The 72,089-nt window shown below is 32.3% G+C and overlaps 1 long non-coding RNA gene across 1 annotated transcript; it reads right to left on the reverse strand.

Annotated features, from left to right (window-relative positions):
- Nucleotides 1-206: 206 nt before the first annotated feature.
- On the reverse strand, nucleotides 207-25,452 carry LOC127703886 (uncharacterized). Its single transcript, XR_007983107.1, has 3 exons — nucleotides 25,360-25,452; nucleotides 16,524-16,649; nucleotides 207-325 (listed from the first exon to the last, which is right to left on the reverse strand). It is a non-coding gene; the product is annotated as an uncharacterized LOC127703886 (long non-coding RNA).
- Nucleotides 25,453-72,089: the final 46,637 nt, after the last annotated feature.

Raw genomic sequence — 72,089 nt, forward strand, 5'->3', positions numbered from 1 at the left:
TTTTGATATTATTGTATATGAATGTAATAAAAACGTTGGAAAATCGCGAAAGTAAATCGTCTTAGGGCTAGAAAAGTCAAAACGCGAAAAAGTATCCGAAAAAAAAAATATCAAAGATCAAAATGTGAAAAGTTGATTGAAGGACTCACTAAAGTTTAATTGCAAAAATGTACAAATTGATACAAATACTTACATTGACATGTTCTTCCATCGGCTTTCAATTCAAAATCAGGTGGGCAATTACATGCGTAACTACCATCTGTGTCAGTACATAAAGTACTGTCATAACAATTATTATCAATATCTCTTGCGCATTCGTCAATATCTGAAACAGAAATTATATTGTCATTTCTGTATATCAACTCACTGGTTCATACCTGATTTTTTTTATAGTGATGATTTTTATCTTAATCTATTGACTATAATTACGAACTCAGTTTAATGATCATTATCAGCTATAGAAAAATGCAGACAACATTAGCACAGCCATATTTTTGTTGTTTTAATAATTTTTTCAATTTTTAATCAAATATGAATATTTGATTAAAAATTGAAAAAATTATTAAAACAACAAAAATATGGCTGTGCTAATGTTGTCTGCATTTTTCTATAGCTGATAATGATCATTAAACTGAGTTCGTAATTATAGTCAATAGACAGACTTGGCAAAGCATGTTAACAAAACATCAAGTAAGTCAACAGTAGCGGCTTAGAGTTCTTGATAAGAACCTTAAACATTGAGCATTCATAAAAAGGTTTTCGGAATGCTACTTAAAGTTTTGGGAACAGGGTCTTCCTGAACACAGAATAGAAAATTAAGGATGTTCGCTCCTCTGTTTCAAATTAACAAGCTTTTTGAAAGACTGTTATAAATTGATAGTATATAAATATAGAAACTAAAAAATCAGAAAAAAATGTAGGGTCTGTGTCCTTGTTTTCGAGATATAAGCCATTCAAAGATGACATTTTAAACTATATGTAATCATATTATAGAGAGAAGAGTAGAGGTTAGTGGGCAAAAATATTTGATGGCATTACATGGATAAAACTAGAGGATTCCGAATATCTGACAAAAACTCAAAAACAAGAGCGAACATCCTTAAGTTAAAGTTAACATTGTACAACAACCGCTATTTTGATTAAATTTTGAAAACAAACTTAAGATCTAAAAGGGACACAAAATAAAAAGAAAAACATTGACAAGTTTTCACATATTCATTATCATGTCCAATAAACAGGTTAAAACAGTCAAAAACATATAAGAAAAAAAATGATAATTTCCAATGAGAATCAATAGAACAGAAATGTGTGAAGCATCATTGCCGTACTGCAGTGTACCGAAATTTTCATTAAAGAAGAAATCTGTTTATATAATAGAAAAACAAAGGATGTGGGGGTATCCATTCATAACACAAAAACAGTACATGCACAGCAAAAAACAAACAAAATGTAAAGGAACAGCGCTTTTATTGCTGTTCTTCATCTGAAAGTCACAGTGAGGCCTTCAACACGGAACAAAAATTACTCTCACCTCACTGCAAGTTTAAGACGGTCTCTAGCACCGGTTTGAGCGGAATTCTTTGCAAAATGATTCGGACAGACTTTGTAAGATATAACACCACCAAATCGGGCCCGAGAACATACTTGAAAGTAGTACATATTTAAAACAAAATAGTTCGTACGCATAGGTGTAAATATCAAACTATTTACAATACATTTTAGTAATTAAGGTATCAAATGAAAGGTGAAGGATTGGGTACCCTTGTAGAACACATATAGACTGATAATTTTGAATAATACAAAAATGTATGAATGAAGTCGTGGTTAATAATGTTTTTAAACAGCAATGTGCATATACAAATTTGTTCACAGGAGACTGTGCGATTGACACTCTGAAAACATGATCGTATAGAGCCAGTTATACAGCGTATGATCATGTAAAAGAAAACATATTATTGTGTTTGCATAGTTGCTAGGTTCGAGAACCCATTTTTCTGATCAAAGTATGAACATGTTGTCCGCTGAAACTTTTTAACAGTTAAAAGACGCACATTAAGTAAAAGTTGCTCTAGTAATCACAATTTCAAACCATTATTCTTTGAATTGGTGCCCTGAAATTTGTGGCGATTCCCAATCAAGATGAACTTTACAAACAATGTTGCAGTTACGATGAAATTAAGGGAAGGGAGAAAATGTATAGTATCATTGTGTGAGCAGATAGTCTTATGACTATTGTTAAAGTATTAGGGCGGCTTCACCTGGTGCAAAATACCCAGCATATATTTGACCTGTCTCAGGCAAAATTTGCCTTATCCCCGAAAGCCAACAACAAAACAAAGCCCTCCCTAAGCCAGCGAAAAAAAAAACAACTTTAAAAACCATAACAAGATATATATCCCCTTTAAAAAAATCTGGTATGGTACACACGTTTTTACGGGAATAATGGTTGGTATCGACCGGGCGACTTTTTGATATATATACAGGAGCTCACGGAATTTTGCTACATTAAGATGGAAACTTTACAATGAGAAAGTTGGAGTCTTTTTGGTTCTCATGCCCCACAAAAGATGAATATTCGGTGCCTAGTTATGCTCCAATACAGAATCGGTCATTTTTTATCTGAAACTTTTCTTAGCGAAGATTTATGCCATCACATCATAATAAGACAGAATCTACACTTTTGTCTTATTTCTTTAAGTACATCTTTAGTTATATTTTTGTCAGAATATACTTGTTTTCCCAACATCAATTCATCTCTAAAAGATAAAGGAACAAGATTATATATCACCTTCTTCCAAAGATTTGCATGGCATAAATTGGTCAAAGGTTTTGTTAAATAAAAAAAATAATATACCATTTATTTTTCATTTAGTGTGATAGTCATTAATACCGATATCGGTGGATAGTAGAACAATTAAAATCTGTTTGTGCATTTTATAGCAAATTCTATCTTTGAATCGTCTTTCTCGATTAAAAGAGAGATTGAAGCATCTTTTGTTTTTATAAAAGAAGAATTCAAAGAACTGAACATATTCGTATATATATAGAGGACACACGGTAGGCATGTTCCTGACGTGGTAATGAATCCTTAAGAATATTCATTGTATTTCATATAATATTTAATTGTACACGGACTGATTTAACCACCTAAAATACTAAAAATAAGAAACTTTGATTATCAAATTAACGAAGATTTTTATGGTAACAATTTGTCAACGGACTTAGTTGAATGCAATTTACTCATGAACGGAATTTTACAAGTAATCTAATAAAAAAAAAATGTTATATTTTGCATTCTTTGTTCAGGATGACATTAAGTTTCTTCGGCGCTCTTGTCAGGTTAAGTTGCACATTTCGATGATAATATCCGCTTTACTTATTTTATCTTAGATTTGTAAAAAGACTGTTATGAAGATTTAAAAGAGTTTCCTGTCACCTTTCACTTTTATTTAGAGATTAAAGATAGTTAACTTTTAATCTTCCCGTTGTTCTATTTGTGTTGGTGAACCATTTTGCTAAATACCCAATTTCATTTGTGAAAAACAACAAGTTTACGACAAAATCTAAAAAAGTCAATCTACTAAAGAGCAATGCTTTACGACTTACTTAATTTCAACGGACCCGTAGAATACTCGATCAACGGACATTTCTCATATGACCTATAGTTGTTAACTTTTATGTCATTTGGTCTCTGGTGGAGAATTGTCTGATTACCACATCTTATTATATTTATATTTATACACAGGCAGATCAACGGACTGAGTCCTCGTTAAACTGAATGACGTTCTTGAATTAAGATTGTTCTAAAATTTAAATGATTTGTCCGTGTAGTTTTATAGTGGAAAATAGATCGATTGGATTGCCTTTCTGTTGATATGCTGCCCCCATACATCCGAAAAATATACAAGAGTGCACACGATGAAATGTCTCGCCTGCTTTGCTGATCATGATTGAATTTATTTTGAAAGTCTTTAGGAATAAGGGTTAACTACATACATCACATAAATTTAAAATTATCCATGCTCCTTGTTAATGAAGACACAGTCATGTGAACCATGCCAGAATGGCATGTATCGGAGAATACGCATACTTTTTAAAGTTTGAATAACCTGTGTCTCATCTCTTTTGCATATTTAAGCAAATAAAATATGTTTAAACTAAACTGGGATTTATACACCTAGCAACCACGTTTAATCTATTTCTAAAATATACTTAACTTATTGCCATTTGTATCTGACAATGACTCATGAAAATGAGGTCAAGGTCATATGAAACCTGCCAGACCAACATATACACATTATAATCATATCATACAACATATATAGTTGACTTATAGTATATGAGAACCAAACCTAAACTTGAAAATTAAACATTGACCAATGAACCCTTAAAATGAGGTTCGGGCCAGGTGAACCCTCCCAGACGGACATAATACTATCATTTCATTCATCAAATGTAAATTACCTTTTGATGATAGTATATAAGAAACTGACATTAGAATGAAAACATTGACCAATTAACCATGAAAATGAGGTCAAGGTCAAATGATCCTACCAGACTGATATGCACATTTCCACCTTACAATTATTTCATACGTCATTTATAATTGACCTCTTGCATAAAGTATTCTCTTGCATAAATTATTCTCTTGCATAAAGTATTTGATAAACAGGATTTTCTCGCTGTGTTGAAGCCCCATTGGTGGCCTTGTGCTGTTTTCTGTTCTTTGGTCGGGTTGTTGTCTCTTTGACACATTCCCCGTTTCCATTCTCAATTTTAGACTTAATCAGGAAAACTTGAACACTTTACAATGAAACATGAAATTAAAGCTGCCAGATTTACATGTACACCTAACGCATACACCATATAGTTGATATAATGCTTAAAGTGTGTGAGAAATAAACCAAACCACGAAAACTAAACTTTGACTTATTGAATCATGACAATAAGGTCAATGTCAGATGAACTTTACCAGATAGACATGTACTCCTGAAAAGCATTACACACATACAATGGTGTTTACCAGTTGGTTGTTGTGTTGAGAAACTGACCGAGCCACACAAACTAAACACTGACCACTCAAATGTGTTGAAGGTTAGATGAAAAATGACAGACGGAAATCAACATATTATGCATACACCAAATGAAGGTAACCTATTATCTTTATTATGCGAGAAAAAGACAAAACTACAAAAACGGACATTTATACATTTCAATGATCCCATATAACAAAGTAGTTACATGTACATTTTGTATCATATAATTCATAATGAGTGAGAAATTCCCATGAAACTATACAAAATTTTTCAGCTTTCGCTTTATCATGAAATTGGGGTCAGTGACATTAGAAACATGTCAGACGTAATTTTCGTTACATAAGGCATCTGCATGCAAGGTATGATTCACCCAGGTCTTCTTCAACCCTTTAAAATATAAAGCTTCATACAAATACTTAACACCGTCATCGCAGTCGGGTTAACATCTAGAAAAAAAAACAACAACATACAATTGCCAGCAACACGAATCAAGTTGATAATTACGTAGCCAAGCTCTAAACTATTAAATACCATCGAAGGTCAGGAAACAAAAATAGTATCTCATTAAATCAAAAGATTAGAATCGGATAATAAGGGTTAATGGCAATGTTGGTCGGTTAAGAGGGATATTGGACTTAGATGAAATAAATCCCCTAAGGATAATGAACTCAAATATTTTTATAAAACATTTACAGACTACACAATTAGCTTGTTCTGACGTTTGTGGTAGGCGAGTCGAAGAATGTTACTTGAAATTGATAAAAACATTTAAAGAAAGGTTCCCCATAAACAGTGGGGTCTGGAAAAGATCAATAAGTATCGTCACAAGTGTGTTATTCTGTAAGAGGGGTATTCTCAAGGTATGCGAAACATGTTTTATTGTAAAGATAAATCAATTACCAGCAGACTGTTGTGTGTTTTTTCGTGAGAAATGAAAAGGAATGTTAGAAAATATCAGTGGAACCGAACACATAGAAAATTTTCGTTAGCTGCCTTGTGATTTTTCGTACAAGTGTGGATAGTAAACCCCCCATTGACAGAAAAAAGTGCCTGTTTACTTAAATCATGCAATTGATAAACGAGATGATGGGACAGTGGATAATTATTTTCGGATTAGGGTACTGTATTAAAGTTGTACATTGTATGTTATTGTATCATTCTAAAATGAAATAGATGAAAAGAATACTTATCTATATGAAACCCTGTTCTTATAGATATTAATATAATATTATCAGGGAAACTTACCGTTAAAGCTGTAGCAGTAAGGTCATTGTTAACAGCTTTAGTGCAATAAATCTATTATCAAGTGTTAAAAAAAATATGATATGACATCTGGAGTGAGTACCTTTATATCTGATGCAAGATTATGTTTTCCATGCTTGATTTTTTTAGTCTTCTTTGAAACATTTATAGTAGAGGTCGGTCAATTTAAAACATATCCAATCGTATCAGGTGCGTTGACGTATACGTATCTGAGGACATACTAAAATAACATGTGGTACTATCCTTGAGTGAAATATCGTTGAATATGTGTAGAAGCTGCGCTAACGAGGTACGTGGCACTATGTGTGAAAGTGTGTAATACATATAAATGTCCAAGTTTAATTATCTCGCGTCTTGAACATAACCGAATCGCTTGCACCTTATGTTGAGCCACACAGAATGTAGAAGAAGTTTAAATTATTAAACTTAAGATTTCCAAATGGTACGTTTCTAAATATAAAGTAATGCAAGATTAAGAAATGAAGCGAACAAAGCTCCGTACCGGAAATGGCAAAAACCATAAAACAGGCATGAAATAACAAAAAAAGGGAGATCGCAAAAGGAAGGCGCGGTAAGTGATTTATTTGGCCCCCAATATCAAGTCCATTATGTCAAAAAGAAAAGTGCTTCAAGTTAATGAATAAAAGTGTGAGAAACTAAAATAGAACGATTTGTATAACTTTTCCATTGAATCACAATGACCAGGCATGCATATATGATTATACTATCTTATTTTCTGTGTTGCATTTGGTAATTTTTACTGTCTTCGTGCCATTGCCCCATAGCTGTTGTTTTTCACATGCCTACGTTAGCTAAGGATAGAGCCCCCTTTTCACAAAAACCCACCATTGACAATCTAGTAAAACAGTTTAATTGTTTTAGCTATAGGTTTCCATGAAATGAAGAGAATAAAGAGTTTAGATGCGAAACACAGACGTAAAGTCGGGATCAAATATTGTGTTTTGTTATATCTCCACTTACGTTAACGTCAACGTATCTGATATGAGTGGATACGTTTTTAAATGACCAACCTCTAGTAGGAGCAATAATTCACAAATTTAAAATCATTTATTTATGGTGCTCGCTAATCAATATTATAAAATTTGAGTTCTCTGAGGATTGTTCAACTGAAACAACATTAGCAGAAACTACTGATTCCTGAGATGAAAAACATTACATTAGCAATATAAGTTCAGCTGATTCGTGCATATTTTTAGAATTGTGGGTTTGATGATAAAAGCATGAAATTTTGCACAATTGTATATATATGCGTGGTAATCAATTTTAGCTATGGACCCACTCTGAAAAATCCAATATGGCGGCCATTTTCAAGATGTCTGCCAATCAGTCGAAATTTTACAACCATGTATATATTAAAGCAAATTATAGTCAAACCAAATATTTTAAAAAGATATAAAATGTAATCCAACGTTTTTAGTAAATCATGACGTTATATAAGACTTCATTTTTTTCAAAATGGCGGAAAATTTCAAAATGGACGCCAAAAATTGAAAATGAACAAAACTGAGTCAAGGCTTTGCTGATTTTTTAAGAAAATTTAATCAAAAGTCCCATAAGTGGAAAGTTTCGAACAATTATCGGGACGCCATCAGAATTTGTTTGACCATTAGGTACCATCTGAGTCACAAATGATAATGGATATGTTTCACTTCTCCTTGCCACAATCCGTTTTTTTTCCTCGATTGTGGTAACATCAAGATGATAAATAAATACGATTTATCACCGAATTTCTACTGGCAATGAGTAACATCACCAGTGCTACCAGTTGGCCAAAATATAAAAACCCTTCCGAACACCTGCGTTGGCCCCTAGCTTTGATGAACAGGGACTCGTGTTGTTTATACTTTCAATGTTGTGTTATTTGCTCTTTATTTTTCAATGTCTGTGTTGTCAACCAGTGAAAGTCTTGTTTTTTCATCGTACAGGCATGAAAAACCTTATTTCATCCCAAACGTTCACATTCGGTCAAGTTTTAGATAATTTACATGTACCAAGGTTTTTTTAAATATTTTATATTTTGTGAATTTTAAGGGTTAGAAAAGAGATATTTATAAATCCACTATTATATGATATATGCCTAATAACTGGATATGACTCATCTATCTATTTAAACAAGAGCACCTAGTTAGGTGGCACTTGTTGAACAGGAACTGCTGACCCTTCTCGAGTACATGAGATCGTCCCCGATTTGGGGTTGGTATTGCTCAATATTTAGATTTTTGTGTAGCGATTTGTGTTAGTCCTTTTCTTGGGTTTTTTGTTCTTATCTGGTTTTGTTTTACTAATGATTTTTGAGAACCCAAGTATCTTCTCTATCTTTTTTATTATCTAAACAAAAACATATTTTCACAACAGTTTTCAAAATGTTTCTTAAGGACAGTCCATTTAGTGTTTGCTCCACTGCCCACCACATTTTAAACAGGACCGTACATAAAATCATTGTCCTCGCGCTACTGTGACATCCATTTTATATCTGTTATTACCTCATTACAAATGGCTGATACCTTTGTGATAAATGTCCAAGAAGGTATATGCCATCCGCATTCACTCAAAGTAGCACTCTAGGTAAATGGCTGATACATTCCCCCGCCTAAAGCTTTCACATGCTTTGAGAATGTTGTGATTTTGCTTTTAACCCGCTCCTGGTGTAGAACATCATGTGGATTACATGATCACGTTATACTATTTCAAAGGTGGATTGAAACTTGTTAATTATTATGTCCATTTCTAGACAAAACACTATTAAATGCTGTAGTTGTGCGATATTGATGGTCAATCTAATTGCCCCAACTTTTTCCTTTTACAAGTGTGTAATTCTACTCATGGGCTTGATCTACATTTACCATTTTCAAATTACGTTTGCAACACTTAAATTGTATGATATCGCGCACGGGTACTGGAAGTCATAATTTTGATAGACAAATGCAAAGAACTAATAAATAAGCAGTATAATGGAATCTTTATACACCTAGAAGGAACATTCTCTTAATGATCTCACATAAAAATGTCTAGTTCAATCTTTAATGTTACAGACCAGTTGTGGTTAAGTGGACTGTCAATTTCCCTCTTATAACTCCATTCTTTGAATATTACATAGTTCTCACCAGGGTCTCTTTCCTCAGTAACAATTATGTCAGGATCTTTGCATAAGAATAAAAAGTACACCTACTGTAATCTTATGAAAATATCTTGTTCATGGTGCATGAGAGCTTCTTAAAAAAGCTGCTATTCATTAAGTTCTATGTTTCAACCACTGTTTTCTAACCAATCACATAAGGTTCTCAACGATCGATGCCATTTCTATGCTATTTTTATATGAAGCCCTAAATTAAAACTATTCTTTGTTCTGCTAGAAATATGTTTGCCCAGTTCCACTGTTCCGATTTTGCAAAGCAAAAAAAAAAAACGATTGATCACAAGTGATAATTGATACATGTCTTGGAAAAAATTAACACATTGCTGGATTGTATTCATGGAATGTCGAATCGTTGTGACAGATTTGATCTCTTCCTGAATGCGGACTGATATATGAAGGCAGATAACCATTTGTCTTGGCTCTACAGGCGTGGAATGCTGTCCAGACATATTTAGTGTTTTCATTATCATCTGCTTCAGGTCATCTGTGTTATCATTTAGTTAACTTATTTATTCCATGTATATAGTTGCACAATTGCCTAATTATACTAGGTTGGCATACACCGATATATCTGGTTAGAAAATTGATATAGTACATGTCCATAAAACGTGTATTATTAGATGCAAGTATGATACGCATGGTCATATTTGGTTAGTATTAATTATATAAGGATATATCTGATTATATAGTAAAATATATACTAAATTATAGCAATACTATGAATAGTTGTGCTGGCGCATAATATATTGGTTAAATTACCAGAGATTATACTAGTAAGTGAAATGCATATATTTCAAAGCAAAAGGTTATGGCGAATTTGCCAAGTTAGACTAGGAAAAGGCTGAAATATGGAAATTGTCGTTCAATGTAACGATTCTTTAGGCGTATTTGAACTCTTGTTGTTGTCAATATTGTCCTCGGCTGCTGTTGTAAAATCTACAGGTTTCGCGGGAGGAACCACATGTTCAATGTTGAATGTTTCATAAATGAAATCTTCTATCACTGTAGATAAATGGATAATTGGATCATTCATAAACGACAGAGTTAAACTGTACTTTTTGTCATTAAGTACCTCCTTTCCTGGTCCTAGCATCCAGTAGAAGGCCTATATACATTATGAGATGGTTTTAGTTCAGTTGAATGTAATGTTAGAGAAGAATAAAGAAATAAAACAGCAGTAACTTTGAAATGGATAGCGTCGTATTTCCCTTAATGGAATAACGGTTAAAGACTGTTGAAAAGACTTTCGCCTACATCATGTCTTTTTGAACTACCTGCATGTGCAGCTTTTTAAAGTAATGTTGTCATACAAGCAGATTGTTGCGGTTGCTTGTTTAATTGCAACGAGGAAAGCACCTGCCTTGTTAATGGCCTGGCAAGCCAGGGATTTACTGCAATTTTTAGATCATCACTATGTCCTCTTCCAGTTGATCACAGAGAAAACTGTTCGAGACGAAAAGTATACATTTTTGTTAAGTCTAGCTTAATTATTGGAAAAACACCAGTGTCTATACGTGATCCCTCGTTGTATATTTGTTGATTTTGTTATTTTTTGTGGCAGCTATCTTGGAAAAAGCCGCCATATTGAATTTTTTAGCTGGGTTCATAGCTAATATTTTTCTAAACACCTAGAACTACTATCATTCCCTTAAATTTGCCTTATATAAATGATATATGTTGATTTTTATATTTTATGGCGGTCATCTTGAAAAAAGGCCGCCATTTTGAAATTTGAAGGTGAGTCCATAGCTAATATTGTTTGAAACACCAAGAACTACTACCATGCCAAATTTGGTGCTTTTATCATCAAACCCACAATTTTGTCACAGATCCGCTGAACTATATTGCAGTGTTATATAATGACATCCAAAACCTACAATGCACAGAATCACTTACAAGCTTCTATGAATATTCACATATATTTTGACCTCAATAATAATCACTTAAATTATCAAAAGCGGCTTAACCATCATATCATAATTTGGAAAGAAAATGATCATCTGATAACATCTCAACAAAATATGGTACCAGAATAGAATTGACGATGGAAACGGGGAATGTGTCAAAGAGACACCAAACCGATCAAAGAGCAGAAAACATCACAAGGCACTAATGGGTTTTCAACGCAGCGAGAAAAATCCCGCACACGAAGGCGGGCTTCGGTTGGCCCCTAAACAATAACGTATAGTAGTTCAACGAAATGGACGCCACACTAAACTCCGAAACATATAAATGAATCAAAATTTAAAAAAGCACACATATGACTAACAAAGGCTAGAGATACCTGACTTGGGACAGGTGCATTAATGCGGAGGGGTAAAACATGTTTTGTGAGATCTCAACCCTTCCCCTTTACCTCTAACCCATGTGGAACAAACACACATAAAAAGGCACAGTAACACTCAGAAGTCCGAGTCCGATGTAAGAATAGGTAACTGTAGAAACTAAGCAAAATGACAATGATCAACACAATTTAACAAAGGACTAATAGGATATACTGACATTCCAGCTCCAGACCTCAATTAAACTGGTCGAAATATTATGTCTTCATCATATAAAAGTCTTATTCGATTAAGAGCACTTTCTGTGTTTATATCTAGACTTCATTTTAGTAATATGTTGCATTAGGTTTGAAGAATTAAATTATATAAAGTATGATTCGGAAGAAAGTATAAAACATCTGACCTTTTGTAAAAGTTGTATAATATTGTTTTTACATTTTGTAATTTGTATCCATAGTTTAAAGTGGTTGCATTAATCAATTGATAATCAGATGACAATTTATTTATAACTTACCAAACTTGTGGCCAATATTTTGGAAGTGCACAAAAATAAGGGCATACGATAGAGTTAAAGGGGAAGTAATGACGTTGCTAACGTAAAATGTTATTTTTCGCGACGTCAAACTGCGACATATCGGGAAAAGATGCTTTTTTCGAGTGATTTTAATCATTAGCCTGAAAACGGGTACATGAACCCCTCTTTTTTAAAATGACATTTGACTTGATACTATATGAAGATTATTTCTTCCAATTTTATGAATGATCGATGATTTTTTTTTAAATTATATAAATATACAGCCAAAAATTCCTTCTTTTTTTCTAAAATCTTGAAAATTTAATAAAAATGAATTATTTTCAAAGAAAAGTTACACAAATTAAGAGGATACTTTTGTAAAGAAGATATTATAAATAGTTTTACAAAAATCCGCATGTGTTTGTCTTTTGAAACAAAAAAGTTAATATGCCTATCAAAAAGATAGAAATGTCCAAGAAACCGAACTTTTAGGTAAATGTTTAAAATTTCGACCACATTTATCTCTAAATATAGCACATGAAGGTATGTTTTTTATTACATATTTGAATTGACCAGGTTAAAAATAGCTTGTATGCAAATTTTTGTAAAAACATTACAGTGGGATCGAAACTGTATCGTATGCCCTTAACTTAAAAACGTGAAATAATGTTTAATCAATTCTTTTCTTTCTTATTTTTTGCAAGAAAGTTTAATGTGGTATATTATGATACATTCAACACATTATGCTTTGAAAGGTTCAATAACTATTATTCTTATAAGACTCCCTTCTTTCGCTTTGTAAACAAACCAATGTTTTTATTTCAATCAAACATTGGGTTCCCGTGATTGACGTCACAATTGAAACTGCAACGTCAATTATTTTTTGAAGACGCTGGAAATCAAAATGGACATTTCTTTGGGAGTGGCTCGTCATAAAATTCAATAAAATCCTTAATAATGTACTTCTATTTATATTTGTACACGTTTAAGTTAGATCGAGTGTCTTTTTCTGAGCATTCCTTCTGGTCATATTGCAAAAACAGTTTTTTTTTAATATTTTACCAAGTATCAGACAATATACAACAGAAACATCTAAAAATTGAAATTTAAAGAATTTAAATCCATCAAACAATTTAATGTCGTTAAGAATTTAAAATTTTCAGAAAAATCCTTTAAAAATCAAGGGCAGATAATTATATTGAATTTGATAGGACAATTAGTGATTTTTTTTATTTTTCATGAAAATAAGACCCGTGATCCCCTATTTTTATTTAATATTTCGGAATTATTTTTGGAAACACAAGTCTCTCATTGAATTTTAACCAATTCTATCTTTTAATGTTTTCTCAATAAGAAAGAAATATGTTCCCCTATATAACCCTTATAAAATAACTGCGATTTCGTAAATGATCGTTTATTTCAATGTTTTAACGAAAAAACATGGTCCGTGACCCCAGTTTTTATATTGAAATTTCGAAAGTACATTGACCAAGAATTCTTTTACAGAAGTTTAAGAAAAATCTATCGTTTAACATTAAGACATCTACCTTAATTCGTAATTTGTTGTTTTTCCAGAACTTTCTTTGCTTCCAATCAAAATGTCTTTCGAGTTACAAGTTCGCTTTGAACGAAAAAATGTTCTGAATTTTCCTAATACAATCGAAATAATTCTTCGTCATTTCGTGTTTGATTTTGCCTTCAAAACTTGTTGATTCGAGCGCCACTGATGAGTCTTAACTATTTACAACCGTGGGTTAATCCGGCTTTAAAGACTAACAGTCAAAATACAGATTCTAAGCTGACTTCAAAAAAACATACAAAAGTATATTAAAAACAGTATCTACAGAAAATATTACTAGTAAGTGCCCAAAGGATGAACGTGTTACCGTCGAGGTGGTTTCCGTATAGGTACGACGGGTGCCACATGTGGAGCAGGATCTGCTTACCCTTCCGGAGCACCTGAGATCACCCCCAGTTTTTGGTGGGGTTCGTGTTGCTTAGTCTTTAGTTTTCTATGTTGTGTCATCTGTACTATTATTTGTCTGTTTGTCTTTTTATTTTTGGCCACGGCGTTGTCATTTTGTTTTCGATCTATAAGTTTGACTGTCCCTCTGGTATCTTTCGTCCCTCTTTTAGACAATACTTGGTAATGTTTTATGAATATTTAAAGCCAAAGGCGTAGCCGAGGGTTTTAAATGTTCATAAAACATGATCAAGTGTTGTCTGACCAATGTTAAACATATTCAAACCTTAATTCGAGTGACATCACAAAATTAGCCCCTCCCATTGTAATAATCAAACCTTAATATGAGCTCACTTTAAGTGTTAACATGGTTAGTAAAAGGAATTTAAATCATATTTAATGGTCATTTCAACAGATGGAATGAAATAGCAATGAGATAATTTTGTGATAACAAAAAAGGATAAATTATTCAAAAATTTAGATTTCTTCTGCTTCAGGTATAATTTAATACTTATACATCTAAAATTCCTTCATTTTAAAAATCACACAATGTTATATAAATCAGCTGTTCTAAAATTGTATAATTTTTAATAATGACTTCATCAATAAATTGTAAAATTACAATCGTTTCAAAATCAGATGCTTACTTTTTTTTTATTAATGAATGTATTGTGGCTTTTTTTCAAAAACTTCCTTTGATTTTTTTTATCAACATTCATTTTTTCTTTTAAAAAAATATTGATTTTACATAAACATAAATATAAATATAAATAGATAGTGACCACGTGCAATTGGATTTTTCTTGGTGTGTTTGATTTCATATTGTAGTTTAAAGTATGTTTATCATCGTTTTTACCTGTATAAGAATGATTTTGTTGTGGATCAAATCGGTCACCCAAATGGTTCATCCTTGTTTCACTTTCAATATTGACATTCTTTTCCTTTTAACAGCTGAATACATGCGTAACCCATCTCCAGCGAAAGGGTTAAATTGAAGGTCATATGAATACGGATTCAGTGAGGTGGAATAATTCATTTGCAGGTAAAAAATTCATCAGCAATTTTTTTAGGTTATTTTGCCAAAAATGAACCAAACTGGCTGCTAGAAGCGAATTGTTATTTCACTATTTCACTTTCATTAATGATTGAAAAAGAAATATCATATTTTATTTTTTATTATATCTCGTAGCTAATGCCCCTTTAACATATATATGGTCTGAAGTTACATTTATAATTATGCAAATCTTCCGTAACCATTTATAACCAGGTATCTTTGACGAGTTTTGTTTAAGGCATTTGCTTATTTTAACATGGGTACGCATTAAATTTGTAAAAGATATTTACAATTCTAATATGACGTCCTTATTACGCTTTTTAAACAAAGCCATGTTCTAATTAGCACAAACTACGTTTGACACATGCGCTCAAACCTAATGTTTACATTCCCGTTAGTTTCACTTTATCCTAATAAAAAATATATATATTAGATGCTTACATAAACTTTATTATCTTTGTATGTATATTGAAGAAGCTCTTGATTTGAGAGACCACCATACTGTTTCATCAGATAATAATCCTTTATAGTAGTTTGTGCATATACATATATATCTTATATAGGTGATTGTGTGTTTTAAGTAAAATTATGAAAATTTAGAATAATCGTGATGTATATGTGTATGGTATTGATATGAGTTTAGAATGTAATGGTATTCATAGAATATACTTAGAATGTTATGGTATCCATAGAATTTACTTATGACTTGCTGTTACATGCATCTATATTTCATTTATATGTTGTTTTAATATTATTATTGTCTGTATTCGGAACATGCCTCTATTGTGCTCTTTCCAATAAATATTGAATTGAATTATATATTTTTATTCAAACAACATATATTTACCCTGGTATTAGTTTTTAAACTTATTAGATATGAAAATGTAATGTATATACGTCATGGGGAGGAAACGGGAACAGCCTAACATTTTTAAAGTATTTTCGTACGCTTCGACCTATAAAAATACCGTATTTGTCCTATTAGAATCGGAATAATTTCTTCATGTCATGATTTATGCTGATTTTAACATTGGTAGGCATTAAATTTGACCATATTTTACACCTCGCTGACGCTTAGTGTAAAATATCGACAAATATAATGCCTACCCATGTTAAAATGAGTATAGAGCATGACATGAAGGAATTATTTCTTAAATATAATACCCATCCATATCAAAATTAGCAAGACAAGGGAGGAATTATTTCGAAATATTAATCAAACAATACAGTTCATAGCAATGAGTAAATACTTACTTTTGCATGTTTTTCCATCATTTTCTAATGTGTAACCATTACCACAAAAACAAATAAAGCTGCCAATGTTATTCAAGCAACCTTGTGTACAATTCCCCCTATCTGTTTGTGAACACTCGTTTAAATCTGTGAAAAGATAAATATTTGATTATATAAGGTCCAAAAGTCGCGAAACAACTCGTAAAACTAAAATATCACAAAATAATTAACAAACATCAGATTTTTCGCTGCAATGCAAATGGTCGCTTAGATGATTGTGGTGACCTTACTTCTTCCATTCCTCGATTTAAAATGGTATTCCATTGTTTAATGTGTGAGTTTTCTAGCCATTCCGTTGGTTGATATATTAGAGCTTTTGGTTTTTGTCAGGGTTTATGGACGTCACCTTTTTGAAATAACGTTCGAGTTCGATATTTTTGTTAATATATTTTTTTTTACAATAAAAGCTTGATAATTTTTATTTTAAATAATTTTGATATCAAACTTACCTAACATTTCTGTAAAGAATGTTCAATTATTCAATGTTAATCAAATGACAAGTTTGCTCGTGAGGTATGTTTTTCGAATTATTTGTTTTAGGCGTTGAGAAACCTCTTGTCACCCCATGCTTTTAAATGTCCATAGTAAACGTACATACATGTACAGACGTAACGGACGAACATTTACATAATCTTACCCAGTCAATGGATGATAAAGCTGTTACGGATTCGATTATGACTTGTTTCTACATATTTCACATTTTGCATTATTGCTTGTGCTTATAGTCTACTTAAATAATAACTTTGAAAACATGAGCTTTTTATACTCAAATTTAGGCGTGAAATTGTTTTTGCTGTTTCAAAATTTCGGAAATTGTTCTAAATTAAGGAAAATTTCTACCTCATGCAAAGCTCTGATTCCTTGCCAGGCATAATCTATACTGTTTGTCGTTTTTGGTTTATAAGCTATTGAATTTTTTAATAAGTTTTGGATTTTCAAATATTTTGGCATAGAGCATAACTGAAGAGACATTTATTGTCAAAATGCGCATTTGGTGCAGAAAAAATGCATTAATGTGATAATAGTAAAACGTGATGTTATTTTTAAGGATTGCTTCATTTCCAATTTTGTTCCGTCCGTCATCTATATATATATAGATGACGGACGAAACAAAATTGGTATATATAGATGACGGACGGAACAAAATTATTTCAGTTTCATTATGTCATATTTTTAATTTAAGCATCAGAAAATCAGTATACCCATCGTTATACAAACTGGCTAAAGTTATTCCAGTTTTTAAAAATAAAGGTTCAAAAATTATGTATTTAACTACAGACCTATTGCAATTTTACCATTACTATCTAAGATCCTTGAGCGACACGTAAAAACTCATTTGATGAATTTTCTAAACAAATATAATCTATTGTATGTCATGCAATCAGGCTTTCGGGCAAACCATTCCTGTCAAACTGCTATGACGTCTTTGTTAGATAAATGGTTAAAAGCCATTGATGAAGGAAATTCAGTAGGGGCAGTATTTTTGGATCTGTGTAAAACTTTTGATCTTCTAAATCATAAACTGCCCCTTCAAAAATTACAAATATATAAATGTTCTAATAATTCAATTCATTGGTTTACTTCGTATTTGGCTGATAGACATCAGGGCGTATCCATTTCAAATACTTTTTCAGATGTATCTACATTAAAAGCAGGTGTACCTCAAGGGTCAGTTTTAGGTCCTATATTATTCTTAATATTTATTAATGATTTGCCTTTATGTAATCCTAATCATAATACTGATCTATTTGCTGATGATAGCACTATTTCTGTAATTGGAAAAGACAAAAGGAATATAAGTCAGGCACTCAATGTTGTATTAGAAACTATTTGACATTAGGTTGATGAAAACAAAATGGTAGTTAATGTGTCAAAAACTAAGACAATGTGTATAGGTTCAAAACAAAAACTGTCTGTCATGTGCAATGACACATTAAATATATCCATTTATGGCCAACATATTAATGAAAGTCACTGTGAAAAATGTCCTTGGTATTTTTGTTGACGCCACTCTTTCTTGGTATGATCAAATAAATCATATAATCAAAAAAAGTTAATTCTTCATTAGCTTTATTAAAAAGAATCAAGAAATACTTGAATCATAATGCACGAATTCTATTTTACAATGCGTATATTCTTCCACATTTGGATTACTGTTGTTCAGTATGGGGAACAAGTTTTTAGTTGACAAAATTGCAAAAAAGGGCAGCTAGAATTATTTTAAACGAACACGATATTCGTAAACCATCTATTGAACTATTTAAGGATTCTGGAATTATTCTCGTTACCAAGAGAATACATGTACTTTACCACAAGTCATTATTAATGTATAAATCAAAACATGAACTGGCACCAAAATATGTATCAAATCTTATTGTGCCTACAAATAGTAAACAATCGTACAATACTCGACTTTCATCATCAGATAATTTTATGGTCCCTAAATCAAAAACAGAATTATACAAATCAAGTTTTTCTTTTAGTGGTCCAAAAGTGTGGAATTCACTATCCAGTGAAATTAAAAAATCAAAAACTATATCTGCAATCAAATACTCTTACAAGTCATTATATTTTTAAAAGTGTGAAATTTATAAGTTAAGCCACAGTGTATACTATAGGTGTTTTTTTTTTCTTTTCTTTTTTTTTGTTGTTGTTACATTTGTGTATATATACATCTATTGCTTATATGTGTGTAATAGTAGATTAATTATGTTTTATTGATGTAGTTGATATTGTATGTAGAGAGCCTTATTGGAAGTTGGTTTAATCCAAATGAGTTACTCTCTTTAAATATTGATATTATTATTATTATTATTATTATTATTATTAATTGGAAATGAAGCAATCCTTAAAAATAGCATCACGTTTTACTTTAATCTATTTATATATATATAGATGATGGACAGTGAACCTTCCGTTAAGAATGAAGACGACCAACATTGTGGAATTTGTAAAAATGTATCTGAAGGTTCTGAATTTCATTTTAAACAAGGCCATATAATTGAAATAAAAACTAACTTTACTTGCGCTTCTGAAAATCTTTTATACATAATTACATGTAATGATTGTGGATAAGATTACAATGAGCAAATAGGAATGTCACTTCGAAAAAGAAGAACAGTTCACATACAGCAAATTCGTCAACCGATTTATAGACAGAAGACCGTACTGTGACCTATAATGGTTTTCTTTTATAAAATTTGACTTGGATGGAGAGTTGTCTCATTGGCACTCATACCACATCTTCTTATATCTAGATACCACTTAGTGAACACTTTTTTTGCTAGCGGGAACACAATTAAATACTATCAGTGTGCTGAAGGAACAACCGAACAACAGAACAACAGAGAATTAACAAAGACATTTTTCATTCAAAAATGTAAACTGAATTTGAACAGATAATTGTTTTTTTTTCCAAATAACCGACATATTTATATCATAACGTTTACACTCTAACACTTCCTTTGTTGCTTTTGTACTTTGTCAATTGAGTGTCTATATGCCATTTTGTTTTTCTTTGTTGAAATAGTTTTTATGGTGATTCAGATGGTAGCAAGTCATTTCGTACCTTGACCATTTCGTACCTCTGCCATTTCGTACCTTGACCATTTCGTAACTGCATTAACCATTTTCTACCTCATAGACTAAATGCATGTTTACTTTTTTGTATCATATACGTTGTATTTGCTTGAATTTCCTTGAAATTTTGTCCCAAAATCGGTATTGGAGATTTTATAAAACAAAAATGTACAATTCAAAAAAGGAAAAATCTTTCATACTGCCCCATTATAAGTTTTTTTTAAATGTTTTATACTTAATGCATTAAGATTGGGGTGACATATTGTTATTCTACGTTTCTTTTTTTCTCTTATTAGGTCTTTCCACTTTTCCGTGGAAAGACCTATTGATTTTGTTCTGATTATTTTTTTTTTCTTCCGCCTAATTTTTTTCCTTCGCTGTTTTGTTGTTTCGCATGATGTTGCTTAGATATTTGGAATATGATATCGAACAGTAATTACTCTTTTGAAACTGACACTGCGTAACAGAATACTTTCCCATATAAGAGTTATCTCCCCGAACACTGTTTTTCTTGTTATTTCTAAAATTTCGCAACCGTTTAAGAAACCGACAAATTAATTTTTCCAAATTGCTCGTTATATCTTAAGGATGTTTCGTTTAATTTTGACCGAAGCCGTATAGAGATTCCATATGAGAGTTATTTCCCCTTTTGTATTTGATATAAGTGAAATGTATTTGTAACTGGAAAACCATTAGTGATAGAGGCCTATGGTCTTTTGATTTGAGGTCCTTGGTCCATAAAAATGAAAATCAGGTCGAGGTCAAAGCTCAAGATCATGTTCAAAATTTTGATTTTGGCTTGTTATCACTAATTTTCAGAAATCTTATAAGATATCGACAACATATATTTACAGAATTGTGAGTTGTGACATGTCGTAACACGTAGATTTTAGTTAAAAGGGTACGTAAACATTTGATGGGAGTTTTCGCCCCTCTTATATCTACAATTATTCGTAAAGTGATATAATTCATTAACCAAACATATTAAAGACCTAAGGTCTTTTGATTCGAGGTCCTTGGTTTATGACCTTGAAATTTAGGTCAAGGTCATAGGTTAATTGGACGTTCTAGATATTGAACTTTGCTTCAAATTCATATTTATATATCATAAAGCCATAGGACTCTGTGCTTTAGGTTACAAGCCATATGAGTTTGAAAAAGCAAACCGGAAGTAACCTTGTGTAAACCAGAAGTAGCTATTTTTACAAAAGTGTGTAGAAACCATATATTTTTGGAATCAGATAAGAATAACCTATCATTTGACACTGGAAATGACATTTTAAACCGAATATAATATTTTCATATCAAAATAAATCGTTAGCAGTGGAAAGACCTTCAATTGTTCTCTGAACAGAGAACAATTGGTTTTTAATTTTTATTATTCTTCTTCCATACTATTTATCCGCGCTAGTTCTCTGAATTTAATGGACCAATGTTGATGGAACTTTACTATAATGAGGACCCCGATGTGCAGCTGTGCACCTTGGTATAGAATAGTTCAATAATTTTGAAAATGGCTGCCGTTACCTTAGCAATGGGGGACGAGGGTGCCATCCGTTATTGCTAGCAATTACAAATCTAGTCATTCTTCTTCTTTTTCTTTTTCCTCTTCTTCTTCTGCCGCTTTTAAATTTGAACTTGTCCACACCCGTTCTACCAAAACCGCTATTCAGATTAAATTAGGGTTTCACAATATGTTAGACTAACATGTCTAGTGGTGTAATCAGGGTTTTGTTTGTGCAATGGGGTTTATAAAGGGGTACTTTTAGGGGCAAAACGGAAGGAGGGGTTAACTATAGAACTCCATGGGATTTTCCCCCACCCCCAATGTTCTAAAATCTTGTAAATGGTCGAGATCTCCACCCCTAAACCATATATATTCTGGCTTGTCAAACCAAGATGATTTAAATGGTATACAGGGTAAGACCTGAGGGGTCATCCCAACCCCTGTCATTTGAATTTGTTCAAATATCTTGTAATTGGTCAAGATCCACACCCCTAAACCATATATTCACAAAGATTTGAATGATATACAGGGTCAGTCCCCAGGCGTCCCTTATACATATCACTTTACTGGACCAAACTAGTTTTTACTGGACTTTGTCCAATGTCAGGTGACCCTGGGAATGACGAGTTATGGGAGCTCCGTTTGGGCGAATTCGTAACAGCATCCTGTTACAATCATTTCTTGTTGAGAACTGGTGTGAGCTAATTTACACATCTTTAAGCTTAACAGTAACATATGTTACAGTTATTTCATGCTGTGTGCCATTTAATTATAAAATCAATGGGTTTTGTCAAATTCAGAACATGTGGATCAGTCATCGTAATTTGCATACAAGATCATACAAGAAGTTGGAAGTCTCGTGGTTGGAGTGGATTTATTCCTTTGTATTACAAACATGACATTGTCTCAGAGGTTATATAAGTAAGATTGACTTGTTTTGTTTTTACCTATTTAGCAAGCCAAGGTTTCGTTTTATTCAAAATTGCTGTCCTATCGGTCGATGTTTACAAGCATCTGATGTACAATTCCCATTGAGGATGTGTATTCGAAAGTTGACTTTGCGCATGTGCGTATTTGGTAAAAATAGAAGGAAACTTTCTGAGGCTCGAAAAGTGGAAACAATAGCCTGGTTTATCTTTGTTTAACAGAAATAAGATAATTTTCATAGTTGGATGAAGTAAAGAGAAGTTGGGGTGAAGATACAAGATTATGGCTGTTTCCTAACGCGAATATCGCGCCACCCGTAGTAGAAGCTTTGGGGACACTATAGTGATAGGTAGAATTTAGCAATTGCCATAGCTATTTAGCGTCTGTATAAAAACAAAAGCGGGATAAATTTAGGGGTTCTGTGATTCTGACAGACAAAGAGAAAAGAACAGAGTATTGGAACTTACAGAACATTGACTAAAATGAAGGTACAAAGAAAGTTTATTTTATTTAATATGAAAGTTAGACAAGACTAAAAACTAGAACATAGCTTGCTTAAGCTTAACAATTGCAAAATATGCTTACGTTATTCTCACATTTTATAGCAATAATTATGAAAACATGAGCAATTCAGAACAAGACATTATTATTCTTTTAAGTTCTAGTCAGACAAAACTCCGAAAAGGGAACATTTACACATATGGGTGAAATCCTCGTATTGATTTTTTTAAGACTTACATATTTGGTTAAAACTGAAAGTTTCTAAAGTCGACTCGACAATACAAAAAAAGTATAATAAAATACTGAACTCCAAGGCAAGTTCAAAAAGGGGAAATCCATAAAAACTGAAAAAATCAAACGCTATCAATCAACGGAAAAAAATCAAACAAACATACAAATTTATCTAGCAAAGACGCCAACAAAAAAGGTGTAGTAGATAGTAAATTTGACATTGACGTCAACAAATAAAAGTTTTTGGCGTTGATAGAGCATACTGTATATAGTATTCACTTTCTCGATAAAGCAAAAATTAAGTAGATATAAATACCAGGGTAAACAAAAGAGAAAAACACTGTAAAAATCTTTTGTGTCCGAATCGCACTTAAGGACCCATCTACAAGGACTAAAAGGCAGAGTTATCCCGTTTGAGAAGATTTTTAGAGTTAAAGTATAGAAATAGACCATCAAAGAATAAATTAACTATATTGTATAAAATCCTGTCATAAAAGCAAACATCATTAGAATTTCAAAAACTTATCTATCGTATGCATGTATAACATTATTCTTCTGTCGTAAAACGTATGTTTCCCTATCCCATAACGAAGTTTGGTTGGGATATTTAGTATTTTGAACGGTAATATATATATCACACGCTCATTACCGAAACCCGTGACAATATTATCAAAAACATTAAAAAAAGATCTACATTTTGTACTAAAAGAAATACAAGTGTTTGATCCGCGTTTGGTAAGAATATAAGAAATGGAAAGGTGTGGATGATTGCCAATAAAACAACTATTCATCAGAGACCAAATGACGTAGATGTAAGCAATTATAGGTAACCGTACGGCCTTTGATAATTAGCAAAATCCAAACCGTATAGTAGGCTATAAAAGGCCCATCGTGATAAATTGAAAAAAAAATCAAATAAGGAAATAAACGGTCTAATTTATGTTCAAAACAATAAAAAAAAACAATTATTTATGATAGTCAGTGACCAACAACAACCCCTGAATTGCAGCTTCCTGGCTTGGACCACACACATAAAAAATGTTGAAGGGTTAAACATTTTTGCGAGCGCATAACCCTCCCCTGACATCGGACAGTGGTGTCCATTGGAATACATACAACCTGTCGATAAACTTTATCGCAGAAACGTAGAAATATGTTTTTAAGGAGAATATTTACAGTTTTAAATATCTCATTTCTCTTCCGGTAAGTATTTATAGATTATCGTTGGTCATCTCAACGAGATTGATTTTCTCGCTTGAGCCGGTACGGCGAAAGTGAGAAAAGCAATCGAGTTGAGATGACCAATGATAATCTGTTTATCGCTATTTTACCTATGACGACGTTGTTAATTTCATTGACAACAGCCTGTGCGCCCTTAGTTTCTAGCGATAATTTTTCATATCACTCTACTGTGCTGAGATAGGAAATTATCAGTCAGTAAGATGAAAGGAAAATTTTGTAAAATAGCGATAAATCTCACATATTTCATATTTCCCTCATGTGTAGTTGTGATTTCTTGCCCGGCTTTGGCAATACTTTTTGTCTCTATTGATATATAGGCTCTTTATTTTTTGAACAAGATTTGGATTTTTAAATATTTTGGCCTCGATTATCACTGAAGAGACATTTATTGTCGAAATGTGCATCTGAGGCAGTAAAATTGGTACCGTTTATGTTATCAATTCAGAATAAGGTTTATATCAGTTTCAGCAAATAAATTTGCAATCAGCTTTTTAATAAAAAAGAAAGAAAAAAACCATTTGTTTGAAAAGATTGTGTAGAAGTGTAGTGTAGAAAGTCGAAAAACTTACTATCACTATCAGGAATGATTCCTACCACTTCCTTAAACTATTGTCTTATCTAATTTATAAACCCCTATTATTAGAATTTTCCAAAATATAAGTAATTCCTTATATTACTACGACTGGTTGATAAAAGTTACTTAAATGTCTGAAAAGTAAATCATGCATTAACTATATACATTGCACTGACCAAGAAATTCATTCTAATGAAACATATCGAGAGGTCATTTGATTGTAGGTATAATCTCACCTGAACATGTAAATCCATCACCTGTATATCCATTTTGACAACTACACGTGTAACCAGGTGTGGTGTCTGTACAAATTCCAAATTCCTTATCACAAAAATTGGTGGTAGACTGCGCACAATCATCAATATCTGTAATCATATAAACATTCTCACAATAGGTCTTGTTAGGTTAATTTCTGTGATGTCGTTTTTTGGGGTTTTTGTTTGTTTGTGTTTTTTAGGGGGAGGGGGGATTTGTTAAAAGGAGCATTTTCGTCGTGTTGTTTAAGGAATGACTGTAATATTTTTTTTATATCTATGAAGAAATAACATCAAAAATGTGGTGCACACTGAATATCATATAAAAGTGTGCACCACATTTTTTAGGTTATTTCGAATAGACAGAAAAAATATTACAATCATTCCTTATAATTCAATTCAAAATTCCATTTTTAAGGAGTAAATCATGAAAAAACGTTGATGACGTTACGGTCACATGACAAAATTATGTCTATGAGCTGATAGACAAAAAACTTTCAGCCAATCAGAAGACGTGTTACATCCAAAATTAAATTATACTAAAGTGTATTAAATAAATTTTCATTGCTATCTTAATTTTCGAAAACATATGAAGTTGAATGTATATTTTGCAAATAAATAATATCTCAGAAACAGGCATAATATGCTTCAAATTCAAGAATTGAACTTCGGCCTTTTATTGCAAAATCTTCTATGTAACTTGCTTAAATCTGAAATTTGATCAAAGTAGTTAAGATAAGTTTTAAGATAAAGATTAACTGTTTGTTATATCAGCTTGAATATTGGAACCTAATCGCAGATATAAAACAGGGGTCAAAGGTGTCTCTATCGCCCACTTGTTTGCAATCTCCAGTATTATTTCATGCTCCTTACTTGATTTTTTTCCTCGTGTTATTTACATTATTCATATTGTCGATTTTTTTATCTACATAAAACTTTACATGATAGGTAACGTCTCATTTTCTCCCTCATACGACTTCCGGCTTAATATAATGCGATTACATAACAAAAAAGACATTTATACATTCACCCTTACGGACGTCCATGTCCGCTTCATGTTCCCTGCAAATCGATACCTCAAATTCGTACTACCCATATCAATTCAGCAAACCAAACACCGTACAAATATCGACAATCGGAAATTGCAACAAGAAATAACGCCATATGTTGCTTACTTACGTTCAACCGAAATTCAGGTGGATATCAATAAATGCTTGAAAATAAGAAATATGTTTCTGTTGAATAAAGGTAAATTCGTTGATCTGAAGTCAATTTGAAATCTCTCACTTCTTCTTTACATGTTAATTTACTGATCAACCATAGTTAAGACAGGAAGGGGTATTCACGACGCAAGAGAAACCGGACGTTTTTAAACGAACGTTTAAAACTATATGTATATACCGTATACATCATTGCGTCAAAAACAATGTTTCATGTCTCACACTACAGGCAGTTAACACCGACATTAATGGAGTCTATGAGGTCAATGTCAATTAGTATGTCTTTTGACACAAATTCAGTAGACCGCTAGTTGTACTTACTTATACAAGTCACACCATCATTATTAAGTCTGTATCCTTGCTGACATGTACAGTAATAACTGCCTTCTGTATTGACACATCCCATAGAACAATCATTTGAATTATCAGTACATTCATTTATGTCTAAAACAGAAAATTACAACATCTTGTATAAGGATATAGTGAAGTCCAGAACTGCTGTCCCTAAAAGGTGTAAAAACAGGAACAACTATACCGAATTTGAATATTGGATGATGAATAAATCTTAATTTCATACGATTTCGAAAAAAATGTATACCTATCTTTTAAATTAATGTTTTTTTTATATCAGTATCGGTATTAATTCTAATGCAAAGGAGTTAAACTATTTTGTAGTACAGTATGTAACAATATTCTTCCAAAGAAACGAAATGATTAATAAAGAATTATATTAAGAAAATAATGTGCATACTCCCTCAGTCAAAGTTGACCTTAGACATGTTAGACTCGTAGATCCTTTTGGTCGTAGAGCTCTTAATAGAGGTCGGTCAACTTAAAACGTACCCACTCGTATCGGATACGCTGACGTATACGTATCTGGAGATATATCAAAACATAATATTTGATCCCTAGTTTTATGTCTATGACTGTTGCGTATAAAGAATATTTATTTCATGGGAACCCAAAACAATTAAACTCATTTTTTAAAGATTGGCGATCGTGATGATTTTCGAAAATGTTGGTTCTATCACTGATCACTGACGTAGATTTGTTTAAAACCACGGACATAGGGCAATGGTAAGAAGACAGTAAAGAATCACTCAATGTAACACAGAAAAAAATATATCCAAATCATGACTGGCCATGGGTGTACTATTCAGGTCAGGTCATATGAATATAATACAGATGCGTGTCATTAGCAAAGTTCAACAATTGTGAACGTTCCACTTCTTTGTAACACGATTTCAGTAGCGCCTGCATATGAAGTATATATCTCCCAGTTGATACGATATACTGGGGCTTGTATTTCCTGTCATAATTTCCTTAATAGAGTGTTGCTGCTCACAAGGAAGCTATTAAGCAAAGAGTTCAAAGTGATGAAGTTGAAGTCATCCCTTCGTAAATTTTACGGACGCCATCACGAGTTGGTTGACCGTCATGGATTATCTATTTCACAGATGACGACGGATACGTTCCAATTGTCGTAGCTATAACCCCGTCCCCTTTTCCCCGAATGTGACCTACCAAATTAGACTTATCATCGGGTTTGTACTTACATGAGCAACACGACAGGTGCCACATGTGGAGCAGTATCTGCTTACCTTCCAGAGCAGCTGAGATCACCCCAAGTTTTTCGTAGGGTTCGTGTTGCTCAGTCTTTAGTTTTTCTATGTTGAGTTTTGTGTACTGTTGTTTGTCTGTTGGTTTTTTTCTTTTTAGATATTTATTTTCGACTTATGAGTTTGAATGTATCTTTGATATTTTCGCCTCTCTTCTACAAAAATCGTTCTATTTTACTTTCTCACATGTTTATTCATCAGCTTAAAGTACTTTTCGTTTTGAAAAAAAAAAGATTGATATGAGGGCCAAATAAGTCACTTACTGCACCTAATCCTTTGTGATGGCATGTCACACTTTGTCTTCCCCTTTTCATTTTGAAATTTCATGCCAGTTATATGGGTTATTCCCATTTCCGGTAAGGAGTTGATTTCGCTTTCTTTGTAAATCTTGCATTACCTTATATCAAGAAGCGTACCATTTAGAAATCTCAAGTTTGTTCTTAATCATGTTCTATATTCTATGTGGCTCAAAATAAGGTGCAATCGATTCGCTTATGTTCTAGATGCGAGATAATTGAACTTTTGACATTTATTTGTTACACTAATCGGTGCCATGTACCTCGTTAGCTCAGCTCGTACACATCTTCAACGATATTTCACTCAAAGATAGTACGACATATTAAATTGGAGCAAAACAATTCACAACCATGGTCCGATCTATTACCTAATAACATTATCGGAACCAAAACGGTATATAAATGAGGCATTACAAATAACCAAATGCAAATTAATCAGTTGCCCCAAAGTTTCAAAGTTTTATCTCCTTTATTGTCTAAAACGAGTACATCGAGATATAGTCACAATCGTGGTCATATTATTTTGAATAAGTACATCCCAAGATACGTATACGTCAACGTATGTGATACATGTATGATTGGATACGTTTGAAATAGACCGACCTCTATTAGAGGTTTTCAAATTTGCTACGTATCAGGTACCGTTGGTACGGAACTACACCCTAAGTGTTGTTTTGGAGGTATCATTTAATGCATGAGATTATTTTATTCATCATGATAATATTAAAGAAATCGAATTGCATATCAGCAAAATCTTGCTTAACTTTTAATCTGATAGCGATTTTGCCGTATCTAGAACACTTTGTATGTGATTCTATCTAAAATTATTTAGTTAGTGCACAGTTGCATAAATTAAACAGAAATCACACGAACTGAGTTAAGACGGTTTTTAAATTCTAAATAAAGGTTTGCATTTTTGTTTGTTGAATGTATTGTTTATGTTTTGTTTATATCTAAAAAAAAAAAATAGAAGAATATTTTCTTATGTATAAACAGAATTTGGAATAATTAAAATACAGTCTATGAACGTTTTTCTTTAACACGTGTAATCGTAATGTTACTGATGTTAGTTATGCAAGTTAACATGTCAAAATTGTGTTGATTTCTCAAAATAGTTCTTGCATGATTTTGAAATTAGTTAATATCATTTTAGTAATATATTTCGATAATTACAGAAGGGTTTTTTCCGAGCTTCTTTTTGCCCTTGCAATTTCAGGGGACACAAATCTAAATTACAAATCGTTCGTGCAACGGTTACTTGCAACTTCAGGGGAAAAAATCTAAATTACAAACCGTCCGTGCAACTATTGCTTGAAAGCATAATAGAGTACACACAATATTGTTTGCTGTTTATAAGAAAATATCCCGTGAAATTAATACTAAAGTGCAGCTAAAAATCCTCTAGATACTTTTGATTATGATTCATAAAACATACGTTGACAGTAATTGTATACATCAATTATTTTCAAAAGTTTAATGACGTATCACAGTTCGTACTACGATTGGTCCGGTAGTAAATCTAGTACGACGTGGATATTTTTCGTATTTATAGCAAACAATATGGTGTGAACTCGACTATGCTTTCAAGCAACCGTTGCAAGTAACCGTTGCACGAACGGTTGTAATTTAGATTTATTTCCCCTAAAATTGCACAGGCAAAAAGAAGATACGATATAAAGCACATTTACAATCAATTTTATTTTCGCCTGTTATAATATTAATAAAATATAGAATTAATGAGTAAGAATTTTGTGGGATGTGTTTTAGAAAAATTGAAAAAATAAGAGCCACTTTTACATACAAAATTGACCTCATTATAGTGTTTTAATGATGAAATAAGAATAAACATATTTTACGCCGTTCGGGTTACTAAATCTAAATTATAAAACCGAATGTCTAAGTATCTCATAAATGTCAAAAACACATACACATATACTATGTCTTCACATTGTTTTAAAATATTTGATATCGTAGTTCACATTTAAAATATGTATCATCTTTACCATTTTTATATTTTTCGTCATTTTCACACATCGTCTTACACATCTATAAGATATTTTACCAATAATAAAAGTACGAAGAAAGGGTCAACTCATAAGATACGTTTTTTCAAGAAGAGTATCAGTGCAATTTACTTTAATTATATTGCATTGTTCCTGTTTTTTTCTCTCAACAATTCAATACACTGGTGATCTTTTCATCGGCAGTAGAGTCGTATATATTTATTTTTCAAGATTTTTCGGTTTACTCTTTTAGAATGCATTTCTAGAAAAAAATATTGAGTTGTTGATTAAAAAAAAAACATTAGAAGGTGCCCTTTTTTCACCCAGAATGAAATCCCAGCTCTCTCATCTTTTCAAGAAAATAGCTTCTGTATTTATCGAAATATATTACTTAAAGTCATATGAAACTTCAAATTAAAAAAAAAAACAGTTGAATATGTTTTATATACTTAAATGGCTAAGTTTTACTCCAAAAGAAGTGAACGTGAACTTTTTTAAAAGAGAATCTTTACATTATCACAATCTTCATAAATGTACCGATATTGAATTATTGACTTCCCAGACACTAATTCGCCGATATTTTCCCGTATGCAGTGACCTTAACTACGAGACCTCTGGTTATAACTTCGGCCACCGCACAGCGCAAGTGCGAGGGGAAAACCGTGATGAAAGAATGTAAACAAACGTGCTCTTGATAGTAAATAGTAATAACAGATTCTTAAAGAACAAATTTAATACAACAAATCATTAAAAAACTGTTAAGGAATAGTTTAATTAACAAATAGGAACGCATGGAAAATATAAAAACAAATGCCATGGTTTAATTCACTTATCTGTCACGTTTTTCACGTGCTCTACTTTTATTGTTTATCAATGTCACGATCCGGTTAACTTCGGCAACAAACTCGAATGTTAATTAGCTTGCGATCAACAACCACTGAATGAAATATTATTTGTCGATAATACGTTATAGATGTGTAATAAAAATTAAAAAAAAACGTGCATGCAAGACTTAGTTTAGTATATATGCATGCATTGGTTCAATAATTTCGATAACATTAAAATTTCAAGAAACTCGTTTCATTTGACTTTAAATAATAGTAACTTATTTCAAAATAATTATTTGCAAGAACTATATTGAGAATTGACATGTTAACGTATAAACCTACATTTTGGCTGTACCTGTAGAAAACTTATTTCAAAACGGAATATAATCCTAAATTTCACGTTGATGTTGTTAACCGAGCTTGGAAATTAAGATACGATCCGGGTAAACGTATCAATTCTTTAAATCAACTTATTCTAAAAGGTTACCTATTCAACACTGTAATCAAATCTATGAATATTGTTTTTTATTGGTATAAATATTGATATTTTTATCAGTAAATTAAATCCATACTAAATATTACCCATATCATATGTACTTTCACGGTACTACAATCTGTCGGTACCTATATTTTGGCATTGTACACGGTCAATGTTTTTCTCTGACTGTTAATGCCGTCTTTACACTAAATCCATTGGATGTTGGATGGGTACTGATTGATATTTTAGTCTTAGACATATGATTTTTTTATAAGTTGTTATTGGCTTTGAACTAGCTGTCAGTAACTGCGAGTAGTCTCAGATCTGTACTTAGTGTCTTTTATGTTGTTAGAGATGAGGAATGGATATATACCCTGCCACGTCCTGTGTGTGTTTGTTTGATGTTTTTGTTTGATTATCGATCTGATGTGTTGAGCCTTTTTCAACTGATTTTTATAGTTTGTTCTCATGTTGTGCAGTTACACTACTATCCCAGGTTAGGGGAAGGGTTGAGCGCTAACAAACTTGTACAAACCCCGCCACATTCTTTATGTGCCTGTCCCAAGTCAGGAGCCTGTATGTCAGTGGTTGTCGTTGGTTTATGCCTGTCATATTTGTTTTTCGTAAACTGTTTTGTTATAAATTAGGCCGTTAGTTTTCTCAATTGAATTATTTCATATTTTTCATGTCGGGGCCTTTTATAGCCGACTATACGGTATGGGTTTTTCTCATTGTTGAAGGCAGTACGGTTGCCTATAATTGCTTAAATCCACTTCATTTGATCTTTGGTGGATAGTTGTCTCATTGGCAATCATACCACATCTCATTATTTTTATATCGGTAACACGTGTTTGAGAAAGTCGTTCATAGATAGTATTTTAATTACTCTAAATTTTGTTTATACATAATATATGTCAGGTCTGTTTGATTCATGCATGTGTGCACTAGCTAATTAATCTTATTCAGAATCACAAACAATTTGTTCAAGAAACGGTGAAATCGCTATCAAATAAAAATTTAGGCTAGATTTCGCTGATATGTAAATTTCTTTAATTTTATCACGATTAATAAAATAATCTCTTGCATTAAATGATACCCCCAAAACAACACTAACGGTTGAATTACGTACCAATCGTACCTGACACGTAGCAAATCGGGAAACCTCTAATTAGCGTGTTTCGATATTTATCTCTCCGGCTGTCATATTTTTATATTTTGAACGTTCCTAATGAAGAAAAATCGACAAAAGCGCTTCGGATGTATAAAATTGATAAAAGGTTATTTTTTTATTCATAACAAAAATTATATCTATCTTTTAAGTCATTTTTTTAAACATCGGTATTAGTTCTAATGCCAAAGAGTTAAACTAGTCTATAGTACAATGTATAACAATATTTTTCCTAAGAACCCATAAAGATGTATTAAGAATTTTAAAGAAACTAAGTTCAAACTTTCTCACGCAAAGTTGACCATAGACGGATTTTGGATATTACTTTTAGGTCCATTTGGTCGTATAGCTCTTAATTAGCGTTGTTAAGTATTTCTTTAATTTTCTATGTCACCAAGCATTTGAGGTACAATTTTAGGTGAAAAAATTAGGAAAGTATTAAGAGGACCATCACAAAACACAATTAAATCGAAGATAGGCAGGCTACCATTTAAAAAAAAGAGAAGAAAGACGGCAATCTCCGACACAGACTTCATATACGTTCCATACGTGCTTCGCAATACTTGACTTTATATGAATCTTATAATTTTTCATACACATTTTCATGTTTTGATATGCATTTAATAGCAAATAGGGAAATGACAAACTGGATTGTAAATCTTATTGTTATTCTAAATTATTTTGTCCTTTCTGGGACCTTGGACCTTATATTCTTCAAATATAAATGTCATATTAAATGAATAAAGTAGCAAGATTTAAACAGAATAAGCATGCTTAGAATTATGGCGTTGATAGTCTCCACTATTCTACGGCTAGAAGGTTAGCAAACAGTTGGAGTTGTAAATGAAAAAAACACAAACATCTAGTATCAATTTAAATCTTGATGGTTCCAGGTGTCAATTAAATTGCTTTGGTGACTATGATAATCATCATCATAATAAAAAAAATACAGAGGGTGTTGTATAAGACAATATGAAGAACATAATTATGACAAAAACTCGTATTAATTACAAAATATGTTGAAAGTTTTTCTTACCAAAGCATGTTTTATTGGCAATACCAGATCTATATCCTACATGACATCTACAGTAGAAATCCCCTTCTGTGTTTTCACAATCTGATGTTACTGGACATTTAGTCGGGCCAGATGCACATTCATCTATATCTGTAAACATACAATATATTCACCTCAAAATGTCAAAATAAATATGAGTTTCATACATTTTGAAATATTCCTTTGTTCTTGATTATTTCTACATTTTCATTACGGAGTTCTCTAAATGTATTAAAATTAACGAAAGTAAAATATTTCTATATAATAGAGTATCATGTGTTGGTATTAACCCGCAGCAACGTTTCTCAATGCAGAAATGCAGCGTGGTCGGCATCTAGAGTTTTTTTTTCTCGCACAAACCGTCACAAGAGCCATTTTCATGTTGATGGCAGTACTGTTACTTTAAGATAAAGATTAGTTATATTTGTTGTCTGTTCCTTTCCTTCAGGTTTTGTCATGTTTGTGTAGTAATTTTTTGTCTTGAATAGATAAACTCCTTTCGTTTTCAATTTCCATAAAAACTATGATGATCCCTTGTTCCTGACTTTTGTTTGTTGTCTAGTCTTTTTACTTGGGTCATGATGTATTTGTTCATTAACTTATTGTTTAATACCTCCCCTTGTAATCATCTTACTTTTCCAAATAATAAATATCTCGACAATTAATGTCTCGCCAGTGATGATCAAGACCAAAATATTCAAAAATCCAAAACTTATAAGGCAGATTAAATCGAAGTGGTACAAACATCATACAAAGACGGCAAATTCATGCGAGTAACATAGTACAGGTAACGAGTACGTACATGAGATATTTTCAAAAAAGGTAATAAATACACAAGACATTTTTCAAATGTATACGGATAGCATGACGCCCGGATATCGAAACCTGGTTCACGATGTTTTTTGGGGGAATTAATAGCCTTTTCTATAGATGGTGCTAGTTGAGAAGATGTTGCCTAACCTTCCGGAACATATGAATTCATCACTCATTTTTACAATGGTTAATGTTACCTTTACGTTTCTGTATAAAACATTTGCACAATTATGTTGTGATGATATTGTTAGTTATATCGGTCATGGGGTTGTCCACTTTATATCCTTTTTCTGGCTTTTACATTTGACTTAGATGGATACCCCACATCGTTTGTTTTTCTACTGTATTAACGGAGTTGGTTTCTTGTGTTGTGTGGAGGCCGTAGACAGTTTCCCCGTGCTTGATGTGTATGCTCTTCTGTATTTTTAAAGTTATGGTGTATTTATTCTTGAGATAACTTCTCTTATGTGTACCACATCATTCTCTCAATTTTAGGCCAGTTTGTGTACTAAAATTTTAATAAGACGCACACATTTTAATAAGACGCACGCACGCAAAGCTATAATTATTGGCCTTCATTCCTATCCATGTTAAATTTTCCACTTCCAAACATTTTATAGGGGGGCGTGATCAACATACCGTTATTTATATATTAGACCGTACTGATAACCGGAACTTTGGATACACCAAACCAGGTAATTCATATCTGAGAAACAGGTCATATATGCCCTCAATTTTAGAATTCATTCATACATTTTTGTATTATTCAAAATTATCAGTCAATATGTGTTCTACAAGAATCACCAGTCATTCACCTTTCATTTGATACCTTAATTACTAAAATATATTCTACAATAGTTTGATACTTACAACTATGCGTAGGAACTATGTTGTTTTAAATATGTACTACTTTCCAGTATGTTCTTTTTTGACCGGGCCCGATTTGGTGGTGCTACATCTTACAAAGTCTACCCAAATCATTTTACAAAGAATTCCGCTCAAACCGGTGCTAGGGGCCGCCTTAAACTCGCAGTGAGGTGAGAGATTTGTTTGCTCCGTGTTGAAGGCATCATTTGGACTTTGAGATGATGAGCAGCAATAAAAACGCTGTTCCTTTGCTTTTTGTGTGTTTTTTGCTGTGCATTTACTGATTTTGTGTCATGGATGGATACCCCATATCCTTTGCTTTTCCATTGAATTACAGTAGAACATTTACTTAAAGCGTTGTTTTCAATTTTGTAATGAAACAGGGCTAGGAAAGACACAATTAGAGTTACACTTTTAATTGAGCCCTTATCACCAGAATTTACTCATTAACAGATAGATTTGATTAAAGGAGTAGCTATACTAGTTTATACGGAGCAGACACTGTTAGACCTTCCTGAGTATCGGCGTTTTTTGTATATATTCACGGTGTTGTCTGTCTTTTTCGATCTGTAGTTGCCAAATTAGCGTCTTTGGTGATTATTTTTTTTATTGATGATCTCTGTATTTAAACGATTGTTTCTGTATAACAATGAATATAACTTTATCAAATTATTTAAAAGAATAAAAAAAATTCTCGTCTGTTTATTTTTGAATCGAAGAAATTCGTAATTTTCAAGCAGACATATCACAGTTTATGACCAAACTCAGTAAAGACCCGTCTAAATTACATTTAATTGATAAATTCAACAACACTTACCGTTATCTTGATGATATTTTTTCGTTCAATAATCAAGAATTTTCTCAATATACTGCCGAAATTTACCCAAAGGAACTTACTTAAAATACATCAAATTTAAACGTTAACAACTGTCCTTTCCTAGATTTAGATATTTCGGTTTAACACGGGAAACTCCACACTAAAATTTACGACAAAAGGGACGATTTTTCGTTCCCTATTGTTAATTTTCCCTTTTTGGATGGTGATGTTCCTTTGGCACCATCTTACGGTGTTTATATTTCACAACTCGTTCGCTATGCCCGTGTCTGTAGTGACGTTTTTTATTTTAACGAACGAAATCTATGTATTACTGGTAAATTATTAAGCCAGGGATTTCGTTACCACAAATTACTTAAAGCCTTTACTAAATTCTTCCACAAATATAAAGATTTGGTTTTGAAGTTTGGTTGTACCTGTAGAAAACTTATTTCAAACGGGATTGCACATCCTCATTTTTACGGCAATATTGTTTACTGTGCCCGGAAATTTAGAAACGATCCTGGTAAACTTATCGATCCTTTAAATAAACTTATTCTAAAAGGTTACCAATTCAACACTGTATTTGGATCATTAAATATTGTTTTTATTGGTATTAATATTGATTTTGTTATCAGTAAATTAAAAGCAAACTAAATATTATTGTTATATACATATACACATTCATGGATCTACAATCTGTCGATACCTGTATATTGGCATTGCACACGGTCATGTTTTTCTCTGACTGTTTATGACGTCTTTACACTAAATCCATTGGATGTTGGATGTGTACGGATTGATAATTTAGTCTTAGATGCATGATTTTTTTTATTAGTTGTTAGTGGCTTTGAACAAGCTGTCAGTAACTGCGAGTACTCTCAGATCTGTACTTAGTGTCTTTTTGTTGTTTGGATGTACAAGTACCCGGCCACGTCCACTTGTATTTGTAGTATTTGTATTTTTATCCATCTCATGAGTTAAGCCTTTTTCAACTGATTTTTATAGTTCGTTCTTATGTTGTACTGTTACACCACTGTCCCAGGTTAGGGGGAGGGTTGGGATCCCGCTAACATGTTTAACCCCGCTACATTCTGTATGTATGTGCCTGTTCCAAGTCAGGAGCCTGTAATTCAGTGGTTGTCGTTTGTTTATGTGTTACATATTTGTTTTTCGTTCATTTTTTGTACATAAATTAGGCCGTTAGTTTTCTCGTTTGAATTGTTTTACATTGTCATTTCGGGGCCTTTTATATCTGACTGTGCGGTATGGGCTTTGCTCATTGTTGAAGGCCGTACGATGACCTATAGTTGTTAATTTCTGTGTCATTTGGTCTCTTGTGGAGAGTTGTATCATTGGCAATCATACCACATCTTCTTTTTTATATATGATATAATTTGATCACATTCATATTCTTAATATATTTAGGATTCATGCTAGCTATTTTAAAAGTATGGAGGTGGAAATCAATTGTTTTTGTGTAGTTATAATACATTGATATCTATATTTTATCAATTAGACACATCTAGCCTAACAAACCTCTGCTGGTGGATAGCTAGGCTACGAAGGTATCATAAGCATTGTGGCTCAGTACTTCGGTACTGGCATGCAAATTCGGATATTGATTTTAAGAAATTTGCATTGATAAAACTTAGGAAATCATTTAAATTTGAGGAGTGTATCCCCATCAAGCATAGTTCTCCTTATTTGTCCAGATGTGTCATTTTTAGTTATATCAGCCCAGAGAAGTTTTATAAGGGTGATGTTCAAGATATTTATGTTTTTTTACAATCATATTTAGTGTAAAGTTGTATTCAGAGAAGTATTAAAGTCTGAGAACTAAAGAATGGCGAACATTTACTGTGTAAAATGAGTGTTGTAAAATTGCAAACTAAATGTGTATCAGCAAAGAGGAAGTGGTGGGACGGCAAATTAAAAATTTGCTTACACGACAAAACTCAATATTATAAAGCTCCAGACCCAATAAAATATTATTCGCTTTCTTAGAACCCAACAAGAGTTTGACACACGTTTTCTACCCATGGTCATTTGGATGGACGAACCAATTCAACGGACGGAGTTGAGCGGTTACTAGCCTCGTTTTCGCCGTTGGCGACGCAGATTTAAAACAACAAGTCAAAGCAATATACTAATTCAAACGAACGACGCATTTATTTATATAAATAAACGAAGAATTTGTCATACTAATAGGTACCAAATTTTGCAAAAAAAATAATTTTAGTTTCTAATGTTTGTTTGAATTTTTTAGTCAGTTGTGTTGTATGTCTCTGTAATGTATGTTTGCACAGTTTGGCTTCTGCATCCCAATTATTGTCACATTATCCACTTATGTCTGTTTGGGTTGCTCATCCATTTTTGTCATTATAACGTATTAATAACTGTCGTACAAGTGGGAGGTTAAGTTAGCTATAAAACCAAAAACAAAAAACGTTTGATTTTGTCAGTTTTTATGGACGTCCCTTTGAATTTACCTAGAAGTTCGGTATTTTTGTTACACCCTTTTTTTCTTTTTCAATTCTTTTTCGTTCCTTTCACAAACGTAAAAGAATATAATGTTTGCAATACTTGTCAATGCTGAATTGCATTTTAAGCATATAAACATTGACATTTATTCGATGTTTACACACATATGTTCGTTTAAGTTGTCAGATTTGATAACTCCGTCAAGAAAAGTAATAAATCAAAAGTCAGAGATAGGTAAATTTTAAATCAGATATTTGAAAAACACATCAACTAAGAAACTGAATATTAAAGTCAGTTTCGATGTTTTCAGACTAAATGATACACACATGTTCAGCTTTCACGAAGTTGTCAATATTTCCCGTTTGATTTACAATATATGAAGATATTAATTTATGATGAATTCACTGTAACTCTAATTACAGGTAAATTTCATTAATCCTTATTGCATTTTAATCACGTATCTCCAATAAAAAAACTATTTACCTTTGTTCAAAAAGATCAAATGTTGGAGAAACGTGAAAACATGGTAATTGATATTGTTACGTCCTATTAATCAACTTATTCATGTAATCATTGTTTTCTATTAATTCATCATGTTTATAATGTTGTTCTACTATTGTGTATATAAATAATTATTCTCGTTTACCTGTTTACCTATAGTAAACTGGTTTATATCTGTTACACATGATTGATTTTATGTTACTGATTTACCTTGTATGAGTGTGTTATTATGATATCACGTGACTGGTCAGTTCTACTATAAAAGGCGTCTGAAATGACACTTGAGTGTTCAGTCTGTCACAAGATACAAAAAGTTACGAACCCATATTGAAGGCAGCTATGGAAATTATAATTACTTTATAATTAATAAGTAGACATTGGTTACAACCCATAATTGTGGTTAAAGATGATCAATACTTGTAGTTAAAGATAACCAGAAACTGTGGTTAAATTATACCAATAACTGTGGTTAAACTATACCAATAATTGTGGTTAAAGTATACCACAAATTGTGGTTAAAGTATACCAAAAAGTATTGTAAGTGTTTACCAATATTAACCATTCACCGTGGTTAAACTGACCAGCTGTGAATGTCATAACCCATATCAAGACTATTTGTTTCTATTACTATTGTTAAAGCTGTCGATACAATATAAAAAATCCGATAGCTAATAAAATCATTTATCCTATGAAAATCTTGAGTTGTTCAGCCATAATAACGATTTCGATTCATGCTCGCAGCTGAGACACTCAATGCACTGAACCCAAAATTGTAACGAAAGGCGAGCGCGTTACAATATGGTAACTGTGTTATCCAAATATTTTACCTTTTATAAACACACCAAAAGTGCTTATCGACCTGCATGATTGTACTTCTTAAGAGTATATAACACGTATTTTTATAACAATTACTAACTGATTAGGTATCGAGAAGGGTCATCGTGCCTGACAAGATCTAAAACTAGTGTTTTAGTTATTTCTATATATGTTTGAGATAAGAAACAGATGGGGCAGTCGGTATACAGAAATTATGTAGTCTAGTAATTTATGTTCGTTTGAACGGAGAGAATTTAGAAAATAATAACAATAACTAACTGCTTAGGCATAAATATATTCACCTACAAATATTTTTGATTAAAAATTAGTTATAAAAATGGAGAAATAACTATAACAATGACTGTAATTATTTATTTTCTTTTTAATCCTTTTTATCAAATATTAATATTAGGTATTGCATAATCCTGTGTTTCTTATACGCTTTGTTGTGATGTTAACTTTAATTGAAAGGCTTGCGCAATGGGTAGATGACAATAACATTCTAGCAGACGAGCCTGATGGTTTCTGTCAGAATCGAAGCACTGTAGATCAATTATCTTCACTCACAAATATATTTGATATCAGAAAAAAACTTCGTAAATCTACTTTTTGTGCCGATTTTAAAAAGGCCTATGATATCATAAATACTATGGTAAAAGCTAAATGGGCTTGGTGTTGCAGAGAATGTGTGTGCTGCTATTCAGTCTATTTATACAAATGTATTATGTTTAGTACGATTGTACGGTCATTTATCAGAATAGTTTAATGTCAACAGTGGTCTTAAACAAGGATGTCGATTATCACCTATGCTATGTAATTCCTATATAAATTGCCTAGTGTCGTTCTTGTTATCATATGAGTGCGGTATTGGTATAAATGTTGAAAAAGTTTGCATTTAATTGTATGCTGATGGTGTGGTTATTCTCTAGTAAATGATGAAACAGAATTACAAACTCTGTTAAACGCATTAGATAAATGGTGTGGAGATAATTGTGTGAATATTAATTCCAACTAGAGGTATATTGTGCATTTTAGAACACCGTCGGTTGTTGATAAGTCACATGTTGTATTTAAATGTGGAAATACTATCTTGAATACTCTACTACTTCTACTTATTTAGGTCTAGTTATAAATGAATGTTTATATTATAATGCAATTGCTAAAGCTGTTGCAACTTCTGCAAAAAAAGCACTGGGTCTTGTTATAATTAAGTGCATAATTTAAGGTGGTGTTATTTTTATATATAACTATATGCATGTTTGGTGCTCCCAATTTTTAATATGGTGCCGATTTTTGGGTTTCAAGAATTTTTTCTTTCATAAATACCAAACATAATAGAGCGTGCAGATATTTTCTTGGAGTTGGTAAATATACTCCAAACGCTGCATCCGCACCGGATTTGGGAGGACACCTATCTTTCAAAAACAATGGCAATGTTTAATTCGACTTTGGTGCCGTTTGAAAAATATGATATCTCCAGAAAAGTTTTCATATGGGCATAAGTTATGAGTAAAAAAACACAGGCGTATAATAATTGGATTTTTTTGTAAGGAAAACATTTTCTGGGTACAATGTAGAATATACGTGTAACATTACAGAATATGTTGATAGTACTCAAGATGTTAATATTATTCAGTCTAAAATGTTCAACTAATATGTTGATCAGTGGCAATGCAATCGCACAGTAAGACAGAGCTCTATCTGGCAACAATGGCAACAACCTTAGAATATCTAGTTTATTTAAAAACAGTTTTGAAACATATTGCAAAATTTCAATGCCATTTACACAGAGGAGTTATTTTTGGTAAATTTGTAGGTGTGGCACCATAAGGAATCGAAACAGGGAGTTTGGAAAATTTACTTTTAGAAGATCCATTCTGTGATAATTGTAAAAATATTTTAGAAGTTGAAGCCCATGTTATTTTATGGTGTCCATTATATGACGATTTTATGAAAAAATTATTTGATAAAGCAAAACATTTTGTGATTTTGTGGCTTTTAATGATAAATGGAAATAAGTGTTTTTATTCACAAATATTAGTATAATTCGTAGCTGTTATCTAATTTTAAATAGACGTAGAAATGTTTTATAATGTATTTCAGGTATCTTTAAATGTGTTTGATAATAGAAGAACTTCTATAATGTTTTAATGTTATAGTCTCCTATAATTCTGTACAGAATGGCTGTCAATTTTATATCTATATTATACACTTACACATGTAATTTTGTATTATATATTATTGAGAAATAAGAATAAAAAAAAATATTGAATTGAATCCGTTTTCTGCATTATGATACATATTTTACAATCATTTTATGAAAACCTAAACAGATACTTATGAGTCCCATTTCAAAACCGCTTGTGTTATTGCATTTAATTCATTCCAGACATTTTAAACTTTTAGACTAGATTCCGACATCTTTTGTGCGTGTTTTATTTGTGTGTTCTTTTTCGTGTTTATGTGTATGTCTGTTTGGATCATTTTTTCTTGACCGCGTAAATATTTAAAAAATAAAGATGCTGCTTTTATACTACTCTTACCAACACAATAATTACTACTGTTCATTGCATAGCCTTTCAGACACTGACAAATAATATATGTACTATTAGTTGATTCTGTTGCACATGTAGATCTGCTACTTCCTCCATCACATTGTATCTTCTGGGCTGCAGTACACTCATTTTCAGCTGTAATATTTAAAAAAATTGTTTTTATGTTATTGCAGCCAAATCCATCTAAGGTCAACTTTGTCTGAAGGAGATTACACATTAGTTTCTAAATAATTTCTAAATTATAAAGTGTTACACTTAAAAATACTTCGTATATTGTGTTAGACGACCTTGTTTAATTCCTACGAGAAGGTAACACCTCCCGAAACGAAAGCTGATTTTTATCAGCTATAGTCAGAGGAGGGGATAAGGCATCTGCGCAATGCTAGGCGGTGTTGTCGTAGAAGTGAGAAGTGAAAAGTACAGGTTCCAGCCCCGCTCGGGGAGGAAGTAAAGAATCAGATCTACTCTAACATTGTTAGGTTGATTTTCTAGGCACTTTATAAATATTCTACGCCTGGTATTTCTTAATCATAAGAAATCCGATGGACAAGGCATAATTTGCAGTTGTCACTACACATAGGCACACATACACATATATCCATTAACAGTGAGTGTATGCTTCTAAAAATAGAATAGCATCCTGTAATTATACTGAAGAGATGAGTAGATGATCATTCCTGTACACTTAAAAATACTTCGTGTATTGTGCTAGATGACCTTGTTTAATTCCTACGAGAAGGTAACACGTCCCGAAACGAAAGCTGATTTTTACCAGCTATAGTTAGAGGAGGGCATAAGGCGTCTGCGCAATGCTAGGCGGTGTTGTCGTAGAAGTGAGAAGTGAAAGTACAGGTTTCAGCCACGCTCGGGGTGGAAGTAAAGAATCAGATCTACTCTAACATTGTTAGGTAGATTTTCTAGGCACTTTATATATATATATGCAATGGCAGTCAGCATGGTTTAAGAACATTTGTTGTTCGACCTGTTAGTCAAATGCGTTTTGTTAAAATATACTTTGTCACTTCTTTTGGTCTTTTGGAAAATGTTGTTTGTGCTGTATTTAGACCCCTCTAACAAGAAATTTGTTTTGCATGCACACGTATAAAAATTGCGGTTTTTATCCAACGCAATCATAGGTTTGAACGTTGTTTTCAATTTAGACTTGTTTATATTTTTTCGTTTTGGCTTGTATTATATTTGCTTTCGGGTTTATATGATCCGTTCATCCTATTTTGACTCCTCAAAATTCAAGAGTCTATCCTAAATTAAGGTAAACTAGGTGGCCTTCCAATAACCGTTTCGATTCCTAACATCACTGAAGAGACATAAATTGTCGAAATCTGGATATGGTGTACAAAAAATCTTTGCACCTTTGTTTGCGGTATACCATCTTTGCCGCAAGCTTGTTGTTTTCTGTTTGGTATTAAATTTATAGTTAAGATCCATTTATTACACCTTGTGATCCGTTTATTTGGAAATCGCCAATGGCAGTCAGCAGGGTTTAAGAACATTTGTTGTTCGACCTGTAAGTCAAATGCGTTTTGTTAAAATATACTTTTTCACTTCTTTTGGTCTTTTGGAAAATGTTGTTTGTGCTGTATTTGGACCCCTCTAACAAGAAACTTGTTTTGCATGCACACGTATAAAAATTGCGGTTTTTATCCAACGCAATCATAGGTTTGAACGTTGTTTTCAATTTAGACTGGTTTATATTTTTTCGTTTGGGCTTGTATTATATTTGCCTTCGGGTTTATATGATCCGTTCATCCTATTTTGACTCCTCAAAATTCAAGAGTCTATCCTTAATTGAGGTAAATTGTATGGATTTCCAAATACCGTTTCGATTCCTAACATCACTGAAGAGACATTAAATGTCGAAATCCGGATAAGGTGTACAAAAACCTTTGCACCTTTTGTTTGCGGTATACCATCTTTTACGCAAGTTTATTGTTTTCTGTTTAGTATTAAATTTATAATTAAGATCCATTTATTACATCGGTGATCCGTTTATTTGGCAATCGCCAATGGCAGTCAGCAGGGTTTAAGAACATTTGTTGTTCGACCTGTTAGTCAAATGCGTTTTGTTAAAATATACTTTTTCACTTTTTTGGTCTTTTGGAAAATGTTGTTTGTGCTGTTTTTAGACCCCTCTAACAAGAAATTTGTTTTGCATGCACACGTATAAAAATTGCGGTTTTTATCCAACGTAATCATAGGTTTGAACGTTGTTTTCAATTTAGACTTGTTTATATTTTTTCGTTTGGGCTTGTATTATATTTGCCTTCGGGTTTATATGATCCGTTCATCCTATTTTGACTCCTTAAAATTCAAGAGTCTATCCTAAATTGAGGTAAATTATATGGCCTTCCAAATACCGTTTCGATTCCTAACATCACTGAAGAGACATTAATTGTCGAAATCCGGATATGGTGTACAAAAACCTTTGCACCTTTTGTTTGCGGTATACCATCTTTTCCGCAAGTTTATTGTTTTCTGTTTAGTATTAAATTTATAATTAAGATCCATTTATTACATCGGTGATCCGTTTATTTGGCAATCGCCAATGGCAGTCAGCAGGGTTTAAGAACATTTGTTGTTCGACCTGTTAGTCAAATGCGTTTTGTTAAAATATACTTTGTCACTTCTTTTGGTCTTTTGGAAAATGTTGTTTGTGCTGTATTTAGACCCCTCTAACAAGAAATTTGTTTTGCATGCACAGGTATAAAAATTGCGGTTTTTATCCAACGCAATCATAGGTTTGAACGTTGTTTTCAATTTAGACTTGTTTATATTTTTTCGTTTTGGCTTGTATTATATTTGCTTTCGGGTTTATATGATCCGTTCATCCTATTTTGACTCCTCAAAATTCAAGAGTCTATCCTAAATTAAGGTAAACTAGGTGGCCTTCCAATAACCGTTTCGATTCCTAACATCACTGAAGAGACATAAATTGTCGAAATCTGGATATGGTGTACAAAAAATCTTTGCACCTTTGTTTGCGGTATACCATCTTTGCCGCAAGCTTGTTGTTTTCTGTTTGGTATTAAATTTATAGTTAAGATCCATTTATTACATCGGTGATCCGTTTATTTGGCAATCGCCAATGGCAGTCAGCAGGGTTTAAGAACATTTGTTGTTCGACCTGTTAGTCAAATGCGTTTTGTTAAAATATACTTTTTCACTTTTTTGGTCTTTTGGAAAATGTTGTTTGTGCTGTTTTTAGACCCCTCTAACAAGAAATTTGTTTTACATGCACACGTATAAAAATTGCGGTTTTTATCCAACGCAATCATAGATTTGAACGTTGCGTTCAATTTAGACTTGTTTATATTTTTTCGTTTGGGCTTGTATTATATTTGCCTTCGGGTTTATATGATCCGTTCATCCTATTTTGACTCCTCAAAATTCAAGAGTCTATCCTAAATTGTGGTAAATTGTATGAATTTTTCTTACGAAGGCGTTAGGTCGTTAAAAAAACGATACTATACACAATATGTAAATTGTTAATACGCATGGAAAGGGTTATAAGTATTTCAGATAACAAAATTCCTTCACCAGTACGGTGTTTAATTAATCATATCAATCTATTCTAATTTTACAATAAAACAATCATGAACGTACTTGAACGTACAGAATAGAACATTATATATATATTTGTGGAAATATCACATCCAACAGATATGAAATTAAGACCAATCGTTGCAGGAGCGAAATCTACAACCTAGAGACTATATAAGCCATTTTGTAGATCTTATACTTAAAAATCTATGTCACTTTTACCAAGTTATATCAAAGACGACATGGATTTTTCAAGATATGTCCCTTCAAGAGTATCGGAAAACACAATTTTGACAAGTTTTGATGTTACTAGTTTATATACAAATATTCCACATGAACTTGGTCTATCAGCCGTAAAACGCTGGATCAACTTAAAGCGGGATTTATTAGATAGTCGGTTCGAAACGGATTTCATCATCGAAGTTCTAAACATCGTATTACAAGAAATTTTTTTGACTTCGATGGGCAAATACATAGACAAACTAAAGGTATGGCCATGGGAACAAAAGTTGCTCTTACATATGCAAATCTAGAACTGGGATATTTAGAACATTTTTTGTACAATAAAGTAGCGAAAGTATTTGAGCAAGAGTTTTTTATATATGTACTAAAACATTGGAAAAGATATCGTGATGATTGCACGATGGAGCAGATCGAAGGATGACCAAAACAAATTCAAAGAAATTCTAAACTATCTTCATCCTTCAATTAATTGCAGCTTGGAAACCAATGGAACAGAATTACCCTTTCTAGACATTTAAAAAAGAAATCCGGTACTGATATAATAACCTACTTTATTTTACAAGAAAACAGATACTCACCAATATCAAAACTTTCACTCCTGTCATCCGTCACATGCAAAACGAAACATACCGTATTATAAGGCAAGAAGAGAATGTGCGATTGTTACTAATGAACAACTTCGGTAACAAAGACTACACACTGAAAAGCTTCCTTACACAACAGATAAACCCATTCAGACTAATTGAAAACGGCATCCATAAAGCTTAACAACTTACAGTAAATGAACTCTGAACGCTAAAAGAAAGAAGGGATAATACAGAACTTATACCGTTTGTATGTAATCATGACCCGAAAATGACATACTTATTCAACGTCACGAGGTCAAACCTCCCATTTCTTCACCAAGGTGACAGGATGAAAACGATGATAAAAAGGAAAACTTCATTTATAGCCGTCGACAGCCAAAGAAATTGAAAAGACAATTGATTGGAGCTAAATTTGATTCGAACCAACCGGAATTGTCATTTAAAATTTGTGGTGACACTTGATGCGTTGTATGTTCCAAAGAAAATGATTACCTTGAAACCGGCAGTATAACATATTCCCACGATGGACAGAAATTGATAATGAATGCTAACATGGCATGTAAATAAACAAAATTAATATACTGCATTACATGTAAAAACTGCAAGGAATTTTACATAGGTCAAACTGGAAAGTTGAATGAAAGGGTCCGAATACACAAGGAAAAAATAAAGCATCTGTAATACAGGCAAATTCCATTGAGTTGGACACATTGATACATGTATCAATGGAAAATTTGAATATATATCAAAAATATATAAATTTTTCAAGTGCAACAGAGGTGCGAAATATACCAACATGAAATAGAATAATATTTCATAAAAATATTTAAACCAAAGCTAACGCAAAATGCAAGAGTTATAGAACTACGACGTAACGTCTTAGTCTCTTCTACGGCGACGCTTTCAGAATCTTGACAAGTCCCTACAGAAATATGAAATCGCTAGATAAAGAACACTCGTTTTTCTTATTTATTTTTTCTCTTAAATATATTATTCTGTGCATGAGAAATTTTTTTTTTAATATACGTCTAGAAAGTGTACAACAACGCTAAAACAATGATTAAAAAATATGAAGAAAAAACATCTTTCCCGAATGACTCTCTACTTACTGGACCAGGAAGTGTTGTGGTCAATGATAGTGATAGTGATAAATATTTTGGATAATACATATCCTTCATCAGTATGATGTAAAAGGAATCTTATCAATTTATTCTGATATTAATCAAAATAATCTTTAAAGTAATACAAATAAAAAACCGAACCACGCTTGTACAATTCTAAAATTTCAAAGTTCACGCAAATTTACAAATAATCTTTACAAAAGAGGCTGCGTATTTATGTATCCCAAATGGAAATAACACATCGAGCTATAGTGGTTAGCACTGAGAGATTTGAACTTCACCTTTTCCTTGATGCAATTTGGTGGCAACGTTTTTAATTTTCTTATCCAAAATCGTAAGTAACGTTACTACTGTATCACTAGCCTGTTAACACTGAGGTTGTGAGTTCGAATCTGACACGTTCGACCCCAAATAATTGACTTGGATTGTCAGGTTTTCCTATCGAAGGTCGGTGGTTCTCTTCGGGCATGCCAGCTTCTTCCACCAATAAAAACTAACCACCATGAAATAGCAAAATATCATGAATATAGCTGAAATTGGCATTAAATACAAATCAATCAATCAATCAATCAATGTAATTACTTGGAAAAGGGAAACCAGTCTGAGAATGGATATTTCAAACAATTACGGACAACTCAAAATGCTTTAATGTATGTAATGGAATATTTTGTTGAAAAATTTATGAACAAGGATACCTGCAAACCTAATGAAGGTGATTTAGTTAAGTATAAAAATTGTATCATGATTAAGATAATTGCCGTGTTCAGTAGTAGCCTCTGTAGATAGCCATAGGTGGCAATTTATGCACGTTTAGAAGGAGATGCTCAATCTGTAGATGCATCTGATTTCCACTCCTTTAGAATCTATTCAAATAGCAATTGATACATACCCATGCATTGTCGTATCAAAGAATATTGACCTCAGATTTAAAACAAAGAAAAGACCTTTCACAAACAATTACTAATGTGAGGGTCTTCGAAAATTATCATTAAATATTGATGAATAAAATCCTATGAGGGTCTTTTGATTTAAATCGACCGTTTGAGGAAGACAGCAATCTACGCAGTTAATAAAACCGGTTCTAAGGTCCCAGTAAATCTACTTGTCTGGATATGTTTTTAAACCATGGACAAGCATAATAACGGGATCGTCTCTCTTGGACTTGGACACATTCGGATGATTTCAAAAATATTTACGATTTGGGCTATAGCGGAAGAACACGTTTCAGCGTCCAAAATATCTGTACATGTTTTTGCATACAGTGAGTCAACTGGACACGTTTCGGAGTACTAGTGCTACATATATATACAATACAATATGAGAAAAAAAACCAATAGTAAGTGAGTTAAAATATCTTTTAGCGTCTAGCCCTTTCATCCATCTGTAGGAACTTGTCAAGACTGCAAAATTGTTATTAGTAACGTTGTTGAGGAGGTTTTATAACGTTATTATATCATTGGTTGCATTATTCTTGTAGTTTAGCATTTAGCATCGGCGTAAATGCTTTAATATTGTGGAATGATGTGCAGTATTTCCTTTGATATCCGTTGTACTGTGAATAAGATAGAATGAAGGAAGAATAAGGGGTGAAGCTTATATAAATGTCACAACTGTACAATAACTGCCTGTATCTCCATTTAAAGTACGCGTCTTTCAAGGCTATGTTTTTGGTGGTTTCATAGAAATTTGAAATAGTAAAAAAAGTACCCCATAATTAGGCTTATCCTCGCTGGAAATAGGACCAACCTGTTTCAAATTGCATCTGAGTCCTTTAAATAGGGTTTCGTCTGTGCGGCTAGGACTTTCGACAAAAGCAACATTGTTCCCATTAGAACAGTTCTTGTCATACACAGAATTATTCCGTAAGTGTCTCAAAAGCCCACATGCAATCAAATACAAGCTTTTCGGCGGGTATTCCGCGCCATCTTTTCGTCTTGCCTCAATAATGAATCTTTGCAATCAATAGTTCATAATGGCCCTGTTCATTTCATGCAATTGCCGTATATCTTCCCAACGCTGTTCACGCAGTTTATTAAATACGTTAATGGCCAATTTTGTGTTGCTTTTAGTGTTCACATTCTTTTGATTCTCTACTAAAATTTTCAGTTCTTCTTCAGAAACAGGCTTTACGAATCTTTAATGTTCCTCTTTATATAAATCGCATTTAAGATTAGTTGGGAAATCAAAATTAAAAACATCTGAAGGCAGATGCTGTTCCATTGTCTGACTTATCGATACATCCTCCATTTCCTGGGACTAAAAATGTTCGTTTCACATGTTTTCGGCAATTTGTGAAGTAGTTTAATCGACCAAGGAAGAAATCCTTAGATTATTGTCTTCTAACTTCTTGGCGTAGCTGATAAGTTCCATCTTCTCTTCAAGTGAGAGCTATAAAAGGTCAACGTCCAACATTTAACATTGCTTTTCAAATTATGCCGCATTTAAAACTCAAAACTATGTGCTAGGCATAATCCAGAACTTTCAACATTGCAAATTTTCTTTGGATCATTCCAAAAATCATTCACAGCACTCGTGACAGTCTGTATCTGATTTATAATGAAAAGGTGTGGTTATTGATCTCGTCCGTGAACATACTTGAACAATAACCACGCCCCTTTATTGTAAAACAAATACAGACCGTCACTCGTACTGTAAATATATAACTTATAATAGTGTGGAAATGGACACCTTGTATTTAAATGTTATCGTGTCTGTCACTGACTGTCGACAACAAAGATTTCACGCAATAACAGTATGTCAGGGGCTTCTCAATGGAGATGTACATAATTATATCTTTACACATTTCCATTCATACAACATAAAATAAAAGTTTTTTTTATGAAAGTTTATAGAAATTTGTTTTGAATAGATTTATGTAATCACAACAAAAAGTTTCTTTTGAAAGATTAAGTATATTTAGAGGTGATATAATCAAGAAATCGAGAAAAAAAAAAGCGTTATGTTTTTTTTTCATTTTACAAAACTTAAGTTCTGAGGCTCTTTAAAAAAATTACGAAAAAAAATATTCCTACGAGAGAAACCTACGATCCATTTTCACCCTAAGATTTTTATTGTTGTAATAAGAACCCCTGACCTTTATATAATCATTTTAGTTCTCTGGACTACAAACATTTTGCACGGAAAAAAATTGAAGTTCCATCGAAGACTCCAACGACCAGATTTTTCTTGAACATTTAATTATCAAGCTAACAAAATATTACTCGTGGAAATATCATTCAAGAAGCATCTGAATCCGTTCGTTTATGTGCAAAATTTGCGTGATGGTGAACACAAATCGCGGTTTGTCATTAGGTCTTTCCACTTTTCTGTGGAAAGAGCTATTGTATTTGTTCTGATTATTATTATTTTTTTTCTTCTTCCGCCAAACCCTTTTCTTGAGGTATAAAGTTGTTTCGCAAGATGTCGCTTAGATATTTTGGACATTATATCGAACAGTTATTGCGCTTTTAAAACTCATCTTTTTTTGCCGAGGACTTTTTATTGTAAAATTATCTCCCCAAACACTGTTTTTTCTTGTGAGTGTATCTCCTCCGTAACCAAAAAAGATAACGACAAAATTCATTTTCCCATTTGTTCGTTACATCTTCAGGAATGTTTGGCTTATTTGGATCGAAGCGATTCGGTGAAATATTATAGGGGTTATCTACCTTTACCAAATAAATTTGTCGTTATGTTTTTGTAACTCATAAACCGTTAGCCGTATAAACGTAGAGTCTTTTTATTTGAGATTTGAGGTCCTTGGACCCTAATTAAGAAAATGAGGTCAAGGTCAAAGGTCAACGTCATGTTCTCAATTTTGACATTTGCTTGTTTTTGCATTTTCTCTGACACTTTTTAAGATATATATGAAAAAACTAGTGCAAAATGTTTGCATTATTGTGATGAAAATATGATATATTAAGGCTGAAACAATCCAATGACATCTTATAGGAGTTATTGCCCCTGAAATATTTTATTTCATGGTATTGATTATTACTTCAAATTGGTACATGATCCTTTGCAAAATGTTGGATGACATATGACCTTGAAAAAAGTCAATCGGAAGTAAACTTGAGTAAACCGGAAGTAGTCACCATATATTTTTTGAATGGGCATACATCATTTGAGTTTTATAAACCGGAAGTAGCATATTATCTCCCTTATTACAGGCATAAGTAAAAACAAACTATATATTTTTGGAATCAGTGTAAATTAAGCTATCATATGAGACCGGAAGTGACATTTTCTAAACCGGAAGTAGCCAAGTATCTCCCTTTTTACAAGCAAAAGTATATATAAACCATATATTTTTGGAATCAGTGTAAATAAAGCTATCATATGAGACCAAAAGTGACATTTTCTAAACCGGGTGTTGGCAATTATCTCCCTTTTTTCAGGGAAAAGTAGAAACCATATATTTATTGAATCAGTATGAAGAAACCTATGGTTGGACGCCAATAGTAACTTTGACTAAACCAGAAGTAGTTTCTTATTTAGAAAAATTGATGTGGAAAGACCTTTAATTGTTCTTTGAACAATTGGTTTTTAATTTTTAATGTGTTTCGTTGTAGTTATAACTATGCAATTGATGGAATGTAACTAGGATTTTCATTGCTGAAGAATTCTAAGCTGATTTCAAAGGCTTATAGCACCCTCTTTATTTGAACTGAATCATGAATTGTTGCATCCTTACAATTCAGAACTGTACTAACTTCTGTTTCGGTATCTGTGTTTCAATATCTATCGATGAATTTAATAATATGTTCACAATACACCTGGCTCTGTATTAGAATAATAAATCAAGTGCACTCAATAAAAAATTATATGTTATTATGTCAACATAAACCTGTAACCAGTAACAGTGTAATAAATTTGTTATTAATCAGTTTTATCTGGGTGCTCTCGTTATATTAGTATAGTATAAAGGAATTGTGAACATATTTAATTCATGGTTAGATACTGTAACACAGATTAAAGAAAGTAAGTACAATTCTAAGTCTATTTGTTGTGATACGTTCATTCGTTTTTTTCAAATCAACAAAAGAGCTGCTTTTAACAGGTCGGGCACATTTCCTCTTACGGATATAGTATTATTAAGCATACTAATGCTCCCGCCAATGCATGTGTCAGTGTTTTTTGATAAATAAATATTTTTTACTCGGGCCATTGACCAATCCACTGAATGAGTTGCAATGAATGATAGACTACTATGTGTTTACAATTGTTAATAACTGACATACTACACAATTTTTAACAGATTGCCGAAAAAGAATTTTTCTTACTTTTTCTTCATTTGTGTTCACATTTACAGAACTCAATATAAAGTATCAAGTCTACGCTCAGATTCGCGAAAAGTTGTTTCGTTTCTTAGAAAAGAGTGTTTTTAAATACTCGAACCATGGCCACTAATATTATGGATAAATAAACAAGAAAATCAGACATTTATTTGTTCACGAGTCAGCAACAAAACGACACGAAACCCCTTTAAGACTTAAGGTGAACTTACTTCTGATTTCCAAAACAACGGAAGTTATTTCGTAAAATTTGCAAAACGAGTGACAAATATTCGAAAAATGAGTTCAAAAATGTTGTTTTGGCACACAACAGTTTTTATGATATTTGACCTACATTTTTTGTACTTCTATCATTACAAAAATCAAATCAAGCGAATAAAAGAGCCATGGTTAAAGCACTTCAAATGAATGCACTAGTAAAGTGCATAACAATACACAAATCCTGTTTTACTATTGTGACAAGATGAGATTTCGGGCTGAAATGAAAAATGACACTTTTTTCAATCAAATTTCGCGTGTCCTTAGATGAAAGTAAACTTATCGTATCCCACAATGCATTGTCGTTCGTTGTGTCGATTGGTCAAACTATCATGGACTTGTTTACGTTTAGGCAAAAATGAAGAAAAAAAATGGTAAAATTTGTCATTTAAGGGCAATAACTCCTATAAGAAGTTGTCTGACAGTTTTGACGTATGCTTTCAATTGGTAGAGCTCAACATTTTGAACATTTTTGCTCCCGTCAGATTTTCTCTATAACGGTTTTCAAAATAATAGACAGAACTTGATTTTTACCCCTATATTCTATTTTTTGCCATGTCGGCCATCTTGGTTGGCAGGCGGGGTCATTGGACACATATTTTAAACTAAATACCCCAATGATGATTGAGGCCAAGTTTGGTTAAATTTGGTCCAGTAGTTTCAGAGGAGACGGACGACAACGACGACGACGGACGCCAAGTGATGAGAAAAGCTTTCTTGGCCCTTAAAACTTTAATTTAAGTTTTTTGCACGAAAAAAACCGGATTCTTACGAGTTAACGTTTGGTCAAGAAAATCTGATAATTTGAGTCTTCGATGTGTTCCGTGCAAATAATTATCTAGTCCAGAGGACTACAATGATTTTTGTGAAGGTCCGGGGTTCTTATTACTAAAAAAAAATTGAAAAGGAAATTGATCATAGATTGTTCAACTTGTACGAAAACATTTTTTCGTATTTTTTTTATGAGCATTAGGACTTAAGTTTTGTACAAAGACACACATATAACTTTTATTCTGATTACTTGATGTTATAACATCTGAATATAATCTTTCCAAATAACTTTTGATGTGATTATAGAAATGATATTTGATACAAATTCGGATAAAATTTTATCAAAAAGCTTTTATTTTGTGAATGGAAATGTGTAAAGATAGTAATTAGGTACATCCCCATTGAGAGGATCCTGATATACATTGCGTGAAATCTTTGTTGTCGACAGCAAGTGATTTTAATACCATGTTCGATGTGTCCAGGATCACACTCTTATGAACTTCATTATAAAGTAATGATCCATTTCTTCCCGATACGAATCGCTTTTTCTGTTACATTTCAAGAACGGTATAATTTAAATTTTTCCATTTTCACAACGATCTAAATATTCATTTAGTGGAATTTTCCGCTATTGTAGATGTCTTATTTTTTGTGTGGACACGAACCCGTTCCCAAATGGTGTTACCTATCTGACCTTTATACTATTTTTTGCAACTCACGAAAGTCATACAATATATCAAACTGGATGACTTACATGTCATATTTGCATTTATATGAAATGTTGTTTAGACGGAATAACATTGGACATGTTTGGGCGAGGTTCACTAAGGGTATTGGCCCTAAGATTTAGATGTTTTTAGAGGTCAAAATATTACAAATTTCACATAGAAATAGTTGTGATATTACTACTAAAACAAAATAACCTCTTTTTGGGACTTCACATTACAAATTGCGAAGTAATGAACCCTTAATTATGCATTATTTGTGTTGAAACGTCAGTTTTTGAAAAAAATTCAATAATTCTTAACCGTGTTTAGCATAGTTGAGCATTTTTAGCACACCCCAGATCTAAAAACACCCCACACCCCAGATCAAAAACATTGGACATGTTTGGGCGAGATTCACTAAGGGTATTGACCCTAAGATTTAGATGTTTTTAGAGGTCAAAATACTACAAATTTCACATAGAAATAGTTGTGATATTAACAGTCAAAACAGTCGGGAGCTAAACCGTGTTTAGCATAGTTGAGCATTTTTAGTACACCCCAGATCTAAAAACACCCCAGAGCCCAGATCAAAAACATTGGACATGTTTGGGCGAGGTTCACGAATGGTATTGGCCATAAGATTTAAACAATGAATGCAAGCAGTTCTGACATCATGTATCGGTCTAGGTTCTCAAGAAATATTGTAAAATATGGATATCAAGGAACAGGACATTGAATTATATAAAAACCGCAGCTTGCAAAAGGCACTTATTTTGCAATTCGAAAATTGATTTCACAATCACGTGTTGTATTTCCTGTACTAGTTTTTCTGTATCCCCCAGGCACAGTCAGCATAAGCCAACCAAGATGACCTAGAAATTTTTTGTGTTAAAGGATTCAAAATATACCTTGCAGATCAGCTGTTTTTTTTGTCTGGCATGGTTAGTAAAATTATCATCCTTTATCACAGACAAAAAACAGCTGATCAGCAAATAAAGCATTTAATTGCCACTATACATCATGTACTGTGTTGTAACCCTAGATAACGTCGACGAGGAAAGGCATTACTCGACTAATGAAAGCTATATTTTTTATATAGCCTAATTGATCGAGTGGTCTAGGGCATGGGACGCAGTGTAGGCGGTGTTGCCACGATGTCTCAGATGCAGGCATGCGAATCCCGCTGAGGGAAGAACAAAATTTTCTGACGCAAATTTGCAAATCTTAATTTATAGTAATAAATTTGAGACGAAGTATATATAAATTATGGTGTTAGCCCTGTATAACCACAGGTTACCCGAAGGAAAAAGTCTGGTATGTGTTGCTATTTATAGCGTTGTTCTATATAAGAATCGTCAGTGGCGCTGAAATCAAAACAGTCGGGAGCCAAAATCAATACCAGAGTTAAAGAGCATTTAAAACCATAAATCTTATAAAGTTTTGCAAAATCTGGCTTATGCAGACTGTGCCTGGGGGATACAGAAAAACTAGTACAGGAAATACAACACGTGATTGTGAAATCAATTTTCGAATTGCAAAATTAGTGCCTTTTGCAAGCTGCGGTTTTTAAATAATTCAATGTCCTGCTCCTTGATATCCATATTTTACAATATTTCTTGAGAACCTAGACCGATACATGATGTCAGAACTGCTTGCATTCATTATTTTAATTTTCAACGAACATATTTCATGTTATGAGAATATAATCTCGTCATGGAAAAGGACAATCTACACATGTCATTTCAATGTAAATTAACTTACGAATACATGATACAGTGTCAATTGATAGTTTAAATCCGCTTCTACATGTACAAGTATAAAGTCCAATACCATCGATACAAGCCTGATCACAATTGTTCATTGGTGAACATTCATCTCTATCTACAATATATATAAGACATCTAGATAATAGTCAACGATCTAATGAGGGCGTTGGATCGTATGAAAAACGATACTGTACAGCATAAATAATGTATAAGACTATTAAGGGTACAACACAACACCAATATTTAAAAAAGGAAACCGTTAATACAAGTATCAATAATATTTTTTCTTGAACGAATTACAAATTTAAAACCGAACCACGCTAGTATAATTCGAAAATTGCAATGTTCACGTAGGATAAGTATTTAAAACAGACTACATAGATGTGTCTCCAAAATGAATGATCGATTTGAACTTCCAAACTTCAAAACTTGACGAAGGTTAAGTAATTACAACAGAGACTGCGTAGATTTGCTTAGTTTCTATGTTGCCTTTTCTAACATCGGACTCATATTTCTTTCATGCAGAGTTTTACGGTGCGTATTGCCGTGTGTTTGTTTATTCCACATTGGCTAGAGGTATAGGAAGGGTTGAAATCTAACAAAACATGTGTAACCCCTCTGTATTTTTGCGCCTGTCCAAGTCAGGAACCTCTAGCCCTTGTTAGTCTTGTGAGTTTTTTTATTGGTTCATTTGTATGTTTTGGAGTTTATTGCGGCGCCCATTTCGCTGAACTTTTATTTATTATAGTTAAGGGGTCAGCTGAAGCCAGCCTCCGGTTGTGGAATTTTCTCGCTGCGTTGACCTATTGATGGCCTTGAGATGTTTTCTGCTCTTTAGTCGGGTTGTTGTCTCTTTGATTCATCCCCAGTTTCCATTTTCTATTCTATTTAAAATGAATAGCATTGTGCGATTTGAACCTGTATAATTCTTTAATGTCAAATATCGACAACAGAGATAAGTACCAGCTTTTATAAGAGGAGACATCAGCTCTCACAAATAAGTCTTTCAGACTTGCTGGTCTCCGAAAAGCTAAGACAGAAGGTATGGGAAAGATCTTGGATAATTTAAACTTAGCTTTTCGGAGACCAGCAAGTCTGAAAGACTTATTTGTGAGAGCTGATGTCTCCTCTAATAAAAGCTGTTCAACTGCAGGATGGTGCAAGTCGTGTGGTAACAGACGATGTTTGACTTGCCAACAAATACTGAATACTCAAACATTTACTTGCCACTCCACCGGGTCTGTGTACACTATATTTTGTAATGTAACTTGCAAAAACCAGAATGTTGTATACCTTCTTCAGTGTCGATGTGGCATGCAGTATATTGGCGAGACAGAACAGCCATTCAACAAACGCATGAATGGTCATCGAAGTGACTACACCTGCAAGCGCGACCTCCCCGTAAGTCGTCATTTGAGATCACCTGGGCACGCCCAAGCTGATCTCAAATACCTTACCATCACTATCATAGACCACAACGAGGGTTGGTCAAGGGCCGACAGACTTTCTCGGGAAAGAATTTGGATAAGAAAGCTTAGGACAGTTTCCCTAGAGGGCATAAATGAAAAACATAGAATGTGTCACTCATTTTCCCTACCATCACTTGTTTCCAGTAACTCAGGCTTCCGTTTTGTACTCTTACAGTTATAAGAAATTTATTCCTCCTCCCAAACATCAATATTGAAAAATTTTACCAGCGTATTGATTATTGATAATTTGTATAGCATTCAAGATTTTTATTTCAGTTTGACTACCACATGTCAAGATAAGATTCATTTTACATCTTTCTGATGAAGGATATTAGTTATCCGAAATATCTAAAATTTGTTCATGATTTAATTATTTTTTGGTGATGTTGTACCCTTTTAGACTTGTTATATATTATATTTTGTAGTGTACTGTATCATAATTTTATGATCCATCGCCCCGTAAGATTTATCGTTGGCTATTATTCAGTCTATACAAGTCTAAATTGAAAACAACGTTCAAACCTATGATTGCGTTGGATAAAAACCGCAATTTTTATACGTGTGCATGCAAAACAAATTTCTTGGTAGAGGGGTCTAAATACAGCACAAACAACATTTTCCAAAAGACCAAAAAAGTGAAAAAGTATATTTTAACAAAACGCATTTTACTAACAGGTCGAACAACTGATGTTCTTAAACCCGGATGACTGCCATTGGAAATTGCCAAATAAACGGATCACCAGATGTAACAAAATGGATCTTAATTATTAATTTAATATGAAACAGAAAACAGTAAACTTGCGGAAAAGATGGTATACCGCAAACAAAAGTGCAAAAATTAGAACATCATATCCGGATTTCGACAATTAATGTCTCTTCAGTGATGTTAGGAATCGAAACGGTATTTGGAAGGCCATATAATTTACCTCAATTTAGGATAGACTCTTGAATTTTGAAGAGTCGAAATAGGATGAACGGATCATATAAACCTGAAGGAAAATATAATACAAACCCAAACGGAAAAATATAAACAAGTCTAAATTGAAAACAACGTTCAAACCTATGATTGTGTTGGATAAAAACCGCAATTTTTATACGTGTGCATGCAAAACAAATTTCTTGGTAGAGGGGTCTAAATACAGCACAAACAACATTTTCCAAAAGACCAAAAAAAGTGAAAAAGTATATTTTAACAAAACGCATTTGACTAGCAGGTCGAACAACTGATGTTCTTAAACCCTACTGACTGCCATTGGCGATTGCCAAATAAACGGATCACCAGATGTAACAAAATGGATCTTAATTAATTAAGAAGCAGGGTTTAAGAACATTAGTTGCTCGACCTGCTAGTCAAATGCGTTTTGTTAAAATATAAATATAAGTTCCAATATTATTCGATATTCACATCATACATATATATGTTTGATGTGAGGAAATCGAATAATATTGGAACTTATATTTTCAAAAAATAAGATTGGGTTTGATTGCCAGTGACATACATATCCAGGAAAAAATTACAAGGATGTTAACTACTACAAGATACATGTACATTACGGTCTTCAACAGTGAACAAGATTTCAAAGGCCCGGGATAACAAAATGGGAAACCATAACTTATGCAAAAGAGGAAAGCAACAGCCTCATTTGTAGTTAACAAAAAAAACAACAGCAGTGTTCATCTCAATGCTCCGTCAATATTTTGTTTTTTTTAATATTGTTACAATATACATTTTTCAGTTATATTTAGGTACAGATTTCTCAGATGCAAATAGACAATTGGTACAAATTCATGACACGTATACTATACATGCACTTAAAATCGCAGGAATAGCGCTTTTAATTACTGTTACTTATCTCAAAGTCAAATTAAGGCCTTCAACTCGTTGCACTTCAACGAGTATTCAGGATGGTCATATGGTCATACCAGAGATTTAACCATATTTTTGGTAGATGTCCGTTATTTTGCATCTGTGTATTGAAGAACACAGACGGTTGGTAATATCAAAAAATTACCAACTACAACGGAATAGGAAATCTAATAAATTCGACAAACACATTTTAAAAAACAGAAACAATGAAATTATTTAGACAACCATGAAGTCAGTTTATTTGTGAGAAAAAACTTTTTCCCAAGCCTACGTCAGTCAGAAATAGAACCACCCTTTTCGCAAAACACCACATCGACAATATAAAAAAAAATGTGTTAAATGTTTTAGCTTCCCATCCAATTAAGATTTTGTATACGTAACATAGACTTAAAACTCGAAATAGAATGTTGTGTTTTGATATATTTCAAGATACGTATACGTCAACGTATCTGATACATGGATACGAGTGGATACGTTTTAAAATGACCCTCCTCTAATGTTGACATTCTTTTCTTATCACACGCTTAGCACATGCGCAACCCACCTTTAGTTAAGAGTAAATTAAAGGTCACATGAATAAGGATTCAAATGAGGTTGAATTATTATTTTGCAAGCTAATAATACACCAGCGATGTTTATTAGCTAATTTGAAATATAAAACCAAACTGACTGCTAAAATATCATTTCACAATACCGCGTTAATAAATGTTAGAAACAAAAAAAAATCACTTTTTAATTGTTTGTCCTAATGGTAGCTAAAAATCCCTTGACACTTGTTGCTTTATTACATGCATGCGATACACTTTCATTTGCTCACTCAACATACCAATACATTTAGTGAATATTCTAAACTTTGGAAACTTAGTGTAAATTTCAATAAAACGAAGATTATGATTTTTTTTCAAAGGCGTTTTGTTCATTTGCATTATGATGATTGGGAATGGGAGGCGAAAGATACCAAAGGGATAATCAAAACCATAAGTCGAAAACAAACTGAGAATGCCATGAGAAGGAAAGAAAAACGATCAACAGACAAATAACAGTATACAAAACACAACATAGAAAAATAATGACTGAGTAACACGAGCCCAACCAAACACTTGGGTGATGTCAGGTTCTCTGGAAGGGTAAGCGTATTCTGCTCCACATGTAGCACCCGTCGTGTTGCTCATGTAAATACAAACCCGGTGATAAGTCAGGTTCGGAAGGTCACATTCGAGGAAAATAGGATTTGAAGAATTGAAGTTACGACAATTGGAACATATTGGTTGTCATCTGTGAAACAGATATTCCATAACGGTCAAACAACTCGTGATGGCGTCCGTAAAATTTACAAAGGGATGATTTCATCTTCATCACTTGGAACTCTTGATTTAATAACTTCCTTATAACAACAACCCTCTATAAAGGAAATCATGATAGAAAATACCAGCTTTGGAATATCGTATCATATGGGAGATATATACTCCATATGCAGGAGCTGATGTAATGTTGCTACATAGAATTGGAAAGTTCATAATTGGGAAGCCTAAATCATCTGTTTTGTCGTATAGTTTTATTCTCAAACAACCCTCATTGTCAATTTATATATGTAGGTCAAGATATGAGGCAGACTGTATCTGGTGTATCCTTTATTTAAAGTTCGATGGGATAGAGGCATTCAACATAGTTAGTTATCGAACTTTGAATTATTTAGTGAGAGGTGTTATGATATTGTAACTATCATGTTTATTTAGTTGGCCTAATTTTTTTGTGTGTGGCCTTATAACATGTATAATATGTTTACAAAATAATTTATAACTGTGCAGTTTAAAAATCACTGGAACAATCATAGATACTGACGGAATGATTAGAACTTTCTATTTTACTTTCATAACGATTCCAGAATGATCATAATAAAAGATGCGTAATTTAAACTTCTTACATTTTCTAGAAGTTTCCGTTCTAAAGTTTTCTAGGAGTTTCCTTTCTATGGTGTTCTAGAAGTTCCCGTGACAACTATATATACAGATACCGAAATTACAGATCAGACATTAACATACTCTGGATTTGTTACATTGACACTTTTATTTACATTTATAACATCATACTAGATTGTAACTTATTGGACGTAACGTTACTATTCTGTTTGGTTTCCCGCAACGGTAAAGAGAAGAATGCCGGATAAAGGAAAGACAAAAGATCGGACATATATTGTGACAGTTAAGTTGACATTTCTATTTGTGTAATACTTCTTGTAAACTTGTGTATAATAAATCTTGTTAAATTTTATTATTGATTTGTGTTTTTTCGTTGGCTACAATTTAAAGGTGATTTCTGGCCGTAACAGAGGACATCAACTATATAGCGGAATGTGATTCTAGCTTATTTTCATTCTACTTAAGAAGCTCATGAATGAAGTCAGCCTCATATGAAGGAAGGAACAAGTAGACAAGAAGAGGAGCACAGTTGGTTTCCATGGGATGCCAATAGATTATTGAAAAACACGTCCTCCGAACGTAACAAATATGTTGTAAATCAAGAAATCAAGCATCTTGATAATATTAATTTGAATCAGATGGATCTTCTACAAGGCATGATGTCTCCCTCCCTAAAACAGAATAACTGTATCTACGCTGACCATTTTTGTTTATAAAACAAAGAAAGAGCAGTTCTTTCAATTTTTCTTTTAGTTTGGAATGGGGAATACTTGTGTAAAGGGTAGACAAGTCAAATGTTTTAATACTATTACAAGAGGAAATAGACTTGGATTGTAAGTACACTAACAGATCTTTGGAATTGCTTAGTATCCACATCTGATTCACGCTACCACTAGGGTAGGTAGTTTCACAATAACTTTGAAGCCCGATTTTGATTTTGATAAAATTGATGTTGATAAAAAAATTGAAAACAACACGTTTAATAATTCCATGCGTCCGAAGCGCTTTTCTGGATTTACCTTCATCAGGAACGCTCAAAGCCAAACATTTGAAATCCGTATTTAGAAAGAGGTTTTGTGGAGAACTTGGAAGACTTAGCAATATAACGTTGTTTGTAAAGATACTTATGCAATTTAGGTATCCAATACAGTGAAGGAAGCTCCAGTACTTCTTCATCTTTGGTTAAAATTCCAAAGCAGTTTGTTGAAAGTGATTTACACACAAAAACAACGTTGTTTAGGGCTTTATCTGAGGGAACAACAACATACTTTTCATGGAGGTAGGACAGGTGCTTAGCAACGTTCGGGTCTCTAAAAATCGATGTAGCATGTGTATATATATACCGATTTAGTTTCTTTAATTCTAATTTGTATCAACGACCTCATAGCCTTAACCCCTTTCGGAAAGCGTATGTACTTCCTCTTGTTTTCGTTTAGCCCATTGCCTGGCATAATCCTCGATTGAATCCATCCCTATTTTGGAGTTGTGTTTCCAATTGATGGATTTAGGCTCTCGATATTTCGAACCTTTTGATAACACATTCCACAGAGAAGTATTATTGACAATGTTCAGGTCACCAGTAATAACGTGGCCTGTCGGATTATATATGAAAGGGGAAGCTGTAAGATGTATTAGTTAAATTGCAAGAAAATTGAGCATCTGGTAAAAAAAAAAAAAAACAGGTTTTGCAGTTTTTTGTTTTACATTTAGAAAGAGATATTGTTGTTCAGAGTCATCAAAGTCTAAAATGTCATATCTGGTGATAAGGAGACACCTGTCATTTCAAACGACACCGTCACTGTTAGGTCTTTTGTAGCCGAACCGCGCATCTGGAGTACAAAATTTTAATCCTGGTATCTATGATGAGTTTATTGGACAAAATTATATAAATTATAACTATATTTTAGTTACATAAAAACAATGAGCAATTTATTCATCAATACTTGAGTATACATCAAACTTTTCTTTGGACAAATAAAGTCAATATCATAAAGATAGTTAAAGGGACATGGTATTCAACAAATAAAACTTTGTCAATAATTATGTCAGTCGGAAAGCTGACCGCGGTGTGACCCCATTTCTAAAGTCAACAATAGAAGTAATGTGACTACCATATTTAGGCATTTTGTTGGTCATTTTTTGTTCAACTGAGACAAGTCGTTTACCCCCAAAAAGGCCTATCAAATAAAATCAAAGCATGCTGTACGTTAGTACGTTATACATGACAACTGCATATACTTTAGAAGTTCCAACAAAAAATGTTTTGATTAAACGTACTGAATTAGAATACGAAGTTTTCAAACCAGTCGCGACAATTGTTTCACCAAAGAAGTTAAAACTTCTTTCTTAACTTCTGGGGAACATATTATGCTAAACTTACATTATGTGATGAGGCTTTTTATGAACAAAATCGTGCCACTTAACATGCTGTAATTCGCAAATGTGCCACCTCGATCTGTCAATATTTCTGACGAAGCGGTTCCAATTGTAATTTACGAATTCCGTCCCTTTGTTGACACTTCAAACTCATTTGTACTATAATTATTATTTTAGCACAATATGCTGTTATTTACAAGTGATTATAATTCAATTACTTAATTACATTTTTACTAAATTTAATTGATATTTTTATACTTCAGATACATGTAAAACATTTAGGTAAACATATTTTATCATTTTCAAAACAGATCCAGGAAATAGTGCTATTAAGTTACTCTTAGACATAATATATTATTCCAATGGTTCCCCTAATATTTTGGTATATATTTTTACTGCTGTAACCGAATAAAGCTAACAAGGAAATACATGTAAAATTAATTAAACTTAAAGACTATCAATTTTGTCTCATTCTAGATATAACAGGTTCTACTGAATGGACTCAAAATTGTAAAAAGAGTCCTCAACAAATGGATAATGATTAAAATGGGAATTCATGAACTTGTGAAAAAATAACAAAGATAAAGATTAAATCTCACAATTTTTTTTTTTTTTTTTTTTTTTTAATTCTATATAATTTTATTTGAAATGTACATTTGTTAGAGATACATAAAGTACCGGTACCTTATCCCGGTCTCGTTGACGTTAGTATATAGCATTTCATAAGGTTAGTACTTGTTAGTACACAACATACAGTTTTGCTAATAAATAATGTATAACAGAATAAAAAGAAATTACTATGATATATTATAAATCTTAGTTAAGAAGATAAATTAATTTTTTCTGCAACCAAATTGTAGAAGTTTTTATATTTGCCTTGTTTATTTGTCAATATTTCGTAGTGTTGGAAAAGTTCACTTTTAAAAATTTCAAACACATTAATTTGTTTTGTTTTCTGCTCGGATATGTAATACACTTTATATATAGTAAAAAGTACGATTGTTAGAAAATCGTTGATATTGTAATAATTTGTATCGTTTATCTTATATCCATACAAAAGTGATGCCAGTGATATTATATGATGTCCTATTTTAAGTTTGTCTAGTATTAGTTTTATTTGATCCCAAAATGATTTTAGATATTTGCATGTCAGAAAATAATGATCATAATCTTCAATGACATTACATATATTACATAGAGGAGTTTTAGTTATTTTCCAAGAGAAAAGTAGTTGTTTGGTTGGTAAAATGTAATGTAGAAATTTCCATCTTAATATTCTCAATTTATTATCTTGGATATAGTTAAAGATGAAGTACAACATTTGTTCTCTTTTCCTTGTATTGTTATCTAAATTTAGAATTCTGTCCCATTTTTGAAATCCTATTGCTTTCTCATAATATCTATTTAAAAGCGAGATGTAGATATCTTTCGAGGAAAATATTTTTATTGGTACCATTTTTCCTTCTCTATCTTTGAATTTAAATTCGGAGTCGGTAGCAACTTTTGTTTTGATTGACTCTTCTTTTATGAGCTCTTGTAACCAATGTTTTGGTATTGCTTTCATCAATTTAGAATATTCCGAAAACCAATTAGCATGGCAAGATAGTTTATCCAAAATCTTATTTTGATTATTTTTTCATTTATCATCAATTATGTCATTTACAAATAAAATTTTGCTGTTTATCCAATTTTTGAAAATAAGACATTTACCATTTAATTTGATATGCTTATTGCCCCATATTAGTTGCTGTCTGATATGCTTATATGTTAGTCGATTTGATTCTTTTTCAGATTTTGAGTTTATCCATGATATAATTATTTTTAAGTAAAATTCTGGAACAATTTCTTTTAGTTTATTGATTAGATTAGTATTGTTAAAGTCCATTTTAAATATAAGGAATTCTTGTCCAAACTTGTCTAAGTAAAATTTTGGTAAGACTTTCCAATTGGGTGATGAGTCTTCATTATCAATGAGTCTTTTTACCCAATTAATATTTATGGATTCTATATATTTATCTATGTCTATCATTTTAAGTCCGCCGGCAAGATAATTTTTACTTATTATAGATTTTTTAATTTTTTCTGGTTTATTATTCCATATAAAACTATATATTATTTTTTTAAATTTTGCGAGATATTCTTTATCAATATCTGTTACTGATGCAACATAGGTTATATTTGGTAGGATTAGTGATTTAACAAGAGTTATTTTACCTAACATAGTTAATTTTCTTTTATTCCAATCTTTTTCCGATTTTTCGTATTGTCTTTGCAAGTTTAATTTTTTAACACTCATTTTTATTAAGTCCAAAATATATTCCTAATACTTTTATCGGTCCTTGTGTCCACTTAATGTTTTCAACTTTATCTTTACAAGATTTTAAATTTCCGAGCCATATCCCCTCTGTTTTATTTCGATTAAGCTTTAGGCCTGAAGTGATCCGAAAATTTCGATAATGTTCAAAGTTAATGAAACTTCTTGTTTTGAATTTAAAAATAAAGTGGTGTCATCTGCAAGCTGGCTTAACTTTAGAGTATGGGTTTTATTATCTAGTTTGATTTGAAAACCTTTAAATTTTTTATCTTGTCTTAATCTACAGGCTAAAATTTCAACAGCAATAATGAAAATTATAGAACTCGCGGGACACCCTTGACGGATCCCGCGCTCAATGCTGAAGGGTCTTGAAATCCACCCATTATTTAATATACAACCCTTTATATCTGTATATAAAGTATTTATCCACTTCAATAAAGATTTCTGAAAGCCAAATTTCTTTAATGAACAATACATAAATTCCCATTCTAACGAGTCAAATGCCTTTGAAAAATCTAAAAAAAGAATTGCCCCGTCTACGTTGAATTTTTCTGAATAGTCTATAATATCTTGGATTTGTCTATTATTAAACCCAATATATCTGTTTTTTACATACCCGTTTTGATCACTGTGAATGATTTTATGCAATACTGGTTTAAGTCTTTGTGCAAGAGAATATGCTATAATTTTGGTATCTACATTTAATAAAGTAATTGGTCTATAATTGTCTAAATTTAACGGGTCATTTTTCTTGTAAATAAGGGTAATTAATCCTAGTTTCTGTGAATTTGTCAATTCTTTTTTCTCATAACAATGGTTAAAGACATCTACAGCAAAATATTGTAAGTTGGACCAGAAAGATCTATAAAATTCAATTGGAAGACCATCAATACCCGGTGTTTTGTTAAGTTTCATTTTAAAAACAGAATTTGTACATTCCTCTATTGTCAGCTTTCCTTCAATTTCATTACTTTCGTGTGTAGTTAGTTTGCTGTTTATTTTTGTATTTTCAATATAATTCTCAATTTCTCCCAAATCTGGCTTAGTTGACGTATATAAATTCACATAATAATTCCTCCCCATTTCTAATATTTTACCTTGATCCTCAGTTATTTCCCCTTCACTGTCTCTAATCGCAGTAATATTTTTTCTTGTCTGTCTCGATTTCTCTAATCCCAAAAAATATTTTGTATTTTTTTCGCCTTCTTCTACCCATTTAACTCTTGATCTTATTTGTGCCCTTTTTATTTTATCAGAATATAGAGTTTGTAACATTTCTTCTGTTTTCTTTATTGAATCTATTATGTTATTATTTTTCTTTTCATCAAGGACATTATCCTGAATTTCATTCAAAAGTTTAAGTTCTTGTTCTAATTCTTTAATTTCATCTCTTTTATTTTTAGCTTTAACTTTACAATGTTCAATAGTCGTCTCCTTTACCTCTATTTTAAACAGATCCCACACGATTGCTAAACCTTTTCGGTCTCTTAATTTTTCATATTTATCTATTAAAGTGTTTATTTTCATTTTGTATGATTCGTCTTAAGAATACTATTGTTTAATTTGAAATAACCCTTTCCTTTCTCCCCCTGACAATGATTTATCTTAAGTGAAATTGCTAGATGGTCTGTATATTGAATTGTAGCGGGTCTTATATCAGTGTGGAGTACTCTAGGTCTCACGTCTTGACTAACAAGAAAATAATCAATTCTACTAGCTACTTCATTATTTTTTCTTCTCCAGGTATATTGTGTTTTATTTGGATTTATTACTCTCCAGATGTCTATAACTTTTAGTTTTTTTATTAAACTTTTCAACGCATTTGTCTTATTTTTTATTTTTTGTTTATCTTTTCTATTACTTTTTCTATCTTTTATATTAAGCGTTTCATTCATATCTCCCCCTATAATAAGTATACCAAGGCTATATTTTTCAATGACACTTAAAGCTTTTTTAAAGAATATATTTCTATCTTTACATGTGTTTGGGGCGTAAAGGTTAACAAAAGTAAATATATGTTTATCAATTTCTATGTTGATTAAAACAATTCTTCCCTCTTGATCTACATATTTGTCAATAATTTCATGTTTAATTATTTTGTTAATGTAAATCGAAACACCCTTTGCTTGTGTACTTCAAAAACTATGATATAATTCTCCCGTGAATTCTTTGTCTATAGAATTATCCGAAAAATGAGTTTCTTGTAAAAATATAATATTGCATTTCTGTTGTCTCATCCATTCTTTTAGTCTAATTCTTTTTTCATGTTTTCTCAACCCCTGACAATTTAAAGAACATATGTGTAATAGATTAAGTGACATCTTGATTGTTTTTTAAAAGTATTCGATGATAAACAAATAAACAAAAATAAAACATACAGGTATTTACAACTATAGAAATTAGAGACAAAATAAATGACACACATATATCATCAATGACAGAGTTAACCTTCACCCTGTGAGTTGCAATATAATATACATGTACGCACATACATTTAATTCCATATTGACCGACTTTGATAGGTTTTCACCTGTTTCTATATTTAGAATCATTGACTGGTAAAATATATCGACCTTCATGTGTAACAATTGATTTCCACGAGCATCGACACTATATTAACCGGTATACCTTACATTGAAATATATAATTGTGTTGGATGTATAACAAATGTTTCTAAATGGGTAAGTATTTTGTTTATAAATAAATATTTGTATACTTTTAAAAAGGTTTTCAAAAAGTATAACAGCGAGATTAGAATTCCATATAAACTGAAAGATTATTTTCAAATGCTTTCGCATGTATATGATATATATACAGACACGATTGTTCGGTTTACTTGGGTTGTCTTTTCTAATACGGAGATTTATCAATTCAAGGAAATCATAAGTACCATGAATAAATATTGTTTGATTATATATTGAAATTTTCGCAGCTACTATAAAATATTGATAATTATCTATATAGATAAAAAGGTATAAATAGATCAAACTGATTTGTTTACATTTTTTACACAGGTGAATGGAGATAGCGATGTGATTAATTTGCATATCTATATAAATAGCTAAGTGTTTTGTAGTACATTGTAAATATATTTATAGGGCTATACGACGTAAACGCACATATACATTTTTCTATACATTAAAACAAAATAATTACATATTCATGTATAACTATACTAGTTATTTCATGTGAAAAGTTTATTATCTCATTCATGGTCTATATATTCTATATTGACAAACATCTATATATACAAGTTATTTGTTGTAATGATATTGTGCAGAGTATATACAATCTAAGGGTACTGTATCATACTCTGCCACATATTTTTTATTATGTTTTTCATAGCTATAGATAAAATAGGAATATTTACAGATGTTTATACAAGTATATATCATTTTGATTATTTAGAGATCAGTAGAAAATGTGAAAGAAAATGATATATGGTAACTGTTCTTAGACCTATGTCTTTGAAGCTTTGCTGGAGTCAGTTTCTCTATTGTGGTATTCATCGGTTGGGGTTGTTGCTGTTCTTTTTCCATGTTTTTTGTAGTGGTGTGTTGATTTCAGAATTCACAATAAATTTGTCAATTGGACCTTTTGCTTCTGATTTTGCCTTGTTTTTTGTTTTATCTTTTTTGTTTTGTTTCTTTTGTTTCTTTTTCTGTAGTTCAGACTCAGTTTCTTTATTTGTGACTTCACTGATTTCTTTTGATGTTTCTGTTATTGCATCTGTAGGTTGCAATATGGACTGTGAAGGTGGGATTTCACTGTGATCAACATGATCACCAATGTCAGTCTCATTCCCACTTTCACTTTCACTTGAATCAAATTGATCATCATTGTTATTGCCTTTAGTGTCTGATGCTTTTGTAGTTGGAGTTGGAGTTTGGCATTCTTTTGCTTTATGCCCTTCTTTTCCACATTGGTTACAGACCCAATTGTTTTGGCACTTTTCTTGTTTGTGTCCCTTTTTCAGACATTTCTGACAAGTTATGTAAGGATTTATGTAGATTTGTCCTTTATAATAAATTTTGGCATTGTACTTTCCAATTTTTGTGAATCTGGGCAAAGTGCCTTCCAATGGTTGTACATAGAAGATTCTGTCTCCAGATTGGCAGTCAGTGAGAAAACCATCTATTCTCAGTCTCTCTCTGAAATAGCTTGTTATAACTACGCCAATAGACTGGAAGAACCCGAAAATCTGACCGTCATCAGCTGATAATGGAATATTGGAGACACGTACTCTGAGATATTCTGCTGGTCATTTACAGTTATTCTTTGGTTTTTATTATAGATTGTTAAAAGTTTATTACGTATAGATACGCCAGATATGAGGAGGTGGTCTCTTGCTTCTTCTTGTGCAAGGTAAATGCGCCACATCTCTTGACTCTTTGTAGTCCCTTCATTTGGTATCTTGGTATCTCTGTGCCGATACTTTTGAATACTTCTTCGTGTGTTAAGAAGTCTTTTTGTTGAAGTATTGAATTGCCGAATAAATCTGTCTCAAGGATAAATACGGGCTTTACTGACGAAAGTTCTTCAAGATGTTCATTTTGATTATCATGATTTTGATTTGCTGGTTTTGAAACAGCGCCGGCATATGAGTTGTTGTCGGCCATGTTGTTTGTTTTGGTTTAGTTAACGGGTTGATTATATTAAATTTATGGTTTTAAGAGTTTATATAAACTGTTAAATATACTTTTCTACCATTTCTGATGATTGTTTTCTGTAGCAAAATATAAATTGGTAGTCCTAGACGGTTATTTAACTTATTATTAGACTAATTTTGAGGAGCATGAAAAGTTCCGTGGATATCGTTCGATGCCCCTTAGATCTCATAATTTTTTTCTTTAAATTAAAAAAAATATATCTAGGCCTATTTTAATTCAGTGCAGTTTTTGAGTGATAAGTCAATGATTGTATTATTTTGGAAGAAAGCCAATTGGA

The sequence above is a fragment of the Mytilus californianus genome, unplaced genomic scaffold, assembly GCF_021869535.1.
Source record: "Mytilus californianus isolate M0D057914Y unplaced genomic scaffold, xbMytCali1.0.p SCAF_1, whole genome shotgun sequence".
NCBI classification, from domain to species: Eukaryota; Metazoa; Mollusca; class Bivalvia; order Mytilida; family Mytilidae; genus Mytilus; species Mytilus californianus.